Source organism: Fukomys damarensis, unplaced genomic scaffold, assembly GCF_012274545.1.
Source record: "Fukomys damarensis isolate Sample0158 unplaced genomic scaffold, DMR_v1.0_HiC HiC_scaffold_25, whole genome shotgun sequence".
In the NCBI taxonomy this organism is placed as follows: Eukaryota; Metazoa; Chordata; class Mammalia; order Rodentia; family Bathyergidae; genus Fukomys; species Fukomys damarensis.
Window position 1 is genome coordinate 27,723,829 of NW_022900937.1, and position 72,089 is coordinate 27,795,917.

General features: G+C 38.3%; 2 protein-coding genes across 11 annotated transcripts; one reads left to right on the forward strand and one right to left on the reverse strand.

Moving 5' to 3' along the window:
• Positions 1 to 10,006: 10,006 nt before the first annotated feature.
• LOC104865490 (zinc finger protein OZF) lies at positions 10,007 to 29,222 on the reverse strand. Of its 10 annotated transcripts, none has more exons than XM_033756083.1 (6): positions 29,148 to 29,222; positions 28,780 to 28,890; positions 18,274 to 18,734; positions 13,945 to 14,071; positions 13,690 to 13,750; positions 10,007 to 12,093 (listed from the first exon to the last, which is right to left on the reverse strand). In XM_033756083.1, exons 3-6 carry the CDS (start codon positions 18,304 to 18,306, stop codon positions 10,545 to 10,547), a joined length of 1,770 nt encoding a protein of 589 aa, XP_033611974.1. In that variant the 5' UTR covers positions 18,307 to 18,734; positions 28,780 to 28,890; positions 29,148 to 29,222; the 3' UTR covers positions 10,007 to 10,544. The 10 variants fall into 10 exon arrangements, with proteins under 10 accessions (XP_033611974.1, XP_033611975.1, XP_033611976.1 ...); XM_033756084.1 differs by lacking the exon at positions 29,148 to 29,222 and having other exon boundaries at positions 18,274 to 18,515; positions 18,618 to 18,734; positions 28,780 to 29,137; XM_033756085.1 differs by lacking the exon at positions 29,148 to 29,222 and having other exon boundaries at positions 18,274 to 18,518; positions 18,618 to 18,734; positions 28,780 to 29,137.
• LOC104865489 (zinc finger protein 709-like) lies at positions 29,158 to 54,933 on the forward strand. The gene is made up of 4 exons (XM_010629008.3): positions 29,158 to 29,405; positions 48,508 to 48,634; positions 48,829 to 48,889; positions 50,640 to 54,933. Exons 1-4 carry the CDS (start codon positions 29,217 to 29,219, stop codon positions 52,450 to 52,452), a joined length of 2,190 nt encoding a protein of 729 aa, XP_010627310.2. The 5' UTR covers positions 29,158 to 29,216; the 3' UTR covers positions 52,453 to 54,933.
• The last annotated feature ends 17,156 nt before the right edge of the window (positions 54,934 to 72,089 follow it).

Consider the following 72,089-nt stretch of genomic DNA (forward strand, 5'->3'; position numbering starts at 1 on the left):
TTCAGAATTTACACATGTGTGACTTATTTCACTTAAGAGTATGACATCAATATGTATCCATTTTCCTATGAATGACTAAGTTGTCATTCTTTATAGCTGAGTAGTATTCCATTTTATAGAAAAACCACATCTTCTTTATCCAGTCTCCAGTTGATGGGCAATTGGGCTGTTTCCAAGCTTTAGCTATTACAAACCGTACTGCTATAAATATGGGTGCACCTATATCACTGCGGTATGATTCTTTTAATTCTTTTGGAAAGATACCCAGCAGAGGGATAGCTGGGTCAAATGGGGCCTCATCCTAGGTTTTTTAGGTATCTCCATATTGATTTCCATAGTGGTTGCACCAGTCTGCACTCCCACCAACAATGGAAAAGGGTTCCTTTCTCCCCACAGCCCCACCAACATTTGTTATTGGTTGATTTCTTAATAGCAGCCATTCTTTCTGGGGTGAGGTGGAATCCCAGTGTTGTTTTCATCTGCATCTCTCAAATGACCAGGGATGTGGAACATTTTTTCATATATTTATTTGCTGCTTTTTTTTCCTCTTTTGAATAAATAAGGCTGGCCGATGAATACACTGAGATTTTAACTGATATCAGAATGCTCTTTGTAATATTAAGTGTCCAAGGAACTAGACTTTTGCATTAGTGATACAGGGCCAGGTGTATTATCCTTGAGTCAAAAAAAAAGGTCTTCCTTCACCTTAATGTTATCTCTGTTTTCCAACAGATAAAGAAGGCTGGGAAATTAAAAATGCCTTAATATTGATGATTCTGTATACATATACATTTTGATTTCCACCATGATTGAATAATTAAGTCTGTATTATATGTACAAGGAGAAGTTGGTGTATTTGGAAACTTCAGGATTGACCCTTATGCCAATCTCCATTTCACTCTAGTATTTGGTGGCTGTGCTGTGTAGCCTTTGTGTGACAGAACCAACAATACGGATCAGCTAATGGGGCATTCATTTTTGTTGACCAACAATTTGCCATTCTTGTAAGCTGTTTTCACATTTCTTTTTTTTTTTTTTTTTTTTTTTTTTGTGTGTGTGTGTGTGTGTGTGTGCCCAGTATCAAACTCAGAATCCTTGCACTTGTGAGGCAGGCAATGGAACCAGTGAGCTAAATCCCTGGCTCCTCTTTTCACATTTCTGCTGAGATGAGAATATGTCCATGAAGTATGTTATATTTGCCCAAAAAAAGACAATAGCAGAACAGTAGAGAACTTCCTGAAACAGGAGAATTGAAATATACTTCTTCACCCTGACAATCTGGGTTCAACTTACATGGTGGCAAAACCTTTTACCTAGGCTTTTGCAGACACAAGAGTAATAATTCTCTCAGATACTTCACAGTCTACACACAGCCCAATTTTTTAAATTAAGTTTATTGGTACATTTTAAGAATGCCATCTCTCCGTGCTCAGCAGCTCACATGCCTTTGCTTGCTGTAGTCTCTGTTCTCAATGTGAATCCATCATTTCCTAGTAAACTATGTAGTTCAAATGATTGCAGGTATAAAGTGCCACCTCTTCTATGATCTTGTCAGTTTCACACTCCTTCTTTCATATTTTCATGGCACCTTGTACTCATTTATTTTTTTACTAGAGTCACCACAGCAATATTTGTTCTCTTTTCTTATGAAAATATTGAAGATGCTGATGATCGGAGTCTGCATACAGTGTGGTGATGGTACTTAATTCCCAGTGCTGTGGCAACTTCTTGAATGACTTGGCATGTGATTATTGCTCTTGATAGACTTAGTCAGTACAAATGAAGAAATCACTTTTTAAAGAAGGACTTAGCACCTCCAACGCCCATTCAGACCTGGTGGGCAAGGCTTCTGTCCACCCAGTAAAGTTGTCAGTGTATACCAGGATGTGAGTGTACTTACATATGGGCATATGAGTGAAGTCTGTTTGCCAGCGTTTTCCAGGAAAGGACCCTTTCTTTGTACTGATTCGGGCAATGTGGAAGGATGAGTCTTGGTAACATGGCAGGCACAGATACAACCTGAGTTACCATGCTATAGAATCCAGGCAGGACAAATAGTCTGCCATAGAGGTGGTGACATGGCACACTAGGTGGAAGGCATCATGTAGGAACTTAACGATTTTCCATTGCACTTGTCACAAAAATACTCAGGGCCCCACATATCAATGTTGGCCCTGTGGAACTATCCATTACAAATCGTTCGAAGCTCTTCTGTAGAGTGTCTTGTCTCTAACCCACGATCTGGAATGGGACCGTGAGTAGAGCTGTTTGATGGGCCATAATTATTTTGGAAAGTGGCAATTTAGCAATGAAATCTGCCTTAGAAGTTCTCTGGGAGAAAGAACCCAAGGAGGCTTAATATCCCAGCAATGGACCACTGTTGCCTCGCTTGGGATATTTACTGCCTCTGGGAGATTGAAGATCTCTAGTCCATGTATGTTGGAGATTGGTGTCTACTCAAAATTACTCTATTCCACATGACCACGTGTGCCTTAGGACCAGAAAGGGAAATTTGGAGTCAGTATATATAGTGACTCTCTTGCCCAGGGCAAGTTGGAGAGCCTGAAGGAGGGCAGTAAGTTCTGCCTTGGAAGAAGTCCCGGGGGTAGCAGTGCTTCGAAGACCTAGGTAGGACTGACGATGGCATATCCTGCCCTCCTAATGCCATCTTTAATGAATCTGATGCCCATGTGCTAGCCATCCTTGTCAAAGCCTGGTCTCTCAAACTGAGGCAGCCGGCACAATTCTGGGTGATGTTTATATCAGACCCATGGTCTGTTGGTTATTTGAGGAGGGAGACTGGACATAAAACAGTGCAAGCCTGAAGAGAGACATCTAGGTTTTCGGTAACAATGGCCTGATGTCTAGTGAGTCTTTCTCCAGTCATCCAGAAATGTCCCTGTAGTTCTAACAGAGCCTTACACTCAGGTAGCATTAGAACTAAGAGCATTCATTCCTATGTTATCTTAGAAGCTTCCTTGACTAAGAGTGCCACAATGGCTATTGCTCACAGGCAGCTAGGACAGCCCTGTGTCATCCCATCTAGTCATTTGGAAAAGTAGGCAACTGGACAGATCAAATGGATTTCAAACCAACACTAATTAAGAGAGACAAAGAAGGACACTACCTCCTTCTAAAGGGAACAATCCAAGAGGAAGACATAACAATCATAAATATATATGCACCAAACAGTAATGCACCCAACTATACAAAACATACTAATGGACATGAAAAATCAAATAAGCACTAATACAATAGTAGTGGGGACCTGAGTACCCCACTATCACAAATAGATAAATCAACTACATAAAAAATAATGAAATATGAGAACTTAATCAAACTCTTGAACAAATGAACTTCACAGATGTTTACAGATTCTTCCACCCAACAATATCACAATACACATTCATTTCAGCTGCACATGGGTCATTCTCCAAAATACACCACAAACTTGCTCATAGAACATGATTTAAGTAAGTGCAAAGAAATTGAAGTTATCTCATGTATATTATCAGGGCATAGTGCAATGAAATTGAAGAGCAATAGCAAAATAAATCACATGAATTTCATAAACACAGGGAAATTTAACAAAACAGACCTGAATAACCAATGCATCACAGAAGAAATGAAAGAAGAAATCCAACACTTTCTACAATTAAATGCCAATGCCAGTACAACATATAGAATCTATAGGACAAAATGAAAGCAATCTTACAGGGGAAATTTATAGCAGTGAATACTCACATTAGGAAAAGAGAGAAAGAGCTCAATTAAACAACCTGATCTGAACCTGAAGCTTCTAGAAAAAGAAGAGCAGGACAAACCCAAAGTTCATAAAAGGGAGGAAATTACAGAGATCAGAGCAGAAATCAGTGCAATGGAGAATAAAAGAAAGATACAAAAAAATAATGAAGCAAAGAGTTGGTTCTTCAAAAGAATGAACAAAGTTGACAAGCCCTCAGCCAACCTTATCAAAAAAAAAAGGAAGGAAAAGACCCAAATCCATGCAATTAGGAAGGAAAAGGGTGAAATTACAGTGGATCCAGCAGAAATCCAGAGGATCATCAATACCTACTTCAAGAACCTATATGCCACTAAAATGGAAAAATACAGTAGAAATGGACAGATTCCTAGAGCTTTATGAATTACCAAAGTTGAATGAAGACCCAAAATTTCTAAACAACCCAATATCAGTCAATGAGATTGAAAACATAATTTAAAACTTACCAACTAAGAAAAGCCCAGGCCATGATACTGAATTCTACAAGACATTTAGAAAGGAATTACTACCACTCCTGTTTAAACTCTTTGATGAAATTGAAAGGGAAGCAATACTCCCAAATTCTTTCCTGGAAGCAAGACTAACCTTGATCCCCAAAGCAGAAAAAGACCCAACTGAAAAAAAGAATTACATTATAGGCCAATCTCTAATGAACACAGATGGAAAAATTCTTAATAAGATACTAGCAAATAGGATACAGAAGATCATACACCCTGACTAAGTGGGATTCATCCCAGGGATGCAGGGATGTTTCAACATACACAAATCAATAAATTTAATGCACTGTATTAATAGAGCCAAGGAAAAAAACCATATGACCATCTCAATAGATGCAGAAAAAGCATTCAACAAAATCCTACATGCATTCGTAATACAAAAAACTGCAGAAAATTGGAATAGACAGTCTCCACATCAATCTGATAAAAGCCATCTATGGAAAACCAACAGTCAATATCATACTAAATGTTTAAAAACCGAAAAATTTCACACTAAAATCAGAAACAAGACAGTGACATCCAATATCACCACTCCTGTTCAATATAGTTTTGGAAACATTAGACACAGCAGTTAGACAAGACAAAGAAATAAAAGGAATAAAGATAGGAAATGAAGAAGTCAAATTACTTGTAGATGACATGACACTCTATATAGAAGACTTCAAGAACTCCACCAAAAGTCTTCTAGACTTAATAACCAAATTCAGTAAAGTAGCTGGATACAAAGTCAACACACAAAAATCAATAGCTTTCCTGTACACAAACAACTCAGACTCACTGAGAAAGGAATGAGGCAAACAATTTTCCTTCACAATAGTGTCCAAAAAATTTAAATACCTATGAATCAACCTAATGAAAGAAATCAAAAACCTCTACTCTGAAAACTCTGAAAAATGAGGTTGAAGATGAAATCAGAAAATAAAAAGACATCCCTTGCTCCTGGGTAGGAAGAATCAACGTAGTGAGAATGGTTATAACTTCCAAAACTGCTATATAGATTCAGTGCAATCCCAATTGAAATCCCAGTAGCATACTTCACAGACCTTGAGAAAACAATACAAAAATTCATTTGGAACAAGAAGAGACCTGGAATAGCAAAAGCAATTCTAGGCAACAAAGACAAAGTAGGGGTTATCACAATCCCAAACCTGAAACTATACTACAAAGCTACTGTGATATGAACAGTGTAGTACTGGCAAAGAAACAGGCCTGAGGACCAGTGGAACAGATTAGAAGATGCAGAAACAAAAAATAGAGTTCTGTCTCCTTATCTGAATGGATATAATTCCATGTCCCCAGTGAGTTTACAACAATGGCTATAATAAATCACACATAAACGCACACACACACACACACACACAAATACAGCATTCTATGAAAAAAGATTTGATGAATTACATACATTGACAACAGTGCTTAAAACTGAAAATTATAATTAAACATGGTATAGTCGCTGTCTTCTCTGCATCTTTTATTGCACTCATGCCTGTTATTGTGTGACAACACATGACAGCTTTGTGATGATAGAAATACATATGATGGATAAAATGGTATTAGATTTAATCGTGCTACTGAGAATGATTTAAACTTTGTTGTTGTTGTTGTACTTGTTTATACCAGGGATCAAATAAACTTTGTCAGTCTTTGTTGCTGGACTCTAATATCATTAGACCCTACTAAAAGGGGAGAATTTGAACATGTGGGTAAAGAACGACTATGATTGCCCTAGTTGGTGCTACACCCAAACTACTGAACAGGGGCAGAAGTTGTGGCCCCCAAACCCATGCATCCCTCATGAAAGTTTCTGCTGGGTGTATCCAGTGGTTCACTTTTCCTGCACTTAACTCATACAGTTCAGATGATCACATGGTTGTGCTGCACACTGACAGCTCTACATTTCTGGGATCACAACGTGATTTCATTTCAACTACTCAGAATCTATTTCTGGACATCGTATTGTATGGACTTTGTTTAAAATCCTAGGAAGTGTGGTGAAATCTGGATATACTTATGTATTCAGGATGCAGCTATTTGCAGATGATTGACCTTACTGTAGGTGGTATTCTGTTTAACTTTTGGTTTTATGAGAAAAATAAATGGTATGTAAGAGGAAATAGGGAGATACAACTCTCAAAAATGGAAAGAGCAAAAATTGGATGGAAAAGATACAGAGTGTTTGGGAAGGGTGAGTAAAAAGAATTGAGATAAGTTATATACATAAAACACCTTCCAAAAATGAATGTAAACAGTGTATACTGAAAACATGTACTAATAAAATTTTTAAATCTTTAAACTTTTCTTTTTTTGCTTTTGTGATTGTTTATCTTGTCTTCAGAATGACTGGATGGAGACACACCATGAAGCTTGGTAAAGCACACTTCTGGGTGTGTCTGTGTGGATCTTTCTAGAGAAATTTATATGTGGGTCACTGATATGAGTGGAAAATAACTGTCAGAGAAAAAGTGGTGTCATCCAAGAGCACTGGGCATTGGGTCAAAACCATGGAGAAAAGAAGCTTCTGTACACTTGAATTTTTGGTGTGATTTTTGGTGCTGTCGTCATCCAAGAACATCAGACTCCAGAGTGTTCAATCCTTGTACTCTCACCTTTATTAGTGGCTACTTAGGGGATTCAAATCCTTCCCCCTTGAACTATGGTTGAATTATTGGTTCCTTCTTTTCTGAGGCTTCTATCGTCTTCATTTGAGCAGTTGTTTCCAGGTTTAAGCACTTAGACATCCATTGTAGGACTACTCAGTTTTTTATTATACAAGGTCATAAAAAAGTCCCTTCATAACATGAGAAAAGAAAAAGAAACACCTACACACATATATTTATGTGTGTTCCACTGCAGTACACTGACCTTATAACATTGACTTTATAACTGAACCTAGAAGAGAATATTATGAGATTGGTTATGCATATCACAATTTCAATACAGTTGAAGTAATTACATATGTTCTTTGAGCTACAAAGTGGAAATATTTGAACCCCCCAAATTTGAAATAAATATATGCATTTAATATACTCAATTTAATGAACAGTATAGGTAAGCCTTTGCTATATTAACATGCTTATCAACTTTATGTTAACCTGTAATCAAGAAAAATAATCTAACATAGGCTTTCTTTCATAACAAAATAAATATCATGTATAATTTATTAACATATTAAATAGAATACACTGAACAGTATTTTTTGCTGTTTTGATTTTTTTCTGTTTTGTTTTGTTTCAGTTCTTTATGATAGATGTTCTTTCTGGTATATAAGATAAATTTGCATTTTTCTAATGGCTGCTAATGCTGAAAATTTTCTGAGAAGTGTGTACTTATTTCCCTTGCCAGTTTTTTCTATTGGGTCTTTTATTTGGAGTACATAATTTTTGTGTTTTTTATATATTCCAGATATTAGTACTCTGATGAACAGCTGGTAAAACTTTTCCCAGTACAAGTAATGACAAAACTAACTTTTTATGTCTTTATGTTCAAAACATGGAATTCCTGGATTACTCATGTTTCATTATTTATATTTTAGTCTATTATGCCAATATAAAATGACTGCTGTACAAATGTTTACCATAAAAATATCTCCTGAGGAACAAAATCTTGATTTGTCATATCAATTCTTTCTCCTATCACAGATTTGTTTCAACTGAAACTTATTTCTTACTTTAAACTTAAAATGCAGATATAAGGAGAACTCTTACATAGTTTGCTAAGACAACTATCCACGTTGCCTCCACTGATTTCAAAGCCATGATCATCCTGTCTCAGCCTCTCCTGATGCTGGGACTAGAGGAATGTACCATCACCTATGGCTTAGACTTTTACGTGTTAAGTGACTAAAAAGGAAAACATTGATGTGTAATGAAGTACATTAAAATAATTTTGCTACTGTGGAGTAAATCTAGTACTAAGGCCCTGACCAGATCTCCAGAACTTTTTATGTACTGAGACACGGTCTCACTGAGATGCCCAATTTGCCTCCATTTTGCTTTCCTCCCAAATCTTCCTCCTGGCTTGGAGGGACTACAGGCTGACATCACCAGGAACAGCAAGACTTTCTGTTCATGGTAAAATGATGGGACAGTAAATGTGCTCAGGATAAAATGTCTTGTATATTCACATTCCATCACTGGCTGGAATATACACTGTAGCAATATCACTATATATCTTCCTGTGATGGGAAGAAGCAGTTCCCTGTGGCTGCAGGAAATTAGCCACATGTTCTAGGGTATCAAAAATTGGCATTGTATTCTGCATTGTATTGCAATCTATGCATTACATCAGATATTTCAGATATAAAATAGGCATAATTTTAGATGATACTACCACGCTGGTAATTTATATGTCTAAGCATGACTAACATTGGAGCAAGATATATAATGTTTACTGCACTATAGGTATTTAATTCATTGTTCAGCTATATTTTCATGTTACCACAGGTTTATCACAATGTAACCCCATCAGAAATTGAGTGCCATTTGTATTTAAAAACTCCGTATAAAATATTTCAGTTGAAAAGAAAGACAAAATACAGATCAAAAAGACCAACTGGGCCTCATGCTCACAGCTTGGGTAAGTCTATGTGTTTTAAAATGTTTGCACATACCTCAAACATCAGACAGTGCTCATTATGGATAATGAAAAAAGATGCTGTATAAATTTCTCTCTAAAATTAGTAAAACAGAACACAACCAGAATCATAACATAGTAAATTTTCTTTTTCTTTTCTTTTCTTTTTTTTTTAGTATATGTGCTGTCCAAGTGAGCACATTTCTCTTTTTCTTAAACTGTTTCTTTTCCTTTGTGGAATTATTACCTCTTCTTAGTTAAAGCAATATTGATTACTGAAGAGAATGTCAATCCATCATCAGGAAACAGAACAAAAGCATTTGCCTCATCACATCCAATAATTATTCTTCCAAAAACAACTTCATGGTGAACAAAAATTCCTTTGATAATGTTGTTACTGATAAATCATACCATCATTTATACCTTTTGGGGAGATTTAGTACTACAATTTATGATACCCATTTGGAGACAACTTATGTTCTTGCTGATCTGTGGCAATCAGAAACTCACAGCAGTATGATTTATTTTTTGGTATAGGTGTTAGAAAAATTACCACAAAATTAAAAACCATAATATAAGCATGCAAAGTAAATTTTGATGGCAAGAAAACATAAAATTTCATGTAAATCATGATATGGACTCCAACATGAAAGCAACTAGGCAAAAAAATGTACTTGATTTACAAGTATGTTGTGATATATAAAGGTGTATTGTCAGGAGATGAAAAACGTAATATTTCTAATATAGAAATTGTGTGAAAACAATTGACCTTTGTCAAATCACATTCACAAGTCTCTTATTCATCATCAAATATAACATCAAATTAAAAAATACCTTGTTGCACAGAGTTGTGGAGTGTGCATACTAAAAAATTCAAATCAAAGCTAGTGGGTAATTCCAACAATCAAAAAACAATTAACAAAATTTACTTTTTAGTGACCTAGTCTCCCAATTGTAAAAACAAAACAAAATAAATACTACATAATGCTAACCATACTTGAAGGTGAAAAACATATTTCAATACACCTTGTTTAATTAGAAGGCACTATGTTATGCTCAAAGACACTGCCATACACAAAACAAAATTATATGATTATGTTAACTAATGTTTTTATACTAAAGACCACAGATACATAGATCAGATTTTTACAAGCGATTTACTAAAAAATACAGAATGAATACACTTTAGGATATCTCCATTTGGGAATGTATTTTCTAGAAAATTAATGAAGAAACACGGACATCAAAATTTTCATATTACTACAGGTCTCCACTACATGAGTAATTTTCACAGGATTTTAAAAATAGGTTCACATACAGAGGCTTTCTTCCCAAACTTCTTTCATGCACTTAACAATACCCATGTATGCTGAATGGTTTCCCACATTGCCTACATAGGCTTTCTCCTCAGTGTGACCTCATTCATGTATTTGACACTGTATCAGCTGAATTTTTTTTCACACGTTCCTTATATACATAGTTACTCGCCAGTGAGTCCTATTACATCTAAAAAATGAAGGGCTTAATCTTTTCCTACACTGCCTAGATATGGCCTGCCCCAGTGTGCTGTCTTTCATGTTTGATGGCACTTCTGTATACAGAAAGCTTTCCCACATTGCTTACTTACACAGCTTCTTCCCAGTGTGAATTTCTTCACATTTGACCAGTACTCTGTTGGTTGAAGATTTCTCACATTACTGATACACATAAAGTTTCTCCTCAGTATGACTTGTTTCGTGTTTTTCAAAATATTTTTGTGTAGTGTATGCTTTCCCACACTGTTTACATACATAGGGTTTCTCTCTGGTGTGAATACCTTCATGTCTTCGACAGTGACTGAGTGTGCTGAAAGCTTTCCCACATTGCTGACACATGTAGGGTTTCTCCCCAGTGTGAATACTCTCATGTCTTTGGCAGTGACTGAGTGTGCTGAAAGCTTTCCCACATTGCTTACATACATAGGGTTTCTCTCCAGTGTGAATACTTTCATGTATTCGACACTGACTGAGTGTGTTGAAAGCTTTCCCACACTGCTTACATACATAAGGCTTCTCACCAGTATGGGACCTTCCATGTCTATGAAATGTGGACTTGACAGCAAATCCTTTTCCACATTGCTGACATACATATGGTTTCTCCCCTGTGTGAATTCTTTCATGTATATGACAATTAGTCCGTTGGCTGAAAGATTTCCCACACTGCTTACATACATAGGGTTTCTCCCCAGTGTGAGTTCTTTCATGTATTTGAAAATGATTGTATGTAATGAATGCTTTCCCACATTGTTTACATATATAGGGTCTCTCCCCAGTGTGAATTCTTTCATGTCTTTGACAGTGACTATATGTGTGGAATGCTTTCCCACAATGCTTACATACATAGGGTTTCTCACCTGTGTGTGATCTTGTATGTCTATGATATGTGGACTTATGAATGAATTCTTTTCCACACTGCTTACACACATAGCATTTCTCATTTAGATGATTACGTTCATGTGTTTTATAAACTCTCTGTGTAGTGAATGTTTTTCCACATTGCTTACATACATACGGTTTCTCACCAGTGTGACTTCTTTCATCAGTTTTACAGTAACCATGTGCAGTGAATGCTTTCCCAGACTGCTTACATACATGGGGCTTTACCTCAGTGTGAACATTTTTAAGTCTTTGAAAGGAATTACAATGAGCTAGCGCTTTCACACGTCCCTGAGATATACAGCCCTTCTCTCCAGCATGTTTTCTTTCATGTCTCTCAGTATAGTATGAAGAAATAAAAGTTTTCCCACAAGGTTTGCATACATATGGATTCTCCCCACTGTGCTTTCCTTCACGGATTTGAACACCACTGGGTGTGCTGGAGGCTTTCACACCTTTCCTACCTACAGAGGTTTCCTCTCCAGGTTGAGGTCTTTCACTAAGATCAGAGTAAGCTTTTGCACACTGCTCATATTGATAGGGTTTCTCTCCACTCTCTGTCCTTGCACACTTCTGAAAGGACTGGAAATCATTACATTTATTCAGCTTCTCCTCAGATCCCAAATACTCATGTGGCTTCAGCCCAGTGTGAGCTATGATGGGCACATTTAGGGTCACCTGCCCAATCAGGGGCTTTTCACAAGCACGGGTTTCAGTTGGCTTTACAGCAGCTTGCTGCATGTCCACATTAGTATCTGGAGTCCAGAGGAATAACTCTTCCTGTTGTTTCCAAGCTTTACACTGATAATATTTTTCTACTTCTTCATTTCTGTAAAGAAAGAACAAAAATATCAATCACAATAAAAAGGGTTTTCATCTTGATAATTTATGAGGAAAAGTTCTGGTTTGATGTCTGCTAAGAAATTTTGACAATGAATTTACCTAATACCTTGGAGGATGCCTTCAAAACACCCATTCACAAAACAATGGTATTTATTTGGAAATTTTTAATTGGTGTGTCTGCAATACATATGGTCTAGTTTTATTTTAGAAGACAGGTACCTATGTGTTTATATTGACAATTTTTGATACATTTTCATCCATTATTCTCTTTCCACCAGATCATCTTTCCTGTTTCCAAAAAGTTAGCCTATCACTTCTCTTTTATTTTACTCCCAAATTATGTTTTTAGTTTCTCGTTTAATAGAAAATGTGATATTTCACTTCCTGTGTTTGGTTTATTTCACTTAACATTATGAGATGGAGTTCCTTCCATCTGTTTTGGGGTTTTGGCCAATGACATTATAGCATTCTTTATGGCTGAATATATAACACTTTTTTTCAGTGCTGAGAATTAAATACAAATCGCTTCTTGGCCTTTTGGCTAAGATCAAGTGAGGATTAAATACAGCTCTTACCACTGAATTACATTTCCAGCTTTTTTATTTCTTATTTTGAGAAAGATTCTCATTGATAATTAATTTGCTCAGGCTGAACATCAAGTTGATATACTGCTGATTCAGCTTCCCAGAGTGCTATGATTACAAGACTCCACCACCATGCTGAGCCTATCCCACATTTTCTTTATCTAGGCATCCAGTGATGGGTGTCTAGGTTCTTTCCAGAGTTCAAATACTGTGAATTGCTTCCAGAGCTTACCTATTTGAATACTGCTGCATATTCTGCTTTGAGCATGAGTATATATGTATCACTAAAATCTGATGATTTTAACTTATTTCAGAATATACCCAGGGGGGAAAAAGAACATATCCAGGGAGCTACATCTCAATAAAAAAAAAACTTCTAGTTTTACTTTGAAACATTTGTATATTGATTTATCATAATGGTTCTATTTTACATTCCCACCAACAATGTATGAAGGTGCCTTCTAAGAATTTTAAAACATGAATGGACTCAATTCTGTGAAGAATGTTTTGAAAACATCTATTACTACAATACTAGCATTCACTTCTATTTTGAATACTCCTTACAAGTTAGATACTTTTTACATAGTGAGTGTCTCATAGTCATATGTAAATAATTGGGTATCTTGAAGATAAATTCCAGTCAAAATTTAAAAAAAAAATTTTTTTTTTGGTACCAGGGATGGAATCAAAATTTATTCTTTTTGTATATGTTTACACAATACCAAAATGCAATTTTATACATTTCAATGATGTTGATCATGAAAGACTGTTCTTATACTGATATATCAGATAGTGACACTTGGAGCATAATATCAGTACTCAGTTTCCTATATTAGAATATTTCTGTATTCAATAGTTGTATTATATAAAATCAACCTTGTGCATCTCTGGAGAATTTTTATGAGATTAAATAAATTTGAATATGGCCTCATTTGTAATATTTCTGCTCATACACTGACTCTTCAGGAATATTCCGTTTTCTTATGAATACAAATTACCTTAGATTCCTTGAGCAATTTTTGTATGTTCGTTCAATTTGCTGGTTATCCCAGGTTCTTCCTGAATTGTAAATAGAGAAAAAAATCACTATATCATTACATAAAGATTAATAGACTCCGGTTAGATTCATGGTATAATATAACCAGACTGAGATAGTCTTCAAAATACTTTCACATTCTATTTAATGAAACTGCACCAATGAACAAGAACCAATGCTCTCTCATTATTTAATGAGAAAATGATGTCATCCTTACCTATAACAGTCATATTCATAAATGTTTCCCACATCACATCTCTGTAAAGCTTCTTTTGGAATGGATTCAGCAAAGCCCACTCTTCTATGGTGAAGTTCACAGCTACATCCTCAAAGGTCACTGAGTCCTAAATAATCACACATTTCCTGAAGGAAGGTTGAGATTCACAGCTTGAAGTCTCCATTCTTCTCTTAAAAAGCTGAATTGAGGTTATATCCTTCAAATACTAACTCCATGTCTTGGTCAACAAGCCCATGCGTATGCACATATTTTCCCACAGCAATTTTGATGCTAGGTTGCAACTTGTTACTAAAGCAACAGCACAAGAGTAGCACTGGTTGCCCTGCAGGGTCGCCCAAATTGTATTTGTGGACTGTCTTTAAAGCAGAGCTCATAGAGGGAGCTTGAAAATCACTCTTCACAAAACATAGGGGCAGATAATGAATGGTTTTGATACACTATGGATTATCTCTTTTCAAATCTGATTATTCATAGAATTGAGCCCTTATTTCTTTCTACATAGGCACCATTTTGATACTTGGATCTGGTTTCATAGAAAAAATTTAATTAAGAGAGTTCTGCCATACCATCGGTAAGTGTGGGTACATCCCAGGGAGCAGCTGTGTGGATCAAACTGGAGCAGCTGCAGGCGGGTCCAAGCTAGGGCCCCACCCCAACCCCAGAGGTGTAGGCACACCCACCCAAGCCATAGACCACCTAGAAAAGAGATGCACAGGCATGCAAACTTCATCCAGAGTCCCGCCACACCATTGGCCATAGCCAAGGGCCTACCTGGAAAAGGTGCACAAGCAACAGCCAGAGACTCACCCTGATACCACTGATAAGTGCCTGAAGACCCTAGTCAGAAGCCTACACAGACAACAGGAACTGGGCTACATAGCCCCCAGCCAAAGGCCTGACCCCAGGCATCAACTACATAGGGGTCCCAGGGAGAGGCACACCTAGATACCATCCCAGGTATGCACAGTCCCAGCCAGAAACCACACAGACAACAGGTCAGCTCAGGGATATAGAAGGCCACCATTCTAAACCCAGGAATTGGTGTAATGGGGAGCAACAGAGTAAAGCCTGCTGGGTAGCCTGCTGAGAATTGAAGACCACTGGGTGAGCAAAAATTTCCCTCAACAAAGGCACAGAAGGCTGTATCTGTTGAAATAAGTAGACATGGAAATGTGTCAAAACAGACTTTCAGATCACCTAAGGCAACCCCAAAGGAAAACGAGATGGAATAATCTGATACTCAACCACCTGGACTCCCTGAACTGGCAACAAAAGAGGACATGGAAAAAATGAAATCATAAATAATTTCTCATATAACAGCAGAGACTGTGCCCACAGTACAAGACATGGTTAATAAATCTAGAGCAGACACAGACTTAAAAAAAATGGAGGAGCTGAGAAACACAATGGAATCCCAACATAGGAAACAAATGGAATCCATAAAACATGAGCAAAGAGATTAAAAGCTCCACTGAAAGTTTGCACAGAAGAATGAACCAATGCAAGAAAACAATTTCAGATACAGCAGTTAGGGTTGCAATTAGTGACCAGGAAAAGAAAAATCTCTTAAAATAGTAATGGATCATGAGAGATTAATCCAGTAGCTTCTAGATGATTCAAAGAATAACATAAGATTGATTGGAATCAATGAAGAAACAGGAGAGACTGCAGACGACATTAAAAAAAAAAAAACTGTTCACTAAAGTAATGGCAGAAAATGTCCCAAATAGGGGAAAAGGACCTGACATACAGATAAGGGAGGCTTATAGGACTCCAACTTGCCATGATAAAACACACACACACACACACACACACACACACACAAAACTATACATTGGCATATAATAGTTAAAAATCCAGAGACCCAACAGAATAAAATTCTACAGTTAGAGAAAAGAAAGAAATCACATACAAAGGAAAGCCCATCAGAATCACAGCAGACTTCTCAACACAAATCCTCAAGGCAAGAAGATCTTTGAGTGATGTATTTCAAACCCTAAAGGAAAACACCACCAACCCAGATTGATGTACCCTGCAAAACTATCTTTCAAAATTGATGGAGAAATAAGATACTTTCATGACAAAGAGCACCTGAGGAACTGCATGAAAACCAAACCAGCACACCAAAAAAATTTAAACAATATTCTAGGAAAAGACAATGAAGATCACAACATTAGGAAGCCCAGCAGAATGAATCCATCAGGCACAATAAGAAATTAAACCAAAGGGGGGAGAATCCAAAAATAAGAAAAAGTCATGACAAGGATAAGTCAATGCATATCAGTTATAACCATCAACGTTAATGGTCTCAATTCGCCAATCAAAAGAAACAGACTGGCAGACTGGGTCAAGTAGCAAGATTCAACAATATGCTGCATACAAGAAATACACTTAATTCAAAAAGAAACTCAGACTGAAAGTTAAAGGGTAGAAAACAATACTCCATGCAACAGGAGCCCCCCTCAAAACAGGAGAGCTATCCTCTGAAGATCAGTGGATTTCAAACCAACACCAATTAAGAGAGACAAAGAAGGACACTGCCTCCTTGTAAAGAGAATAATCCAAAAGGAAGACATGACAATCATCAATATATATGCACCAAACACAAGTGTGCCCAACTATATAAAACAGATAGTAACAGACATGAAAAATCATATATAAGCACTAATGCAGTAGTAGTGGAAGACCTCAATACTCCGCTGTCACAAAGATCAACCAAAAAAATAAAAAAAGAAAGAAAGAATGAATGAAATTGTAGAACTTAAACTGTCGAACAAATGAACTTAACAAATGGCCTGAGATGCAGGTGGGAAATTAGCCATTTTGATAAGAATTAAAATGAGAATAGACAATTACTTGGAACTTTGGACCAAGAGTGAACTTTCTGCACAAGGAATGCAGTCCCCTCTCTATTAAAAGGACTTTGGTGCCTCCCTGCTAAGCTCATAAGTTTCCAGGAAGTCAAAATGCTAAATAACCAGTTTTTCTCTAAAACCCCAGTTTCCCTTAGACCCCACGTACTGAGGAAACGGGTTAGAGCCTGAGTTCAAAGTGGCTGTTGTAAATTCACAGAGACATCTGTGACAGGCAGCCACTAAACAACTGAGCAGTTATTGTGCTCTCCTTATCTGCAATTAGATCTGTATTGAGCGGCCACAGGATCACTTACTCTGGACGCTTCCTGGAAATGAGGGGACTCTTTTTCTTATTATTTCCAATAAAATCTCTCCTAACGTTCTCCTTTGTTTAGCAACCTCATTTCTGAACGTTGCGAGACCAGGAGCCCTGTTCTGTGATAGCCAGCTCGACTCCATACCATTTTGTGCTGGGCAAAGCACCCCAAACCCACATCCTGTTTGGCAGAAAACTTGCTGCAGCTGCAAGATGTTTCTTCGTAGCTCACCCAGTATGCGAAACTTCCTCTTGCCCCCAACTAACTAGGCAAGGTTCTGCCGTAAAATTCCTCTTGCTCTCCCCTTGAGCCCTCCCCAACCGAAAGCACGGTTTAAAAGAAGAAATCAAACCGCTTCTCCAGCGCAGAGTTCTTTCCTAGCACTAGCCCCTCTCGGTCGCTGGCTTTAAATAAAAGGGCCGGGATTTAGTTCAGCGGCACCACACCTGCCTCGCAAGTGCAAGGTCCTGAGTTCAATCACTGGTACAAAAAATATATATATATATATTAAAGATTAAATAAATAAACAGACGGACTCGAATCTGACTCAGAGTGTGGCGCATCTCTATAGCTTCAACTCGCTCGGTTACAACAGTTCGTGCAGTAACACCATTGTGAGAAGAAGCACCAAGCAAATAATTAAAGTGGTAATTGTTTTCCATTACTGAGTATGGAACCCAACGTATGCCCCCAAAGCTCCTGCTCTCCTCAGTCGGTTGAAGCCCTAGCTCTGCCTGCAGCCACCCATGACCCACTTTCTGGGTTAGCAGTGTCACAGAGGGGACGGTTTGCTTGAGACCCAGAACTCCCCCTGCCTGAGCAAAGCGGAAAGAGGACAGAAGGTGATGCAGAACTAAAGAATAGGACAACCTCAGATTCTGGAGCTAAGCAGAGGCTGTTTATTGCCACAGCTCATTCTTCCAGAACTCACCCGATTCCACCCCATCCCAGCCCCCCCTCCCCGACAACGTCACCATTGTGCGGCTTGAGGGTCTCCCCCGATCCTTCCCATGCAGGTTCCAGCTAATAGAAGTTACGGGAAGGGGTGGTGTAGTCTGCTGGGCGCTCTCAGCAATGCCTTCAGGGTATGAGCTTCTGCACCTAGATACGGGAAGAGTCCTCCTCCCTCAGCCCACCTGATTGGGCAGTTCAGACAGCCGCGCCCTCATCTCTGATTGGCTCCTGCTCTACTGTGTAGAGAAAGAAAGCTCTTCCAGCAGTGGTGGAGCTGAAATGAGAAATTATAACTCAGGAACTTCTGGACCAATCTCTCTTCCATGATTTCAGTCTCACCTCATCTGAGATATACTTGCATTTAAGGACTTTACTCCTGGCTTTTCAACGCTTCCGTGGTTTCCTTAATGGACTCAGTGGTCTCCTGCTGAAAGTGAATCACAAACGTGCTTAGAATATTCCAGGGTCAGTGTCTATAGAAGAATCAATCCCTAATGTGATAAAATATCATGAGTCCAGGCCTGACCAGGACAAAATGGAATAGAGGGAAGGCCTGCTGTTGGGAATGAGCCGTCAGTGCAATTCCCAAGATTTTCAGCTTCTCAGCTTACTCATTTTCATCCCTCAAAATGAATACATGACCCTGAAAAAGAACATAAATATTGGGTTAATGAAGAAATTAGAGTTGTATGATAGTAATATTCTGCAAAAGAACAAAGTTAAAGAAAAGTAAGCATCCCAACTCCTTCAGACAAGCTTTATATGCAGAGTCCTTTAAAAATACCTCAATTCTGGGGCCGGGGATTTAGCTCAGCGATTCGGTGGCCTGCCTTGCAAGCGCAAGGACCCGAGTTCAATCCCCGGTACAAAAAAAAAAAAAAAAAAAAAAAAAAAAAAAAATAAAATCGAAAAAAAAAAAAAAAAAAATTGAATTCTGAAGGAGAACATAATTCCAAGCATGAAGCCCAGAATGATTGAGGAAACTGAGCCCCACATTTGATCTACTTTAAGTACTTAAGACTGTGAGTTTCCCATGTCCTGCTGTGGCTGAAATTATGCACATTTCAAATTAATATTTCTAGAAAAACATTATCTGGAGTCAGGTGATACGCTCATGTCAATAACTTGTTTGGACTGAGAGATGTACAGGATATTAGTATAGCACAGTTCTTAGTGCGTCTAGCTGAGTCATGATAGCGTGAGCTGAGGGCCCAAATCTGGAGGCTGGCTCATTCCTCTCACCCTCTTTCTCTCATCTCTGGATCCTGGTGCAGGGATGGAGACTCATAGGCAGGGAAAGATGAGGGACACACACACACCACCCACAACGCCACCCCCTCCTGAAGGAGTTCAGATAGCTGGCTAAACAGGCTTAACCATCTGTACCCTGCAAAGCTGGGTTTGCTAAGATCAAAAGGAAAAAGAACCTTGGCCCTAATAGGTAAAAGCCTCCCCAAAAGACCCTTCCCCGTTGTCCCTAATGACAAGCTAAGTTAATCATGAACCAATCAAGTAAGGGAACCCTCAGGCCAGAGGCAAGATAGCCCCCCCCAGCTACTATAAAAATATTATCTTGAGCCCCCCTTTAGCAGTGGCTCTATTTTGGGCACCGCTGCCTGTCCATCTGAGAGAAGGCAGCTGTACTTTTGCATGCTTGCTGAATAAAAGTACAACTTTGCTTCTGTGCTTTCAGTCTCTATCTGATTCTTCCACAACCTTCTGAGTCATCAGGAGAGTCAGGCCTGAGACGGCAGGGACTCTCCACCTGTCTCCACCCGTGATACTGGTTCTCATAAAGTAGGTATCCTTGTCCTTTATTTCTGTTCACCATGATATAGTCAAATCAAGACTGCATTCTCTGAAATACTGAGGCAGAATAAATCTTATTTTTTATGCTTTGTATCTCAGGTATGTTTGCCTGTAGCAAGAACAACAACAACAAAACACTTAATACAATACCTCTTAGGTATCTGTTCTCAATAAACTTTCAAATACATCATCAGTTCGTTCTTCAGAAGACTATAGAAGTGAGTTTTTCTCTATAAATATTCTAAACTAATTTCTTTAATGTGTACATATTTCACTCCAACCCCAGCAGATCTTTGCATATCATAATGACTTTCTCCCTCTACAATCTATAAAAGTAGAATGAACCCAATATATACAGGCCTCTGGCGGTGAAATTATGCTTAAAACAGACTACAGATACCTGGAATCTTGTTACACAATTCTTGGCAAGCTGATGAAGCTCTCCTTCTCAGCTACTATTTATACTTGTAGGTGGTAACTCAGAAGAACCATGAAGAATATCCACAAAGATGTGAAGTTGTGTATGTTTTCTGGGAAAACACTCCAATAACCCTGACTAGGGTGACACAATGTGACATCACAACACTTTGATCTGAAGGGACCCCAAAATGCACCTCCTGGCTCTTCTATCTGCAAAGTGATTCTCCCGGTCTCCATTTTACCCAAATCATAAATACACATGATTCAGGTCTCATTTCAGTATCACCACTTCCAGATGTTTCTCTCAATCCCCAGCATGGTATGACAACCTTACAAAACATTTGTGGACATCTGGCTTACCTTCTGAAACTTTATTGCAATCTGTCATGCTCAATGTTAGAGAATTTTCCCATTTGAACCCTGAACCCTGTGCTGAGGGCACAGAAAAGCTTTGCTCATAGTCATTCCTGTCTCTCAGCATGTGTAATGTTTCCAAGTCAAATGAGCATGAAACTCACAGTGGTGGCAATATAAGAAAAATTTTTAAAAGGACAAGATGCTGTGAGAACATAAAAGAAGTTAATGTGAATCTCACTAGTTTAGTGAATGGGGTGGCATTTTATGCGGGGTAGTTTGAATGACACATAGGAATATTCCAGGCAATATTGAAACAACACTGATAGCAGAAAAACTAAGTTGAAGAAATGGCATGTGAGTATGCTGACTCCAGAGAAAGGACATCACCAAATATTTTCCGAATGTAGACGATGGCTATAATTTGCATTTAGATGTCTCCCCAATGCCTCATATTGTTTTAAGTGGGGCTTTTTCAGAGGTGGCTGAATCCAGAGTGTGTGTCTGATTCATGGTGCAATGTTAGAACCACAGGCACTGTGATTAAGGGTGTGAGTGCTACCTGTCCTAAGTGGATTGAATAAAATAAAAGGGGCAGGAAGACACTGTTAAGGTTCTCTTATTGCTTTTGCTGTCTTCTGCCATCATGAACTGTTGCCTTTTTCTCACCACATCTTGGAGCCAACCAATTATGAACTGAAACTTCTATGAACTGTAAACCAACTACACTTTTTCCCCTTTCACTTTCGGTATTGGATATTTTGTCTCAGCAATAAGAGAAGAGTACTTGAGACAGAATTTGGCACCAGAAAAGTAAGGTCTTTGCTCTGACATTACCTGGCCGCATGGCTCAAGAGACTTTGGAACTGACTTATGGGAAGGTGAAGAATTAGGAACTATTTAGAGAAAAAGTAGAAAAAGTAGAGCTAAAACACCTTAGGCTGTACTGAATGGGAGATTCTGATCAGAGCACAGAAAACCAAAAGGCAGTAAAGACCAGGCTTAGGAGATTTCTGCTGGAAGAAGGACTGCATTGGCGGCTAAACTCCAATGTGTGCTATGCCTTGGCAGAAATGAATTTTGTCTGGGTCCAGAGACCTTGCCTGAAAATGAGATTTAGGTGGCAGACAAATTAACCTGGCAAAGAAAATCTCAAAGCTGTCTAATGCTGAGGCAGTGGCTTGGTTGCTGTTGAAGACTTTTAGTCAAATTTGTGTTGAGAGTCAAGAGCAAAGGGCCCAGCACAATGACTTAAAACATTTTTAATTTGTCCATAAAGGAATCTGCAGTAAAGCTATGGACTGAAAAGAAAAAAAAAAAAAGAAGAAGAAGAGTGGAGGAGATGTTGATTGCTGAGAAGGAATAGGAAAATAGAAAAGATGGCCTGAGAGCATCACAAGAAACACCAGGACTCCATCTTTGTAGCCTCAAAATTGTAAAGGTGAAAGACTTTGCTTTGAAAAGACAGCCCCAGAGCACCATGTCCCAGAACAGCAGAAGCCTAGGGAAGCTGTTCCTCAGGATTTGGTTCAGGGCACTGGAGCCCTACAGCTAAGAGAGAAGGAAGTGTGGCTACTGCTCTAGCTGACAGCAACCCTGGCATTATCCATGTGATGGTTTTTAGGCCCATGTGGAATGCAAGAGTTGGGGTCAGGAAGGCTTCCACCCAGATTTCAGAAGGCCTGGGAGTCCAAGCAGTGCTCCTGAGGGGACTGTGTAGGAAGCTGTGCATGTGAAGCCAAAGGTGCAGCAGAGACCCCAAAACTTTGGAGAATCCAGGAATATGGATCATCCAAGGAAAACTGAAAAGAGTGAGGAAATCTGACCCGCAAGAGAAGCCATGGGAGCTACCACCACTACAGGTGGTACTGTAAATAAAACAACTTGAAATAAGTTTTCTGAAATAGAATTAACAAAATATTATCTTTATTCAGAATTTGGAACCTGAAAAAAGGCTGAGTGGGGTTATTTAGGATGTCTTCCAGCCTTCAAGTCAAGCACTATCACTGATACAGATAGGCCTGAATGTAGCAGAGCTCACTTAATTGGATTTGAGGTCTTATTTTATTTGTTTTTAAATTTTTAATCTTTTCAGATTTGAGTATGTTGCCTAGAAAGTCAGTAACTAACAAGTTTGTGGTTTGGGGGAGAAATGTAACTAGACAGTTTCTTAGCTTTTCAGTTAAAGACAACACTTAATTTAAAAAAAAAAGAGTACTAAGTGAAGTAAATAAGTCACACATGTGTAAATACCAAATAGCTTCTCTGGTGTGAATAACTATAATAGTACACAAGATCCTAATGAGAAAATTAGCAATGTGAAATAGGAAGAAAAGGGCTAAAGGTGTAGGGAAAGTGGGAAGGGCAGGGGAAAGGTAATAAGGGAAAGGAAAATAATAGGAGAAAATGAAAAAGTGGAAATAAAACGTTTATAAATGGGAAGGGGAGAAGGAGGTGAAAGGAGGGCAGAGACAAGGGTAAAAAAATGAGAACCAAGACCTGTCATGTAAAGGTACAAGATCCCAATGATGAATGTAACTGTATTGTATACCTAAAATGTACCAATAAACTCAATGAGGAAAAATAAGTAAGTAAATAAATAAATAAGAGTAAACCATGGAATGTCAGGCATGCCTAACTCATTCACAGTGAACCACCTTTTGATTTATACTTCTGCCAACCAGCTGAATAAACTGCTAATACCTATCTTTGCTCTGCCAGCCGCAACATTTAATTCAGCATCTCTGGTTAATGGGCCCTTATCAACAAAGTCAGCCTGGTCCATCTGTATGTTTTTGCCACCATTATGCTACACCTGTAATATCCATCCCCACACTTGCTGAAGAGGCCTCTACTTATGAGTTAGAAAGCTCAACAAGTTCTTTGGGAGAATAGTGGACCTTCTCATGGGTCACACTATGTGCCTCGCCATTGGGAGCTTTCTGTGACTCAAGCCTTGTTACAGATGTAGAGGCAAATGTGGATGACAAAAGTGATTCCTAAGGAGGGTCACCACTATGGTGCTCAGACAACACGGGATTAGTTTTCCCAGATATAACTAGGAGAGGCCAAAACCATAGGGGATGAGGGTAGCGATGCCTCCGCCACTGTGGGTGGGAGTATCTCCTCTGGCAAAATAATCTCATTAGAATCTAGGAGTTCAACATCATCAGCTTCCTCAGGAACCCCCCGCCCACAAACAGCTCCACCCCAGTGTCTTTTCTGATCAGAGCCCTCATCTTTACTTCAGATACCCTTTGAGGGTAACCATTATTACACTTATACTGTATTTAACCCCCTTGAGTTATGAGGACCTCTGTTTCGGTTTTTGCAATCTCAGCCCTGCAGCTAAAGGAAAGGACATTCTCTTTCAAGACACATTGAGAAACTTTTCAATTTTTTTATGTGTGTCTAAAGCTGAGCATTTGAATCTTTGAGGTTATTATTTTCCTTTATTAATTTGTCCTCAGGCTGAGAAAATTTCAGATTACCTATGGATGTTTTGAGCTCATTGTTTTCCTTCACTAGTTTATCTAGACATGTTAAGAGAAACCAGCCAACATCATTATATTTCCCACTGCCAAAAATATTCAAGAGTTTCATAGATGGAGTCACTAAATTCCTCACATTTCACAAGTGGTGAATTAAGATTTTTTTGGGGGTGGGTACCCGGGATCAAACTCAGGCCCTTGTACTTGCTAGGCTTGCACTTGCTAGGCAGGCAGCAGAACCACTGAGCCAAATCCCTGGCCCTTTGATTTTTCTGAATAATTTTCATCTCTGCCTTTTCTGATATGTGAGGGATCAATATTGCCTAAACTCAGCTAATGGGGTGATTTATTGGTGGCTGTTGTATTTTATTTTTAAGGTTATTGAAAAGAATTTGTTCTTAAGAAAAAGGAACCATTTTCTTTGAACTATTTTTGTAATATGATGTCAATACAGACATTCCTCATTTAACAACCTACTTATTTAACAATGGTTTGCATTTTTTTCATTAAGTTTATTGGTACATTTTAGGTATACAATACAGTTACATTCATCATTGGGATCTTGTACCTTTACATGACAGGTCTTGGTTCTTATTTTTTCCCCATTCCTGTGCCCTGCCTTACCCACTCCTCTCTTACTTATTTACAAAGACTTTGTTTCCATTTTTTCTTTTTCTATTTTTCTTTTCCCTTCTTTCTTTCCCCTACCCTTCCCACTTCCCCTACTCCTTTAGACCTTTTCTTCCTATTTCACATTATCAATTATACAATTTGAACCTTATTTACACTCTTAGTTTTTCATACCAGAGAAACTATTCAGTATTTACATGTATGTCCTATGTATTTCACTTAAGAATATGGCCTCAGTGTACATCCATTTAGCTATAAATATCTCTAGATTCTTGTTCTTTATGGCTGAGTAGTACTCAACAATGGTTTGCATTTATAGCAGAGGCATGCTGTTTGGACTTTGGACCTACCTCTGGGACTTACAACCTGACATTTCTTTCTTTCTATTTTTTTGGTACAACTCTGTACACCTTGTTGATAGAGCCTTGATATCTTTTCTTTTTTGTGCCACCATAAACCTTGTTAGTACCATAGAGTAATTTTTGTTGATTATACTCTACAGTACAGTGCAACAGTTTTATGTTGTGTTATACATTACAGCACTTCTTGGAAGAGTTATGCAAATGAAACATCATCAGGTTGACATTTCCTTTGACCATTTCTTTTCTTGTTTTTGTTTTTTTGAGACAGGGTCTCACTATATAGTTGAGACTACGCTGGAACTCACTATGTAGCCCAGGCTGATCTCAAACTCACAGCTATCCTCCTGCCTCAGCCTCCTGAGTGCTGGGATTACAGGCGTGTGCCACCATGCCCGGATCCTTTGACCATTTCTTTGTATTGAATATTATATTGTCCATATCAGAGCATATATACAATTTCTGATTTAGTGACCATCTCATATAATGACCTAGTTACATAAAGATAACTCAGTTGTTAAAAGAATAGGGCTTGTAGGACTTGTATATAGAAAGAGAGATTCCCTCTTATGATATGAGACATTTCTACACAACAAAATGTTTCAAAGATACCATCACTTAACAAAAGCTGGTTTCCATCTGAAAATTTATTTTACTCCAAATGAATCAATTTCATTGGCACCTGAGGACTATTGGAAATAAATAGTTCTAGAAGTGAACCCAATAGAAGGAGTGCATTGACAGATTTTTCTGGCCTTTTAGCACAGCTGTTCTGCCTGAACTGTATATGATCAACAGGTCTAATAAGATTATGTTTCAAATTATCCCTCCACATCAAAACAGGCAAATCATATATGTTTCTGATTTTGAAGCAAAAAAGGCTGACGTAAGCCACCTCATATGAGGTGCTGTTTCAATATCTAAAAAATGTCAGATAGCTTATTTTTCACCAGTATCATACATTATAGAAATAATATATATATTGAAGACATTTGTTTTTTAATAAATGCTGTGACCATATTGTATAAATGAGGGGTACAGTATCAAAAAATTTAAGGTTGCAAATGTTGGTAAGGATGAAGAGAAACTGGAAATCTTACACATAGCGCATCCTTTGTGTGAAATATTTTGGCATTTCCTCAAAAAGTTGAATACAGATTTACTATACTACTCAACCCCTCCATTTCTAGGTAGATGCTCTAAAAAACAGAAATTATGTATTCAAATAAAAATGGATGTGCTTTACACATATGTCAAAGTCATGGCAATGAAAGAGTCCCAGCATGAGTTTCAGAAAAGAAAACTGAATACAAATGGAAAAAAGAATTTTTGTGCCAGCCAAGAGAAATGGTGAAAGTGAAATCCACCTAAGCATCAACTATTCCATGCTTTAATTTCCTGACATGGGGGCTTTATGATAGCCAACTAGGAGTGTCTCTACTTTGGTAAAATACATGGTAGTGTTTCACATGGACTTGCAAATCTGGAAAAGCAAGAACTACCCAAGAAGGTGAGTGAATCAATGAAGTAGTTCCTAACTCAATTGCAGGTGTCTTATAAGTTTGAAATTATTGAGAAGTAAAATACTTTTCTACAATATCCGTGTCAATATCGTGCCAGAAAAAATGAACATCAATTTTCACTCTACGGGCTAAGGGATTAGTGACCTTTCTTATTGTGGAGACACAGTACCTGACATTTGCAACTAAAGGGAGGAAGCCCTGGCTCATGACTGTGAGGGATTCAATCCATGGTTGGCTGGCTCTAAGAAAGCAATGTCACGGGGGAAGTATGTGGCAGAGAAAGCTTTTTTGTTCATGGTGGCCTAGAGGAAGGGACAAGTGGCCAGATAGACACGGAGGTCATACCTCCATGTCTCGTGCAAAACACACCACAGGTGTAAACTGGCAATTCCCTGAGTAGATCTGCAATGCAATCACAGTGACACTCCAAATTAACTGTCATTTACATGACAATGATTGTACTATGTTGATTGAGATTATATATGTAGTTCAGCATTAGGTAATGTTGCTAATCTCTACCTGTGCTAAACGAAAATCAACCAAATTTTAGCATAGATTTTACGTATGGGAAAAACAATATATATGTGTTTTATATAGTTATTAATATCCACTGTTGGGTTTGAAGCATACATTGGAGACACTGAAACATAGCCTCTTCAAATAAGGACATATTACTCAATTTATGTGATACTATTTGAAAGGGATGTACTTATAAATGATTGGATTTGACTACAGAAATAAATGAGGCTATACTGCTGTGAGAGAATAGGATCAAGGGGATTATTCTAGACAGGTAAATAGATTATGTAAATCCTTAGGCACAGATCATCTCCTGAGATATCTAAATAGAATAGTGATGGAGCCAACAATAAACAGGAAAAAGTGGATGATTCATAATCAACTTTTCTATACATTTGTCATACGGATATGCCTCATGCCATCTATGTTTTTCAGTAAACAATAATTTTTCAATGTTTTGAATCCACACACAGTATCCTAGAATTGTCTTTTCTTCTTCATTAATAAGCACAGAAAGAAGACAAGGATTTCTTGGTTTAAATACACAGACATCATTCAATTATATTTACATTATGACTGCTCAATATTGGTGTAAAGCAGGTGAATAAACCGTAGATGGCAGCACAGCCTTAAATCCAGTGACTTCAAGATGAAGTACATTGAGCCCAGTGGGGGTCAGGACATTTCCCTTTCCTTGGGTCCTTCTGGCCTACAGATCTTTTGTCCTGCTGCCTCCAACTGCTCAGAACAGCCATGGAAAGCACGTGACACACGTGTCAATTGTATTGGGGGTTTTGTCCTTTCAGAGGTGCTTACTGGTAACTGCGGCTTTGCTTTCCCTGGGAAGTGGATCTTGAAATGCAGTTGCTGGAGTCACGCTGAAATATGCCCTTAGGAAGAAAAGCTATGAAGAGCATTCATAGAGATTACTCACTCACACAGACTTCTAAAGAAAGGGTTGACGCATTTGGCAGTTTATTTTCTGCAGACACCAACTGTTAATTTTACTATTTTGTTTTTGTTTTTGTATTGCAGGCATAAAATTCGTGACGTACAGGATTTAAAAATAAAAGCACTATTTTAGCTCATGGTTGAAGAAGCTAAAGCTGGTTGTTATTTGACCCCCACTTAGAAATATCGCAGTGGAAGGAAATGAAGTAAGATAACCGCCACATGAGAACCAGGAAGCACAGAGCAAACCAGGTGCCAGAGAGGGAGGGGAAGGAGAAGATAAGGTCCCGAATGTCTCACCTCCACGACTGGACCAGACACACCAGCAGTGTGCTTTACTAATACCCTACACACCTCTCATGCCAAACAAGACATTAATCAAGAGTGTCCCGTGACTCCGGGCAATATTTTCCTTCTAGCAATATGAATGTGTTGGGAGACAGTTGCAACTTGAGGAGGGAACTACAGGGCACCGGGAGCTTTCCCTGCCTCTACACCACAAAGTGAGTTTGTTCAGCAATCACATGCCTTTGTCTGGCATGTATTTTCTTAGTTTAGAATGATTAAATCAAGAGATACAGTGTGAGAAAGTCGTGTCTATGAGGCCAACGACCTTATTCTTAATCTCTCACCTCTCAAAAAAGCAGGGCCACCCTCTCTTCTCTTGTGTCTTGGTGTTGTCTGGACTCCTGACGCTCCAAGATGAATTAACTCGAACTGCCTTAGCAGTCTGGTGACCCCACCTGGAAGGGTAAGATCCCACTGAGTCCAGTAAAAAAAACAAAAAAAACCCTAGAGTAGCCAGGCATGGTGGTGCATTAATGTGAAGCACAAGGGTCACAGAGAGCTCAAGACCAACTTGAGGTAAATAGTGAGTTCAAGAACGGACTTAATTACACAGAAAAAAAAAAAATGCAGGCTAAGACGGGTTAGCATCCTGGGAGATAAAACGGTCAAGCTGTGTCTGGGTCATTATTTCCCATTTCAGATTCAAACTGACCTGTAAGGGCTCCTTTCTGTTGTCGCTCTCAACTCAGAGGGCGGGCAATGGGGCAAGAGCCAATCAGTGATGAGGGTCGGGCTGTATGAACTGTCCAATCAGGTGGCCCGGGAGGTGGGCCCTCTTGCCTGGCTCCACAGCTCAGTTCTTGGGCGCAGTGGTGAGAGCCGCCCCAGCGGGGCAGGCCGTCCTGTGTTAGGATTTCTACTGGCTGCAGGCTGCGTGGGATGCTACCCGGGAGACCCTCCAGCGACAATGGTGACGTAGTGGGATGGGTGCGCTGACTAGCGACCCGACGAGAGGGGCGAGGCCTGGGCGGAAACGGTGGGGACAGCAATGGCGCCGGCGCCTCCCCGCTGCTCGCATCAGAGCTCCTCCTGGTCTCCGCGCCGTGGACACTCTGTCCCTCCGCCCTGCCTCAGAGAGGTCTACACGGTGTGCCCAGCACCCTGTCTGTCCACAGCCACCCCGCCAGCCTGGAGGGCGGTGTCGGGCAGCCGCAGCTGCGTCTCCACCTGTGCGCGGAGAGGGAATTGTGGGGAGACGCTGCTTCCGGTGGGGAGTCCAGGCGGGGAAGCTGTGGTGTGCGGGATCCCTGGTCCCATTCATCATCACTCAAGCAGAGCTGGAGGACCTCAGTTTTATAAATATTTGTGATACAGGGTCTTAGTCACACCTTAGATTCTTAGGCCAGTGTTGCCTTGTGATGAGAGTAAATTGCCAAAATTCCAGGTGTCAAACTCAGGATAAGTGAGATTAATGCCCTGAGAATTGAAAGAAGGGATCGCCAGGCACGGTAGTGCACATCTATAATTCCAACACTCCGGAGGCTGAGGCAGGAAGGAGTTGGAGTTAAGAGTTGGAGTCCATCCTGGGCTTTCTAGTGAGAACTACATAGTCTAATCGTCAAACAACAAGAAAACACAGAAAGGTTTAACTTGGCTAGTGATGTGAGTCGGTGCTGGAATCCTTGCCAAGCATGAGTGAACTCCTGTGTTATATACACAGCGCTCCAAAATTAATGATCATCTCTTCTAACAGAGCCCACTTAAGCGAGGTCTTCCCATAGAGTCTGAATGCTGAGAGAAATGGAGAAAATGTTAATGTGTGAACAAGTGCAGAAGAAAGTGTTCTTGCTAAAGTCTACTTCCAGAAGGAGCTGCCTGTTATACACACAGTGTGAGACTCATTAAACTCCAACATCTGCAGATATGTGATTTGATAGGAGTGGAAAAGCAGAGGGGCAGCACCTCAAATAACTAATTGCTGTAGTCCTTGGACCATAGATGCCGTTTTAAGAATTGGAATGCTGATGGAGGTGGACTTTATATTTAAGGAGTAGTGTAGTAGGGGTAAGGCCTGAAATGTGAGCTCTACAGCCATATGAGCGGTTACTGAGAAAGGAGTTTTCTGTGCAGGAAGGAGCAAAGAGAGAAAGAGAGGGAGAGGAGGGTATGGGGATAGTGGTAAAATCCATACCTCCAACAGAGCGGGTCTTTCCCTGAGGTCAGATTGTTGGTGTGACTGTAAAGAATTGTGTGCTGCAGCAATCTAAGGATGAGTCCAATGTCACAGGCATTAAGGAAGGAAAAGACTAAGTAGACTTTAGATAACTATTTTTTTTCTCTTACTACTGATCAGTAACCTAGTGGATTTTTTGTTTTTTGAGACAGGGTGTTCTGTGTACTTCCGGATGGCCTTGAACTTCCTATGTGGACCAAGTTTGCCTGCAACTTGTGGCAGTCTTCCTGACTCTGAGTATTCAGACTGGAGGTGTCTTCCAGTACTCTTGCCCCTAACTGTTTTTGAAGAAAAAATGGAAGTTAGGAGACTGACTGACCTTTTCTGACAGAAGCCGTGCTGGATGCATTTTTTCAAATACAAGTCAATATAAGTGTTTATCAGTTTTAAAGAAGGCAAGGCTTAGCATTGTTTGCTAGATCACGTATATTCAGTGCATTTTCGATACATTACATTTTGAATTGCCTGTGGGTTCATCAAGATATTTTCCTTTGGTAACTCAAGAAGATTATGTAGACTCATTCCTTCAACTCTTTCTAAAGTACTTCTTTGTAGAATATGAAGCATATCACACTGTGATAAGTATACTGTTGACTGCTGTATTAATCAGGTTCTCCCATGCAAATGAACTCAGATATATTGGGGGGGCAGGGGGAGGGAGAGGGTTGTAGCCCAGGGTGAACAAGAATTTGTGTAGGTGGGCATGGTGGTGAATCCTTCAAATCCCAGCACTTGGGAGGCTGAGGCAGAAGGATTACCTTGAGTTGGAGGCCAGCCTGGGCTACGTAGTGAGTTTAACACCATCCTGATCTACTTAGCAAGATGCTGTCTCAAGAAACACAACACCCAAAAAAAGAAAACTTGTGATTTTCTTCTGCCTCAACTCATCCAACTGCCTGGCTGTCAGATTTTATCTGTGCATATTATTTCTTTCTGTGTTGCTGATTTTTAAGGATTTGTTGATAATGTTTTATAAAGGTGGTTATATAAATGCTTGGAAGTGTATGAGGATTTCTCATTGTTCATAGTCTTTACATTGATATGTGAGGATTTTTTTTTTTTTTTTTTTTTTTTGGTTTGTTGAGACTGACCTGGAACTCACTATGCAGCTCAGGCTTGTCTCAAACTCACAGTGATCCTCCTGCCTCAGCCTCCCGAGTGCTGGGATTACAGGCGTGCTCCACCACAACTGGCTGAGGATTTTCTTATATAAAGCAAAATACTGCCACAGATTGAGACAAGTAGCAGAATGGTCCAGCTGATCATTCCTTTTAAAGATGACTTTAGAAGTTTATGCAAAAATTGATAAAAGTTCAATCTTCTAATAAAATGTGTTTTTAAAAACATAAAATGTTCATAATGTTCATATACGTACATTTTTTCACTTTTGATTCTATTAATAACAGGGCCAGGGATGAAATTCAGCAGCATAGCACCTGCCTGGCAAGCAGGAGGCTCTGAATTTGATTCCCAGTACCAAAAAAGAAAGAAAAAAATAACAACTCATTTTTTTTAAATTTCCAGTATGTCTCATCCTAAAACCAAAGACTACTTGTTTCTCTGCAGTTACTATGTCAATACTGACCTTGATTTAAAAAAGATTTGAGAGCTATTCCTTTATACTATGTTTTTATATTCTGAATCCTTTGGCTTTTTGTATAGATACAGTTTTAGTGAGTAATAAAACTATGAGAAAGATTATACTATTTTCAGTTAATCTCCAACACGATAGATCTTCTTGTCCTTGACTTGTCATGTTACATCTTGATCCTTTCATCACCTGTGGATAATGATTTTGCCTCTTCCATTTCGATCCTCATGACACATGAATTTTGGTCTCATGTGACAGAACAGTGGGGATAGTGATTGTCCTGGACTCATTTCTGATCCTAAAATAATTCCTGTAGAGTGTCTCTATTTAGAGTCCCATATGTTAGTTTTTGCTATATGTACTTTATCTAGCAACTAATCCCTTTCAACTTTTTATTACAGACATTTAATGAATAATTAATAGAAATTGAGATGTAGAAAACATGTTTATGCCAAGATTCAAATAATCACAAGGTTTTTCTTTGTTGATTTACATTTCTGTCGCTGAACTATTCTAATCTTTGATAAAATATACAGCCATCACTTAATTATGATATTTTTGACTGTGTGAGTGTGTATGTTATGTGTGATTATGTGTGTGTGTGTGTTCATGTGTATGTAGTACTTCAGATTAGGCCTAGGACATCGTACATGCTAGGGACTGATGCTACCACTTAGCTTCTTGCCAAGATGAGAAGCTATTTTCTAAGAAACTCTTGTAATATACTAGTTCATGTTTTATCCCAGCTGTGAAAATCCATATTTGTAGGTGTTACCATCTTTTTTGTAACCATGTTGCCCATTTTCAGGTAAAGATCATAGTAATTTAATGACATTTCTGCAGGGATTCCCTATTTATATATGTATGTATTATTTCTAGACAGGGTCTTACTCTGTTGCTCAGGTTGACTTTGAACTTATGAATTCTCCTGCCTCCATCTCCCGAATGCTGAGATATAGATATTTACTACCATGCCTGGCTCTCCTACCCACTTTTTTTTTTTCAGCTTTAATTGAGTTTATGGACCTTGTCTAGCTGAGCATATCTTTGTTTTTTTAGTATAATGGTTGCATTTGTATATATTTTATATACAAAACAGATATATTTATTATGAGGAATTGGTGCATATACAAATCTCATCTTGATCTGTATCTTAAAGTTGCATAGATACACCTGTAATCCCATTGGAAGATGAATTTATAAAGGGAAGTTTTTGTATGTGTGGCATAAATAATTTGACAGTTTTCAAAGAAAATAAGTACAAAATACCATGGAGAAATTTTCTTAGAGTATTGTGACTGGACCTCATAAGAAATAGTTTACAACAGAGGAAGAACAGAGATCATTGCAATTCTAAGCACTCATTGCACATTGGGTATTTTATTTTATTTGTATCTTAGTTCCCTGGTAAGTGCATATTTCTCAACATAGTGGGAAGCTCTTGACAAAACAGGAAGAGAAGAGAGATGACAAGAATGGCCTGCTTCATAGAAAAGGAAAACTAAGCACATGTCACCAATACATGTATGTGTGTGAGGAACAAACTTGCTATGTGTGAAGACTGCCTTAGGTGTTATAATAGAAATAAAGATTTTTTATAGAGTTCTATTGGTATTTTCATTGTAGCTCATATAGCAGTTTATTTCTGGTTTTTGGGGGTTTTTTGGGGGGGTACTGGGGATCAAACTCTTGTCCTTGTGCTTGTGAGGCAGGAGGTAGAACCACTGAGCTAAATCCCCAGCTCTGTTGTTATTTTTTAATACTTTGTAGACCAAAATTTTCACTACTGAAAATTATGAATACTTAGTATTAAAAATACAATATTTTTTAATATTTTTCCTATTTAGTACTCATTGTTTAAAATAATATAACTCATAAAATTAAAATTAATATTTCATCAATAGAAGTATTGTAAAGAATAAATGTGTTGTAATACTCCCATGTTTATTGCCTTTTATGACAATTTTTTTTTAAATGTTATGCTCGGCTGTTATAGAAAGGACAACCTAGTCAGTGGAGTTGTATGAAGAGATGGTTTTCCAAAGGTAAACAAAACATGTAAATTCTAGGCACAGAGCAATATTCAACTGCGATGGTGAAGTAACCACCAAGGCACAGGAAAAAAAGGATAATTCTGATTTGATTATTTGATCTGCACATTTTATCTCTTGAAAATCAGGGTTAGGGCTGAGGTTGTTTCTTAGTGCTGAAAGACTTGGGTTGAGTACCTTTGTCTCATTTAACTTATCAGTGTTGGTGAGAAGTAGGCAAATAGCCTGAACTTGCCAGGAAGAATTTCAAGGTCAGTGACTTCAAGCTGAGACCCAAGTTAAAAAGCAAATGGCAGCCTGGAATTTAGCTCAACAGCACAGCACCTGCCTTGCAAACACAAGGTCCTGAGTTCAATCCCCAATTACAACCTGCAGAGTGCTAGAAAAAACATATTTCATGTGCACATGGTTTTGGTAGGCTCTGCTTTCTGAAGTTTAGCTAGTTTCCATGAGGCTTTTTCTGGAAAATGCTTGGTTTTTACATCAAAATACTGTTATCAGACAAGAATTTGTACATACAAAGAATATGTGATAAGGGAATGTTAGAGACTTGTTTAGGTAAATTTTTTTACCTAAAGGTCAGACAATGACGCAAATTAATGTTTTTTGTTGATTGGACAATAGGTATCATGTGCACAACTGAAGAGGAAAGGCGTTATGTTAGGTCATCTTTGTAAGGGTTTTAGTTCACTTTCTCCAGGCTCAAAACAAGCATCACAGCAGAATAAAATGGAAAATGACAGCTGCCCACATCTTGATGGACATGAAACAGGGCAGAGAAAGTCTTGAGTGGAAGGAACCACCGAACAGAAGTAAAGCTGTGCCTTTATGCATGGTTAGACCCACACACAGACATGTGCTTTACTAATATGAGAGGCATCTCTGAAAGCAGTCGGGTCGACCTTTGAGGCTCTCAATCTAATATGAGGCATCTCTGAAAGCAGTCGGGTCGACCTTTGAGGCTCTCAGATAATTCCAGGTCTGATCTTTCCTGTGGTGTAATTAATGTGTTGAAGGAGACAAATTCTCAACATGTGAGGACAAGACTGTGTACTACACAAAGTTTGCAATGTTAAATCCTTATGTGTTTTTGCTTCATCACAAGGAAAGCATTAATGATGGGTTATTCTGACCCTTGTAGTTAGAAATATTCGTAGTCTTCATAATTTAATTTTCCTTTGTGACCTGGAAATACATTCATTGCCTGTCTGAGGCACTTCAGTATTTCCTTCCCTTTTGTATTGATTCATGTGCATACTATTATTATATTATTCCAGTTTCTTTATTTATGAAAGAATTATCTTCCCTTCACAGCGCATTTTTTATTTTCTTTGCTGAAAATATATAAATTGATAAAGTATGAGAATCTGTGCTATGAAATAAAGTGCCTCATTCAAATTTCTACCCTCTAAAACCTTCATCGTTCCCTTAGATTTGACTGTGTCCTATCATTGCCTACACACAAGTTCTTTGGCCTTGGGTGTTTTCTCCATGTAGCTTGAATCTGTAAGTGCAGGAGTGCACACTAGTGACCCCACATTTAGCAACAAAACATAGTAAGAGCACACTGAGTATGAAGAGAAGATAGTGGCAGCCCTTAAATGCTAGTGGAAAATCTGCTTCAATTCTGTGATTTCCTTACTGTAAGTCAAGCCAGTATCCTGGGAGGAAGTCTGGTCTGAGAATGATTTTGGTGAGAGGCTGCCAGATGGGCTCTACTCCAACTGGTGTATATTTTTGTGCTTTGTTCCTCTTGTTTGGCTTAGAATATAGGAAATAAAGCAGCAGTGCATCAGTAAAGAAGCATTGATTATCCTGTGGTCTATCCAATCAGCCACACTGGACAGAAAAGGGAACCTTGCTCTGTCAGTCAGAAGCTCCCAGTGTGTTGCTGATAGCCATGCCAGCCAGCTGAGACTCACTTGCTGTGTGGATCCTACTGACTGCAGTAGGAAGGACTGGCTGCACAGGAAGGACACTTGGAGACCCTCAATCCTGGACATAATGAATGTGCAGCCAAGGCAGTAGTGAGGTTTGTAGTGGAGGCATAAGATCTGGTTGGAAGAAGACAGAATCAGCTTTAGCAGGAGCTGTCCCCTTCATCAGCTGAAGAGTCTATGTATCAACTTAGATCGGGGATGAGACAGCTGCCAAAACCTAAGCACCCTGTTTTTTGTTTTTGTTTTTTATCCAAGTGAGGTGGCTGCAGCATGCCCAGAGCTCCACATTGGGCAACTCTGCCTGAAGCTGCACTTTTCATATTGTGCAGTGACCATGGCAGGATGGTTAGGGGACTGCTGACATGTGGAAGATTTGTGTGTGGGTGCTACTGTGGTGTGAAGGGTGTCCTGACTTAGCTCATCAGCAGACTTGATGTTATAATTTGTATCTAAAATGTACCCCAGATGCCCCAGGTGTTTAGAAGTTGATTAGATTTTGTAGACCCTCTCTTTATCTGAGTTTTCATCCATTTATGATTGAGCCATGGGTCTGTGGTAGAGTGAGTTGGAAAAAATATATTCTCATCTCTGGCCCCTCCTGTCATTTTCTGCTTCCTTGCTGGAAGAATTGAGCACTTTTTCTTTGCTGTCCTTTTTCCTTGGGACCAGGGAATCATAGACTGAAACTTTGAACCAGAATCATCTTCTCCCTTGTATTGTGGGTGTTGGGTATTTTGTCTGAGGGATGTGAAAGTGAATAATCCTCCTGGTGTTGCCAAATGTGGTAAATGTTTAAGAAACGGGGTCTCACAACATGTCTGCTCAAACCTGGGCCTCATTCTGATGACATTATTTGCTAGATTTCCAAAAAGTATGCCACTTGGCTAAAATCACTGTAGAATGTTTAGGAAGGCCATGAGAATCTGAAGAAAAGTTTAACATTGCCAGAGATGATCCTTGATAGTAGAACATTTGCAATTTTTGCTTAATCTTTTGTGTTATATTTACAGCAATGCAGTCAGTCAACAATGGACAAAGTATGTAAGTAAGTAAATAGCTCTGCCTAGAATGTCAGCGGGATAGTATTATTTAGGAAAGAAATATGAATGTGATCCTGCAAATGACAACTTTCAGAAAGCAGTCTTTTAAACCCATACTGAAAATCTCTTTGAAGTAAGACATTCCCATATATATCCAATTTGGATGCTAGTAGATACATGCAATGTTTACATAACTGCTCTTGTTCCTGGATGGTTTGTAAACATTGACTTAGAAAATAAAAAGGTGAATGAAGAAGCTTTGTATTAAAGTAGCTCTGGAGTAGGGGTAAAGGTCCAAATGCCTGTCTGCCAGCGCACCGATAGTTAGGCTAAGAAAGGCTGTCTGTACTGGGAAGAGACCAGGGGAGTGGATACAATGTGAGAAAGGAGGGAATGATAGAAAATGGTAAATTCGGCTCCAAATCTATAGAGTTCCCCCTGAGGTCAGAATGATCTTAGTATAACATTAAAAGCTGGATTGTAGGCTGGCCTGGGTTAAATTTGAGTTAAGATAATCACATGCCTGAAAGAAGGAAAAAATATTAGAAAATGTTAGACTAACAAATCTTCTCTTTCCATTGCTCAGTTCACCTCATTTTTTTGTTAGGGGAAATTAGAAATTAGAAAATTGTATTTGTCCTTCTTGTCGGTAACACAGATTGGTTGGATAGTATTATCTAAATTTCATGGGAGTTCTCAGGATTGAACACAGGACACTCATGTGGTCTATATTTAAACCTTCCTTTTTTTTTTTTTAATTTTGAGACTGGATCTCATTGTTGTAGATACTGAGGTTGAAATCTGTGAACCTCTTGCGTCATCCTCCCAAATCGAAGTGATCATCAATTTGGGTCACAAAGCCTAGCTAGTATTGGGGTTTCATTATCACTTCTGTTTACCAAGATCAAAGTGCTTGGTTAAATTAAACATTGTCAGTAGTTTTCATGTCCAGGTTAGCCAGGTGTGGTGGCACATGCCTTTAGGCTTGAAACTCAGGAGGCTGGAACAGGATTGCTAAGAGTGAAAGGCCAACCTAGACTATAGAGTGAGACACTGCCTAAAATAAATAAATAAATACCTATCCAGAATGTTACAGTCTTTGTCTATTGACAGTATGTAGTATAGAATACATCCTTGCATTCTTTTGCTATAGATACCTATCTGTAAATTTGAGTTTAGTTCTGCAGATTTGAGATGTGTTCTATGTTAAAATGGAAATTACCTTGAGGATATTTTTCTAAGATTTTTTTTTTCAAAATAATGGCCATTTTCCCATATTCTAGAGCATGATATCTAAAACTCTCATACAATCCTAAATAGTAGAGGTATCTGTCTGTTTTTATCATTAGCTCTTTGAGGCAGTGTCTTCATTTTTATATCCAGAATTCTTCATTTGATAAGCCTCTGATTAACTTCAGGATGATGATTCATGATGAAATATCACATGCTTTGAACTTGATTCTGCACCTGAGCATTGTAGTAGGACTGGGTTCTGAAGTAGCATTGTAGCAAATCTAGGTGGCGTCAGTGTTGAATTTTGTGTCTACTGTTTTCTGAGGAAGAATTTCTTGGTGTCCAGAAAGTAACAAATTTAAATTCAAAAGAGAAGGTGAACTTTCACATGACAGGTTTAGGTGTTGGTCTTTGTTCAAAATTCAGCCTGGGAGGATGGTTTGGTGGGGTGTGGAAAGACCTGTTTTAAAATTCCTGGTATGTAGTGACTCTTGTTGTCTTAGAAGAGATCAATCTTAGCTTGAAATCCACTTGTATGTAAATAAGATAGCTACTCTTGCTTTTTTTCCCAGGTTCTTGTTATATAGAATAATGTTTTCCATCCTTTAACTTTCAGTCTATGAATTTCTTTTGAGTTTAATATGTTTCTTTTATGCATCATATTGTTGGATATTGTTTACTGATCTATTTTGCCAATCTTGTTTCTTTTGATTGGTAAATTGAGATCATTCATTGGTAGTTGTGACTGATGTGTACTGACTTATCCTTGCCATTATAGTATTCTTCTTTTGTGGGTTGCTTTATTTCTCTTCTGTTTAATTGCTTGTCCTGCCTGGTGAATTCATTCCATTAGACTTCTTTGAATTTTTTTCTTCATTTTCTTCTAGAATAGCATTCAGAACTATTTGAAATGCTGGTTTGATGGTCATAAATCTCTTCAGGTGGTTGTCAGTATGGGAGTATCTTATTTGTCCATCAGTTTTGAAAGAAATTCTTGTGTGGTACATTAATCTAGGTTGGAGATTGTTTTCTTTTAGGCCTTGAAATATTTCACTCCAAGGTCTCCTTGACTTTAAGGTTTGTGTTGAGAAGTCTGCTGTGATTCTGATGGGTTTTTCTTTATAGGTGATTTGTTTCTTGTCTCTTGCAGCTTTAATTTTCTGTTCTTGTATTGAATTTCTGGAATCGTAATCATTATTTGCCATGGTTTATTTTTTTAAAACTATGTAGTTTATTTTTCAGATCATGATATTTGGAGGGGAGGGAATTAGCAGTGCTAGTATCTGTTGAGTGATTTGCAGTATGACTTTGGTGTTGTTTCTTTGGGTTTGTTTTTTTTTTTTGAGACAGGGTCTCACTATGTAGTTGAGACTGACCTGCAACTCACAATGTAGCCCAGGCTGGTTTTGAACTCACAGCAATCCTCCTGCCTCAGCCTCCTGAGTGCTGGGATTATAGGCATGCACCACCACGCCCGGCTGTTTCTTTGGTTTTCTAAAGTGGAATATTTAAGTACTTTGTTGAGTTCTTTGTTCCTTCCTACTGCATGCATTCATTCTTTAAATTTCTCCAGAAGTATGCCCCCAAATGATAACAAAATACCTGTTCATTTTCATTTTTTTAAGTTCTTTTATTTTTTTCAATTTACATTTTAGTACATGTTAGTATATTTCAATATATTTAGTACATGTTTTCAGTACATAATGATTACATTACTTGTGGGGAGTATAAGTGGATGTACATAAATCATCTTAATGCTATTTTAAATCCCCCTTCCCTCCCTTCCTTCTGCTCTATCATTATCTCTTGGTCCATTTCCCATTTGCCAAAGGTCTTTCATATTACCAATGAAATACTTAAATTGTGTAATGCCTTTCATTTGGCAGATGTCACATAAAATGATGATTTAACCTCCAATTATTAGCAATTTTCTAAGTATACTTCTGCTGTTGTTTGCTGGTTTCATTCCAACATAGTGTGAGGGCTGACTTTACATGATTTCTTATTTCTCTGTTGGTGAATATTTCTGGTGATTTCTGAGAAGACTGTGTACTCTTGCAAGTATTAGATGATGTATTATGCAATATTCAGTGTTCACATGAGGGATGATATTTCTCATTTTTACTCTTCAGTTACATTTATTTAGTAGTACATGTGGGCAGTACATGCAGTTTACAGTCATCTTGGGGAACGTGTACGTGTTCGTAATGCAGCTTTTCTATTTTTAATCCCCTTTCCTCCTGCCTTCCTGTCTCCTCTAAATCCCCTTTCCTCATTCTCTTCCTGTTGATGTCATTAACCTTATCTCATGTTTATGGTGTGTAATGTTTACATTTTTGGGGGTTATTAGGTTTCTGTTCTTGGCATTACTTTATTCTACTTATTTCTCTTTCCTCTCCCCCTCTTCTCTCATCATCCTTGGTTTCCTGGACCCTTTTTCATTAGCACAAGATCTATCCCTTTCCTTCCTTCTATCTGTCCTTTATTATGCTCTTTGTACAGTAAATTCCTTACTTATGAACAAGCCTGGTTCCAAGAAAATGTTCGTTAAGTCAGATTCATTCATAAGTTCAACAAAGGGCATCTTTATACACCTTTGACAAGAATGTAAAATGTGTAATGCTTTCAGCATCTACCAATCCCCTCCACGTCACCACTGCTTTTCCTCTTTCGGTTATCCTCTGATTAAGCACTGTACTGCTGTACACTGTCACACAGCAGCACAGCCATGACAATGTGCAGCACACATGTGAGTTGCTTCTGTGATTTGTTCACATATAAATGTTCATAATGTGAGGTCCGTTCATGCCTGTGAAAGTTTGCAACTTGAATGATTGTAAGTTGAGGGCTTACTGTACTTTCCCTTACTCAAATCAGAGACACTATACAACATTTAAGCCTCTGTGTCTCATTTCTCTCAACATTATTTTCTAGGTGCATCCATTTTCCTACAGATATTTCAAATTCGTCCTTCTTTATAATTGCGTAGTATTCCATTATGTGTAGATGCCACATTTTTCTGTCCATTTGTCTGTTGATGTGCATACAGGCTGCTTCCAGGATTTAACTATTTTGAGCTATGCTGCTATAAACATTGGTATGCACATGTCTCTGTAGTATGTCTTAAACTCTTTGGGGAAGATGCCCAGAAGGGGGATGGCTGGGTTATATGGAATTTCTAAGATTAGATCTTTAAGGAGTTTGTGGACTAATTTCCATTCTGTTTGCACTGGTTTACAGTTCTACCAAAAATGTAGGAGAGGGCCGGGGATTTAGCTCAGTGGTTCTGGCACCTGCCCTGCAAGTGCAAGGACCCAAGTTCAATCTCCAGTACAAAAAAAAAAAAAAAAATGTAGGAGAGTTCCTTTTTCACCATAGCCACACCAACATTTGTTTTTTGGGGTTTTGCTTTTTTTGTGTTGTTGTTGTTGTTGTTGTTGTTGTTGTTGTTGTTGTTTAGTTTTTTGAGATAGGGTCTCACTATGTATTTGAGACTGACCTGGATCTAACTATGTAGCCCAGGCTGGTCTTGGACTCACAGCAATCCTCCTGCCTCAGCCTCCCGAGTGCTGGGATTACAGGCGTGCGCCACCACACCTGGCTATTATTTTTTTATTTCTTGATGATTACTATTCTTTCAGATGTAAGATGGAACCTAGTATTGTTCTAATTTGCAAATGACTGAGGATGTTCAGCATTTTTCATATTTTTTTGGCCATCACTTGTGCATTTCCTGATTGGGTCTTTTTTAGGTGGTGTGATTTTTTTTTTAATTCTTTATATATTGTAGATATTAGCCATCTGTCTAAGGAATGGCTGGCAAACATTTTTTCCTATAGTGCATGTTGTTTCTTCACTCAGTGATTCCTATGTTATTTCTAAGATTTTCAATTTAATGTAATACAATTTATTTATAATACCATTATTGATTCTTTCTGTTTTGTCTTGTTCAGTGGGGACTAAACGGTCCTTTCCTACTTCTATGTCTTCCAGTGTTTTACTAATTTTACCTTCATATAAGTTTACTATTTTGGCTTTAATGTTTGGATCTTTGATCCATTTTGATTTACTACACAATGAATGATACAATTTCAGTTTCGATCTTCTTCAAAAAGATAACCAGTTTTCCTAGCACCACTTGGTGAATAGGCTATCTTCCTTCCAACATACAGTTTTGGCCCCTTTGTGAAGATCAAATAAATGAACATGCCTGGGGTTGTTTCTTTATTCCCCATTCTGTTCACTGATCCATGTGACTGTTTTTGTTCCACTGCCATGCTATTTTATCATCACTGCTTTGTAATATAGATTGAAATCAGGTATGTTGATGCCTACCACTTTGCTCTTGTTGCCCATGATTACTTTTGCTGTTCTGCACCTCTTCTGGTTCCATATCAATTTCAGGACTGTTTTCTCTACATCTATTTTCCCTTGTCTTCTCAAATCTTCTTTGCCAGAGTATTATAGTTTTCTTTGCGGAGGTCTTTCACTTCCTTGGCTAGGATAATTCCTACAGTACATATTTTGTTTTTCTTGATGCTCTCTTGAATGTTATTGATGTCATGGTATCCTTCTCATCAAATTCATAATGGAGTACACAAACGCTAATAATTTTGAGTTGCTTTTCTATCCTGCTTCGTTGCTGAAATTATTAATCCTAAGAATTTTTAGGGTATAGTTCTTTGAGTCTTCTATGTAGAGTACCATGTTATCATCAAATAATGATAATTTGACATCTTCCTTTCCTATATACTGTATATCCCTTGTATTTCTGTCTGTTAACTTGATTGCTTCAGGTGATGTTTCAAGTATGGAGTTGAATATAAGTGGTGCTAGTTGGCATCCTTGAATTGTTCCCAATTTTAGAAGGATGCTTTTTAATTTTTTCCCATTTAATATTGGCTGTTGGCATGTTATAAATAGCTTTTATCAAATTCAAGTATGGTCCTTCAACACCGAATTTCTTCAATTCTTATCATGAAAGGGTGTTAGGATTTTGTTAGATGTCTTTTTTGGAAATGTTGATATGATCACATGATATGTTGATATGATCACATGATTTGTGAGCTTTCTTCCATTCGTGTGATATATTACATTTCTTGATGTATGTATATTGAACCATCCTTGCATCTCTGGGATGAAAATTATTTGGTTATGATGTATGATCTCTTGATGACATACTGTATTCTATTCACTAATACCTTGTTGCACAGTTTTGCCTATATATTAGGGAGATTTGCCTATAGTTTTCTTTTTTAGTTGGGACTTCATCAGATTTTGGAATCAGAGTGATGCTTCCACAAGTGAATATGCTAGCACTCTATCCTATTCATTTCTCTGCATGGCTTGAGGAGTATAGGTGATGCAACATTCTTAAAGGTTTTGTAGACTTCAACAGTGACTCCGTTGGATGCTGAGCTTCATTGAGTTGGTATGTTCTTTCCTGTTGTCTCTATTTCATTGCTTGTTGTTCAATTCAGTATTTTTTGTGTATTTCTGGACCAGCTTTAACAATTTGTATGAATTGAGGAATCTTCCCATTTCTTTAAAATTTGCCAGTTTGTTGAAATATTTTTCAAAGTAATTAGTGGCTTCTTGATTTGAACAGCATTTGTCTTTTTCCCTTGGTATTATGGCCAAGGACTTAACTTTTGTTTATTCTAAGAATCAGCTCTTTAATTGGTGATATTTTGAATATTTTTAGTTTGAATTTCATTGTGCTTTAATCTTTATAATTTCCCCCTTAATTTTGCTCTTTGCCTGGATTATTGTTTCTCAGATATCTTAAGATTTGTCATAAGTGTATGTATTTGAACTTACACTATTTTCCTAATGTGAACATTGATTGCAGTGAACTTCGCACTCAGGACTGTTTCATATTGGCCCAAAGGTTACAGTGATTTGTACAGCCATCGCCATTGCCATTAAATTCCAGGAATGCTTACATTTCTACCTTGATTTCTTCTATGACCCATTGGTTGTTTAAGAGTATGTGATTAATTTTCCAGATTCTTCTACTCTGTGATTTCTTTTGTCATTGACTTCTGTTTTCATTCCATAGTGGTCTTATAGAACACATGGGATAATTTTGATTCTTTTATTTGTTCAGGCAGGCTTTGTGGACTAGTGTATGATCTTTTTTGGGAAAAGTACCATGTCCTGCAGAAAAGAATGTCTACTCTGCTTTACTGGGGTGGAATAGACTGTAAATATGTCCAAGGGTGTGATTCATCTCCGATATTTCTTTGTCATTGTGTATTTATTGGATCTTTTGTGTTCAGCATTGTTTATGAAGATAGATGCACCAGTATTCAATGCAGAAACATTTATAAATTTTATGATTCTTATTGGACTGTTGTCTTAACTAATATGCAGTGACCTTTGTCTCTTCCAATCAGCTTTAGCTTGAAGTTCACATTGTCTGAGATTAAAATTGCTACCCCTTCTTGTTTTGGGCAACCCAGTGCATGAAATACTGTTTTATATTCTTTAATTTTTAGTCTGTGCATATTGCTTTGCATTAAATAAGTGTTTTGAATGCAACATATTGCTGGATTTTTTTTAATGTAGTCTCCCGAACTGTGTCTTTTAAAGGGAGAACTGAGGCCATTACTATTGAGAAATATTACTGAGATGTGTTGATTAATTGCTCTCATTGAATTCTTTCTTTGTTGGTGACTTCTTTGTTTTTCTTTTCACGTCATTTTTGTTGTTGTTCACCAATTGACCTTGCTTCTTATTTTCTTTTCATCTGAGCTTTTAGCTGTGCAGAAACTGGTCATTAAATAAGAAATTGTAAGCACTTTGTTCATTACAGTATTCAGAACAGAGAAATGGTTGAAAGAACTTGAACTTGACTTTGCTGTTATTTTCATAACTCTTACATGTAGTACTGTAATGTATAAGAGAACATAAAACTATAGTACTGTACTTGAAGTACAAGAAGCAAAAATTATAGTGCTTTATAAAAGGTGTACTGTACAAAATAAATACAATGAGACTATACCAACAAGATGTACAGAACTGCAGAAAATGAAATAACACATTCTTAAATCTGAGCAGTGGTTTTTAAGTCTTAACTGTGTGGCTCAGTCATAACTGATCAGTCATTAAACAGGTAGCTTGTTAAATGACTAATTTATGTGACATCATATCATCAAATTAAATGAAAATGGTTTGTTTTTCTTAAGAACATACACTAATAACATTTAAAGTACAATATGGCAACCACCTACGAATCATTATGTTAGCTGGGTTCAGGCAATATTGATCCCACATGTCAGAAAAAGCAGAGATACAAATTATTCAGAAAACCCGGGATATCTTATGCTATAGTATAATATAGAAAGTGCTCGTCAGTAATCATGATTGCAAAACAGACGCAGTCCAGATATGATCTTTAGCAAATCAATAAAGCAACTAATCATGTTTCCTTACATGCCCTTTCCTGGCATCTTAGTAGAGTCTGTAAATTTTTCAAGGTTGCATTAATCACATAGTTGATATTGCTATAACCTGTGTCTTAAAATGCAATTTGTCTCATTAATAATGGAGCTTCTAAAGATCATTGCAAGAGACCAATGAAATTAAAATATTACTACAAGATATCATAGAATCATGAACCTGCTTGGCTCTGTAAAACTTACTGTAAATGGCAAGTATCTTTGACAGTGAAACTGACATTATTGGAGCCTCTGTTCTGTACATTGGATAGACATAAAGTATGTAGTAAAGGAACTCCCTAGCCAGGGATATAAGGCAAAAATTATACACATAAGGGATTTAGCTCAGTGGCACCACTCCTGCCTTGCAAGCTCAAGGTCCTGAGTTCAATCCCCGGTATAGAAAAAAATTATACACATAAAACCACCAGGCACTGTGGGACATACCTGTAATCCCAGCACTCCAAATCACTGCCTTCTGCATCAAAACAAGGAAACCATGTATTTTTTGAGGTTCCTTTTTTTTTTTTTGGTCTGAATATCCAAAATATATTAGGTAGCTGATTTGTCCCAAGCATTAGACATTACAAAAATAATACACAGTTTGAAGACATTTGTCTTTTCGTGAATGCTGTGCATATTTGCACAAAATGCTTAGTGAATGTACCTTAAATACGGTAAGCTAAATGCATTCTTCATTTAATGCCTGAGTCCTTTACCTGTGATTAGGTCATTAAATGAATGAGGTGCTAAATGAGGTATTATATACAGTATGTACTTTACAATATTCAAGTCAAAGGAAATGGCAACTTGGGGACTTTACTTTTATTTGCATAACTGTTACATGCAGTACTATGATATATAACAGAACATAAAACTTAAGCATTTATTGTACAGTATGATCAGCAAAAATTAGAGTAATATATAAACAAGGTGTGCTATACAGAGAAAGACACTAAGGCTCTGTCAATATGAGCGGGACTTTACAAAAAAGTAGGGGGGTCATAAGTCAGAAACAACATGCCTCAGTGTAAAGCCAGTCATTAAAACATGTAGGTTATTAAACAAGGAATATCTGTATTGGCTGCAGTATTTCTGGGATATTCTTGAGTATTTTCTGAAGTGCTACTTTAGCATTCATATGTCTCTTGAGCTGATCTTTTTTCATGAATGTCCTTATTTCTCCACCAATATTGAAAGAGAGCTTTGCTGCATAAATTAAACTAGGTCGGAAGTTATTCACTCTTAGGGCTTGAAATATATCACTCCAAGATCTTCTGGACCTTAAAGTTTGCGTTAAGTCTGTTGTAATTCTAAATGGTTTATCTTTACAGGTGACTTTTGGGTTTTCTCTGCTTTAAATTTTTGTTGTTTTTGGATATCTGGCAGTTTAATAAGGATATGCCTTGGTGAGCTTCTTTTTCCATCATAATTTTTTGGTGTTCTTTAAGCCCCACTTACTTCTATTTTTAACTCTTTTTTCATCTTTGAGGAATTTTCTACTATGGTTTCTGTAACCATATTAATAAATCCATCTATATTATCTTCTAGCTTTTCTGTAACTCCAGTAAGCCTTGGGTTGGTCTTTTAAGTGTTCTTTAGTAGTTGCTGGGTAGACTTTTCCTCTCTTGTGATCTCTTTGAGTACTTTGGCATAATGTACTATTTGTTCTCAACTTCAGACAGACTGGTCAGTCCTGGGGCTCACCCTGGTCTGGGCATGTAGGCCACAGTGTGTGGCTGGGAGGGGACACTCAGTCCCATCATCCTCCATGGGCTGGGTGCATAGCCCTAGCCCAAGGGGCATGGCATTCAGTTAGTTGGACCATCCCCACATTTCCATTTCTATTACATTTTTTACATTTTTATATCTCTGTAACAGGTAAGCATTTCATGTCATGGAGCTACCAAATAACAGTATCTTCCTTAATCTAATTTCACTGTTAGACATTCTCCAATTAATATTGTAATACTTTTCATTACCATTTTAAATTACCTTTCATGAATTTTACTTTGTTTAATTAGTTTTGTCTGTGAAACCAGTTTCAAGTTTCCCAATGCTGTCTAAATACAGAAAAGGGGATTTATTTCCTAAATAATCATTTGAAAATAGATATATTTTCAATGTTTTATCAGAGAAAGCCATTAGATAATCATCTACCCCAGTTTTTTTACCCCATTCTCCCCATAAACCATGTCTACAGACAGTGTAGTAATAAAACTGGGGTTAACCAGCAGGAGAACCAGTATTACCATTCTACTGATTCTTTAGCAGGGAATTTCCATCTAGCATAAAAATTCCAGTGTGACAAGTGCATGTGAATAAAGATTAAGTGTTTGATTACCAAGGCATGGAGTAACCGTCAATGGGACTCAGTCTCATTTTGACTTTTTATGAGATTTGAGATATATCATGTTGCAAGTCTTATCCTTCTTCCTGGAAATATATTTCTGATGATTTAGAAGGCAGTGACCTTTGAGGATGTGGCTGTGAACTTCACCAACTTATCCTTCTTCCTGGAAATATATTTCTGATGATTTAGAAGGCAGTGACCTTTGAGGATGTGGCTGTGAACTTCACCAAGGACGAGTGGGCTTTGTTGAATCCATCCCAGAAGAAGCTCCACAGAGATGTGATGTGGGAAAACTTTACAAATGTGACTGCCATAGGTAAGGATGATAATCATTACTCATTTATGCAATCAGAGAGCATTGGTTATTGCTCATCAGTACAATTCATTGAAATATGGAAGTATTTTCATGAATCTTCTGGGCCTGCTCATAGTTATACTATGAGTATAACTGGAAGCTGATAATTTCTATGTAATGTAGTAACTCATCATTATTTTTTTTCTATACTTTAGGAAGAAACTGGAAAGACCAGCAGGTTGAAGATGAGTACAAAAATTTGAGGAAAAATATAAGGTGATTTGCACTCCCAAGAATGTTCCTCAAAAGTCAGAAATATTAAAACCAAGCAAACTACACAAATAAGGCCATGTTTAAAAAATACAGAGAGCTAGGCATGTTGGCACATGCCTGTAATCCCAGCACTTGGGTAACTGAGGCAGGAGGATTGCCAGGACTTTGAGGCCAGGCTGTGCTACATAGTGAATTCAAGGCTGGCCTAAACTAAGTAGGGAGACCTTGTCTCAAAACTGAAACAAAATGAGGCCATGTTTGAATTTCTTTAATTGCACAAAAGTTCTCCAAAGATGTGTACGTGTTTAGTACCTAGACTCTGACAGACAATTGAACATTTGAAATATTTCAATATCTGAAATGTAGGGAATATTGGCATTATGCCACTAGTGACATTATCTAATGTATAATAATAGTGTTTCCCATGTATGAAATTGTAGTCATTGATTAAAGGAATCATAAAAAAAATTTTGTGTTTAGTCGAGAGCCAAGTGCAGAATATCTAATTACATATACATATATTTTGAAGACTGCTTTCTTATCAAACAAATTACAGAATTAATGCTATATGTATTTAAAGGTGATACACATTCAGTAATTGCAACAGTGGTAACTTTGATGAACTTTTCAAAATCTAAATGAACACTTCTGTTTTGATAATAGCTGTCCTCAAGCAATCCTTAAAAGCAGTTAGTCTATTTATGTTCCCAAAACAGTATTAGAAGGCTCCTTCCCATAATGTTGGTGGGATGTCATTGTGGTGTAATATCTATGCACATGTGTATAGAGGCTTCTCAAAAAAGTAAAAATGGGAACTTCATTTTATCTAGCTGTACTCCAACTGGATGTATTCCCCTCAAGTTAAAGTAATCATATTACACTGATACATGCATATCCATATTTGTAGTAATAAAATTTATGAAAGTGAAGCTCTGGAAACAGCCTAGATGCCCATTCACAGATGAGTAGAAAGGAAAACTGGGATAGCCTGGGCAGGATGGACATACTAGGAAGCTTGAGGCATATTCATGTTGTCTGGGCAATGTAATGATCAATGAGACTCAGTCTCTTAATAAAAGATAAATAACTCTGAGAATGTATTTTAGTGCTAAAATCCTGGGATCAGTCTCCAGCACTGAAAATAATATGTTGTGTATATATAATGGGATGGTATTCAGCCATAAAGGAGAATTAAATGAATGTCATTTGCCAAGAAATGCATGGATCTGGAACCCAGATTTTGTTCAATAAGAGAAACACAAAAAGTTTAATATCATGTGGTGTATTTTGCATAACAAAAAAATGAATTGAGGGGCTGGGGATTTAGCTCAGTGGTTCTGCCACCTGCCTCAAGCACAAGGTCCTGAGTTTGATCCCCCCAAAAAAAGAGTAAAAGAACAATTAATTAAGTAAAATAAAAGAGAAATGGTAGGAAAGAGAGAGGCAGACATTTTGGAGCGGGTAAAATGTCTCAGGGGTAGAGTCATGGAGGAAAAATCAAAATATGGTATACATATGTCCCAAATGGTCAAAATGATAGTAACCAGTATTTATTGCAAACATATCACTTCTAAACTCCCAAGTGAATACTGTTTTGGTAAAAAGCTATTTCCAAGGCATCAGCCAGAGTGTACAGTAAATTCATGATCAAATATGCTTTGGGGGCATCAAATCAGATATCCTCCTGGTGAGCCATTAATATGAAGACATTTTTAAATGTGACTGGTTGTTTTGTTATTTTTTTTTTTGACAGAAGTGCAGATGTAGATAAATGCCCTCAATATAAATTATGGTATCAACATGGAAAAAAGGTTTTTATGATTCCTGATACAAATGTGCACATGAAACTTCTTAGTATAAAAGCAGGTGAAAGCCTTGCGTGTGAAAAGCTTCTGATTGGTCATTCATCGCCAACCATGCCCATCATACATAACACAGGACTCAAATCACATGAGCTCCATGGATTTGAACAGAAGGTGTCTAACTCTAACAGACATGAGAAAACTTCCACTGACTTTCAGTCCTTTCAGAAACATACAAAGACAAATCCTGAAGAAAAACCCTATGGATTTAAGCAATATGGAAAATCCTACCCTGATTGTATTGAAGAAAATAATGCTGAAGAGAAATCCTTTGAATATAAGCAAGATGTGAGGTCCTTCAGTATACCCAACTATGTTCAAATCCAGGAAAGAAATCACAGTAGTATGAATACCCATATATACATACAAAGTGGAAAAGGTTTGAATTCTCACTGTGATATTAAGAAACATGAAAGAGCTCACACTGGTTCAAAAATCCCTGTGTATAAACACTGCTGGGAATCTTTAAATAACAATACATTTGGTGATCATGAAAGAACTCACATTGAGGGAAAACCCTATGTATGTAAGCAATGTGGGAAAGCTTTTAACAAACAGAGTCGTTGTCAAAGACATGAACGAACTCACACCGGGGAGAAGCCCTATGTATGTAAGCAATGTGGGAAAGGTTTCAGCACACACAGTTATTGTAAAATACATGAAAGAGCTCACACTGGGGAGAAACGCTATGTATGTAAGCAGTGTGGGAAGAACTTCATCTCACGCTCTTCTTGTCAAAAACATGAACAAACTCACAGTGAAAATAAACATTATACATGTAAGCAATGTGGAAAAGCTTTCAGCATGCACAGTAATTGTCAAACACATGAAAGGACTCACACTGGGGAGAAACCATATATATGTAAGCACTGTGGGAAAGCTTTCACCACACACAGTTATTGTCAAAGACATGAACGAACTCATATGGGGGAAAAACCCTATGTATGCAAGCAATGTGGGAAAGCTTTCAGCACACACAGTTCTCGTCAAATACATGAACAAACTCACACTGAGGAGAAGCACTATATATGTAAGCAGTGTGGGAAAGCTTTCAGCACACACCGTTATTGTCAAAGACATGAACGAAATCACACTGGGGAGAAGCCCCATCTATGTAAGCAATGTGGGAAAGCTTTCAGGACACACAGTCATTGTAAAATACATGAAAGGACTCACACTGGGGAGAAACCCTATGTATGTAAGCAATGTGGAAAAACTTTCAGGACACAGAGTCATCGTAAAACACATGAAAGGACTCACACTGGGGAGAAACCCTACATATGTAAGCAATGTGGGAGAGCTTTTGCCACACACAGTTCTTGTCAAAAACATAAAAGCACTCATACTGGGGAGAAACCATATATGTGTAACCAATGTGGGAAAGCTTTCAGCAGGCGTAGTGAATGTAAGGTACATGAAAGAATTCACACTGGGGAGAAACCCTATGTATGTAAACAATGTGGGAAAGCTTTTGGGACACAAGGTAATTGTCAAAAACATGAAAAGACTCACACTGGGGAGAAGCCATATGTATGCAAGCAGTGTGGGAAAGCTTTTACCAGACATAGTCATTGTCAAAATCATGAAAGGATTCACACTGGGGAGAGACCATATGTATGTAAGCAGTGTGGGAAAGCTTTCACCACGCACAAGGATTGTCAAAGGCATGAAAGGAACCACAATGTAAAAACCCTATGTATGTAAGTAATATGGAAAAGTTTTCAGTTACTCTAGTTGTCATCATAGACATTAAAAAATTAAGAGGAAATTAATTTTGAATATATAAAGTGATTTGCCCTGAACTGAAATAACAGTGCAGAGAAGCCCTTTCTTTGTATGCAGTACAAGAAAGTCTTTCGATACATGTGTATTATTACATCCCTGAAAGAATTCATAGAACAGAGACTATGAACAGTGTGGGAAATGTTTTATTTTTCTTAATGCATTTAAGTTCATGAGAGAATGAAAGTTCATGAGAGGAAAACCACCTATAAACAGTAAATATGGGGAACCTTTCCATTTTTCCGTATACCTTGAAAATCACAAACTGCCACTGAAGAGAAAGCCTATGTAAATAATATATGAAGTGCTTTTGTGATTCTCATAACTTCAGAAAACAGGCACAGCCAGGGATTTAATGCTCAATGGTGCTGCCTCCTGCCTCACAAGTGCAAGGTCCCAAGTTCGAGCCTCAGTATCAAAAAAACAACAAAAAGAAGACATGCACAGACTCAAAATGAGATATAGTGTAAATACCAAATGTGACAGAGCTAAGAGAGTGGCAGAGATAGACAGGTGTGTTAGGGATGAGGTGCACTGTTCAAAGCACACATGCAGGGAATGTCTTCCTCCAGTGTATTTATGGAGTAATGCACTGATGAGGTTGAAAAGTGCATAATGTTAAATTCAGAATAACAGAGCACCTTGCCTCCAAGTCGTCAGGGAATGGCCTTTAAGGGACATTTTACATGCAAACCATCGCCTTAGTTGTAAGGTAAAGTGAAGTCTATTCACAGTGAAATTTTATTGAGTCGTAAAGGAAATCCTCTATTTGTGATAATGTAGATCAGCACATTATGTGAAATGTGCTATCCATAGACAAATCTTGATTGTCTCTTTTTAGCATCTAAAATTGACAACTTTCAAGAGGCGGAGAGTGTAGTGACAGCTGCCCTGTGTATGGGTGGGTAAGTTGATAGATATTAATGATAAAGCACAGTGTTTCTCTTTCAGAGTACAAAAGGGCATAGATTCTATAGTTACTACAATGATTGAAGCGGTGCCACATAGCATTACAATTTGCTAAAAGTTGTTTCTAGTGATTTCTCCATACACCCAAAAGGTTACTGTGTTAGGGGATGCAAATGCTACCAAAGAAGAATGTGATATTTTGACATTCTAAACAGCAGAACATCACACTAAACATTCAACATATGATTTTATAATTTTTTTATATAATGAAATGAATACAATTAAGTTAGCAAAAGTAACATGACTGGTTTCATGATGCGAATCCCTTCAATTTTTACAAATGTAATTTAGTTTGTACTGTGTTTCTGAAAATACTCAGTAGCAGTTAGCCTGAAGGTCATGGGTTATTGTTAAACTGAAAGCCTTCAGTGTTTCAGTGCAATTTATACTTGGTTCATTGGAAATGTAAAATCGTTTTTTGAGGATATAATTTGGAAACAGTTGACATTTTCATGAGTTTATTTCATCCTATTTTAACAAAGTTATATATGTGCTCAGAAAACTACATTTTAAAAACACTTCTTTGTGTGATTTAATTTACTTAACATTGTTTTCAAGGTGTATCCATTTTCCTTCAAAATGTCTTGAATTTGTCCTTTACAGCCAAGTAGTATGCCATTATGTACAGATACCATATTTTGTTTATGCATCTGTTAATGTTTAGATACTAGGAAACAGAGAGATAGCTCTTGGCAAAGGGAAGGGGTTAGAGGGCCATGGATGTGAAGAAGGGGATGTAAGATTTAATGTCATGTACCAACTATTGACAATGAATGCAATCTTTGTATGTCACAAACATGAACTAAAGATAAGAATAATGATGATGAAATGAGAAAAGGTGATCTCAAGCCAGAGGGAGGGTGATGAGTGGAGGGGAAATCATCAAATGTTAAAGACATAGGCCTGTTCTCTAAGTTGAATGTGCACATGTACTTCAAACATGTATTAATTAAAAAAATAATACTTAAATTTTAGAGATATTTCTTACTTTTTTCTGCTTCCTAAAGATTTATCAGACAATGTATTGAAAATATGTAAAGATGCTTTTGGATCTCTGTTGCAGCCTTCTTTAGTATTGAATTCCTTATAAACATTTATTTTTGTCATAGGCTCTGATTAAATGTATTGACACTGATTAAGCAGCAGTCCATTGCGTGCACTTCCACTGGTTACCCATGGTGGGGATTATGTGATTTTGTGAGAGGGATGAAGTAGGTATTCATGTGCATGAGGAAGTGTGCATCTATCGGGTTGCATTAGTGGATGGGAACATGTAATTTTTTGCTATCTGAATTTGACCATGGCTGTTGAGTTGCCATACCATTCACCCAAATATATAGACCATGTCTTAGCGCATGGTAGCACACCTAACCAAAATATCAGGATTGTTTACTTTATGAAATAATTTTTGGGCGGGGGGTTTAGCTCAGTGGTGCTGCCTCCTGCCTCAAAAGCACATGATCCCAAGTTTCATCCCTAGTACCAAAAAAAAAGAAAGGAAAGAAAGAAAAAATATAGTGGCTGCATGAAACAATTTTCTCCAGTAATAAAACTTAGGAAATTCTAGCATTGGCAATTTCAATATCTAATGAGACATTTGTTTACATATGGTGACTTTTAGCTGCGTTCTGCCAAGACAGGGAGGTGTACAAGATGTCTTTGGCCTCTCCTTTACATGTATATGTGTCATGGAGGATTTATTTTTAATTTATTTACTTTTTTGAGGGGTACCAGGGTTTGAACTCAGGACCTTGGGCTTGTGAGGCAGAAACAGTGCCACTGAGTGACATCCCCAGCCCATTATTGAGAATTCTTTATTCATGACATAAATAAATTCCCCACCTCTTTGTACCGTCATCTTGGGAATGAGGTTCTCAAAACTGCATTTTGTGTAACTATGCTTCCAGAACACAGAAACCATTATGAGAGGTTACATTGTGTTGAACAGTGCAGTGGATTGCATGAGACTGTGTGTTCTCCAGCAGTTTTTATGCTGATTTACACTACATACTTAGAAATATTTTGAGGACAAAAATTTAAGCAATCTTTTTCTATTGGAATTCAGAAGAAATAATGCAATTGTAGATGTCACTAACTGAATTAGGCACAAATTACTCTTGAAGAAAAGACAACTTTGATTACCATTTATTTTCAGGTCCTCAAATAGTAAAAATAAATGACAGAGGTTTTTGCCAGGGTTATAAAGTTATTTCCCATGTAATCACTGCTCTCTGTGAATAAGCTCTTCTGAGCATACCCAAAAACTGTTACAGAGACAGAAAAAAGATTGTTTAAGGTGCAGTTTCCAAGGCCATCAGAGGATCAGCATAGATCTGCAGTGTGATGGTGAGTTTTAATTTCACTAGTGCAATATATTTCCAAATGCAGCTCATTTCCCCACTTGCTAATTCTTTTCCAAAAAGGACAGGAGTTTCAGTGTAGTCACTTCTCAGCACTTAGCTAAAATACTGGACTTCATTCAAACCCACTTCATTAACTTCTACACCAAGTTCTGCATTCTCCAAATAATATAACCCAACTTGTCATTTTCCACTTATCCCTAACACCTCGCAGTTCAGTGTAGCCAGTCTTCACTGGCTTCTTCCTCTTTCAAAATGAAAACACCCCACTAGATTTTTAAGGGGCACGTTTCACATCTGTAGCCTTTTTGCATCTTTCAGACGTAGTTTGTAATATGTGTGCTGAAGACCAGAATTATTTCTTTAGCAAGCATGTCAAAATTTCAAGTATGCATTCAATGCCCTGTAAACACATATTTAGAAAGTGTGTACATCCAATATGCAGGCCTTTGTCCACACCTTATATTTTGAATCTTTTAAGGACCTTTTCAGGTGCAGTTTTAACTGACTGCTTTTACTGATGAAGCACCTGAAGGTGAGAAATATTAAAATATCTTGAGTTCTCATAAATTATTCTGGAGAAGCAAAAATATATGTGTATATTGCAAATATGGTTCTTGATGCCTGTAGTGGGCTCTACACCATCTGGAAGATTTAAGTTTTTAATATACCCCCCCCAAGTAAAGGGTTTCTGTGCTCTCAACTTCAACATGCTCTCATATTCATACTTTCAAGGTGCTGCTTTCTTATCGGGAATGGGAATGGTAGCTTTCTTATTCCAGTCAAGAATATGAGTGTTTTTATATATGATGTGTTCCTATATTATAGTGTCAAATACAAGGAACTACAAAGAATGTAAATATATTCAGAACACATTTTCAGGTTGGGAATTCCAAAAACATGGCACAAAAAATGTAGTGAAGTCCTCTATTCTACACAGTACATTGTTGAAGGGCAGGTAAGTATGTGTGAAATAAAAAGTAAGTGAAAAGCAATCATGCCCAGCACATTATACTGGGTCCATAACTCACCTGTCATTACATATTGTTTGCAATGTAGGACTTTGGGGGAACATACTAAATCTCAGAATGGGTTAATAGTTTGAAATCTCAGACTTGAGTCAGTTGGGAATCCACAAGACAAAATTGTCTATAACTGATCTTGAATTTCCACATTGGGAGACACTGAATTGGTGGCCAATGTCTACTCTTTGTTTTATTTTCATGAGATTGCGTGACAGTGTGATCCAGTCTTTTGGTATGTCTTACTTTCATTTCCTTAAAATATTTCTCATTATATCACACAAATATATCCAGTATTCAAAACAGTAATAACATGGTTGAATGAAAGAATTAGCTTGGCAATATTCAAAGTTGGTCTAATGAGTGACTCTTTCGTGACTTCCATAGGTTGATGAGCATCTGCATGGGAAGTGAATGTAATGCAATATACGTGTTGAATACCAAGACATCTTTGCAAAGCCCTTGATAGATTTAAGTATTCTTTGTAGAATATTATTATAGGAAGGGAAGTATCATGGAGAGCAGAATTGGAGAAGTGTGTGGAGTGTGTTCTGTGCACCAAACTATATTCCTTACTATTTTCACTGAAATATTGGGAGTGTAATGCTACTCTCTTCCACCCCTCTTTTTTCTTTTTTGACCCATGTTCCATGACTCATGAATTGTTCTGTCGTCAGGTCTTTCCCTAGGTCTCCATTTATTCTGCAAAGGATAATCTTTTCTGGCTTGATTTTATCATGTCCACAGCATACTCATGTTATTATGGGTCCTATTACGAGGTCTATGCCCATCTGGTTGAATCGAAATACTAAAAAATAAAGAAAAAGTTCTAGCTCATCTCTGTCTCATGTGAAAGCTTTCTAATCTCCCTACCTAGTGAGCCTTGCAAAATGAATGTTTAACTCCTATAGAAAAAGCAGTAGGACTAGAGAGTACAGTAATGGGAAATGACTTCACTGACAGAACAAAAATAAGCAATTTGTTACCTGGCCCATATATATAAATGGCTTGATACCTTTATATACTGAAGGATTAATGAAGTGAAAATTGAGGAATAGCAAATATGTCAATTTCCATATCCACAAAGCTGTCTCTGGTGTCATAATGATGCCCACAGTTAAGGAGACTATAATACATAGGAAAACAGACCACAAAGTGCCCAGTCAGAGTGGTGTCTGAGTGAAGATAATGACTGTTCTTTTTGTTTGACAAAATCAATACCCATTCACGATATAAAACCCTACAGAAAATTGAAACAAATGGTGTTTATCTCAACCAGATAAAGGCTATCTATGAAAAACCAACAGCCAACATTAAAATCAAGGGTCAAAAAGTAAACTCTTTCACAATAAAATCAGGAAGAAGACAAGAATGTCCACTATCACCACTCCTGTTCAGAATAGTTCTGGAAACATTAGCCACAGTAATTAACGAGAGAAAGTAAGAAAAGGAGTAAAGCTAGGAAAGGAAGAAATTAAACATTATTTGCTGGCTGTGATACTCTACGTAAAAGACCCAAGAAACTCCTAAAGGACATCTAGACTTAATTGACAGATTCAGCAGAGTAGCTGGATACAAAGTCAACGCTCAAAAATCAATAGCCTTCCTGTACACAAATAATAGACTCACTGAGAGAGAAATAGGGGAAACAATCCCTTTCACTATAGCATATCCCAAAAAATGAAATATCTAGGAATTAATATAATGAAGGTAGTAAAAAGACCTCTACCTTGAAAACTACAGCACTCTGAAAAAGATTGAAGAGGATATGTGAAAATGAAAAGACATCCCTTGCTCCTTTGTAGGAGAACCAATATAGTGAAAATGGCCATACTTCCAAAACTGCTATAAAGATTCGGTGCAATCCAATTGAAATCCCAGCAGTATATTTCACAGAACTAGAGAAAACAATCCAGGAATTTATGTGCAACCAGAAGAGACCTAGAATAGCAAAAGCAATTCTAGGCAACAGACAGGATGGGGGTATCACAATCCCCAACATAAAACTGTGCTACAAAGCTACTGTGATAAAAACGACCTGAAGATCACTGAAATAGATTAGAAGATGCATAAACAACTTCAGACATACTCAGTCACCTCATCTTTTGACAAAGGTGCCAACCATCCTCACTGGAGGAAAGATAGCCTTGTTAATAAATGGTGCTGGGAAAACTGGATTTCAGCTTGCCAAAGATTAAAACTAGACTCATATCTTTCACCATGCATGAAACTAAAATTGAAGTGGACTAAAGATCTAAATATGAAAACAGAAACACTAAACTTCCTGGAAGATAAGTTAGGTAGAACTCTTGAAGACATCGTCATAGGAAAAAACTATGAACAAAACCTCAGTATCACAGGAACTAGCACAAAGAACAACTGGGATCTCATCTTATTAAAAAGCTGCACTGCAAGAACCAACAGTGCTAAGAGACAACTGACAATGGTAAAACAATTTTTTTTAACCAGCTGTCCTCAGACAAAGCTCTACTATCTAAAATATATAAAGAACTTTTAAAAAAATCAAGACTCTCCAAATTTAAAGACCCAATTCCAAAAATGGGCATCTGAAATGAACAGATTCCTCAGGCAAGTATAAGAAGCAAATAAACATGGAAAAATGTTCAACATCACTGGTCATTAGAGAGATGCAGATGGAAACAACACTGAGATTCCACCTCACCCCAGAAGGAATGGCTGCTCTCAAGAAATCAACCAGTAACAAATGCTGGCAGAGATGTGCGAAAAGAGGAACCTGCTCCACTGCTGGTGGGAGTGCAGACTGGTGCAACCACTATGGAAGTCAGTAGTGCCATACAAATAGGATTGGAAGTCACATTTGACCCAGCTAGTCCCCTGCTGGGTATTTCCCCAAATGCTACATTTCATTTTCATGGATTCTGAGGACAGAGACCTGGATTCCTCTAATTCCCTTCCATGCCAGTCCCAGTGTTTGCCTTTTCTGAGTCCAGGGGGAAAGATTAGTGGGCAGCAGCTGGGCAGAGATCAGTTGAGGCATCTTCTGTTCCACACAGGTCAGTGAGGGTAATGATATGAACACCAAGCAATTCCTACAATTTCAACACAAGCTGTAGGCTTATACAGAGTACACTTCCTGGAAAGGAGGAGGTGGCTCATAACAAAATCATCCCATGAGTAGGTTCAACTCCACAGACCAAGCTATATTCCTTTCCTGCCCTCATAGAACAACCCAGGAAGTTCCCCTGACTCACAGTGTTTCTACCCACCATGGACCTATCACCAGGTTTGCACTGATGCATCATGAAGTTTGGCCTTGGACCCCATAGCCAAAGCCACCCTCAGTGTATTTTTTTGTGAAGCTCGTTAATATAGTATTGTAATTTTTTCCTGATTATACTTTACAGTAAGGTTCTACCATTATGTTTTTTATACATTATAGGAGTACATGTAAGATGCATGCAGACAAAAGAAAAGTCATCAAATGGGAATAGCCTTTGTTCATTTCTTTGTTCTAAATATTGCAATGTACATACACAATTCCTCAGCAGTCTCCTAGGAAGAAGTTCATTTATCATTAAAGGAGAAATGATTGTACTGAAAATCATGACTACTTTAAATGTGCAGACTCCAATAATCATGGAGAATCATGGAAATGTGACACCAAGAGGAAGACAAGCGCAAGTGACCCACTCCCCCCAAATGGAAACCTAACTCCCTGACAACAATAAATCTAAACAATTCCCTTGAGACAAGAGTGACTGGGGACCATATCCCTCTCTGCCTCTAATGCACTCACACTTCTTGTCGTTGTGTGACTTCGCGATAGCTTGTGATGAGAGAAACAGATAAATGATGGATAAAATGGGATTAGATTTAATCATGCTACTGAGAATGATTTAAGCTTTATCTGTTGGGGTCGGTTTGTTTTTGGTACCCCGGATTGAATAAACTTTGTCAGTCTTATTTGCTGGACTCTTTAATATCATTAGACCTTACTAAGAGAGCAGAATTTGAACACATGGGTAAAGAAAGACTCAATCTAATGAACATTATAGGTAAGACTTTACTACATTAACATGCATAACATCTTTATGTTAACCTTTAGTCAAGAAAATAATCTAACATAGACCCTCTTTCATAACAAAATATGTATCACGTATAATTAGTATATTAAATAGCATACACTGAAGGGTATTTTTTGGCTCTTTGTTTGGTTTTTGCTTTTTAGTGCATGATAGATGTTCATTCTGGAATACAATGTTTAAATATGCATTTTTCTAATGGCCACAAATGCTAAAAATTACCACATAAATGTGTACTCATTTCCATTGCTAGTTTTTTCACTTGGGTCTTTTATTTGGGGTGCATTTTTTGTTCTTTATACATTCTGGAAATGAGTTGTCTGAGGAATAGTTGGTAAAACTCTTTTCCCAATACAAATATTGACAAAACTAATTTTTCATGTGTCTATATTCAGATCATGTAATGCCTGGCTTACTCATGTTTCATTATTTATGTTTTAGTCTATGATGCAGGCATTTAAATGTCTGGTGTACAAATATATACCATGAAAATATTTCCTGAGGAGCAAAATCAAGATTCCCACCGCATTTTTTTCTATCCTATCACAGGTTTGTGTTTTAACTTAAACTTCTTTCCTGAAACTTAAAATTCACATATAAAGAGAGCTCTTACATAGTTTGATAAGACAGCAAGCCAAGCTGCCCCCCCCCCACCACTGGCTTCAAAGCCACGATCAGTGTCTCGGCCTCTCCTGATGCTGGGACCACAGGAAAGAACCATCACATCTCACCTTAGACTATTTACATGTTAAATGACTAAAAAACACTGGTGTGTGTTGGCAACCAAGACCTATGTGCATCTCCACCCTCCGTGTGTGCCCCTCCACCTTGTGTGTGTGTGTGTGTGTGTGTGTGCCCCTGATAGGAACTTTACACCTTCCCGGGGACATTCTAACCCCTCCCGGCAACATTCTGGCCATGACCTTATCTAGCTAGACCAGCTTAGCAACCAGGAAAGTCCCTGCTCATCCCTGCCTGCATTTAAGCTGCAGTGTGAGAAATAAAGGGGGTCAAAAAAAATTTTTTGACCCAAAAAGAGCTCTGCCTGGTTCTTGTTTTCCTGCGTTGTTCCTGTTCCTGTTCCGGGTGCTCCCCTCCTCGAGCCCTACTAATAACGAACCCCGCTGGCCGGGGCAAGTGGCGCCCAACGTGGGGCTCGAGAAACGGGGTTTTCACCCGGTGGACGCTGCTTGGAGGATCAGAAGATCAACACCTGAACTGCTCCCCGGACCTGGCGAGCCCGGATCCATGGACAGTCTGCCAAGACCAACCTAATGAATTGGCTAATTGGGACTTGGATTACTTCCTGACCTGTCCTGACCTGGCGAATTGGCTGCCGCCTGACCTGCCCTGTCCTGACAAGTTTGGATCTACGTCCAGTCCGCACAGCCCCCATCCAGCTGTGAGAACAACCTAGGAGGTAAGTGATCGACGCAAATAAGGGATAAGAACTAAATTCAGGTAAGATCCAGAAACTTATGACGGTTAGATAAATTCTGCAGAAATATTTGAAAGCTAAAGAAATTCAGAAAAAGAAAGCGCTAGAAACAAAGCTCCCAGAGAGCCAAGAGACAAAGCTCCCAGAGAGCCATAGATACAGCTGTGAAACTCTAATATAGTCAGGTGGTGAAGGAAATTGAGGGACCACTTCGCTATATTTTGTTAGAATTAAATTTCTACGCAGAATAAGAAGAATTAAATTTCTTTGAGAAGATAATCAACGGGTGAAGGAAATCGAGGTACCATTTGATTATACAGTAGAATTAAATTTCTAGACAATAGAATTAAATTTCTATTCCAGAATTAAATATATTACTGATAGTATTTACTCATTTCTAAAAACTGAAAGTTACATTAAGAGGTAGGCGGATGCATTGGTAATCAAAAATAAGCTAGCCTTAAAATTATTCTGAGGCTGGCTTGTTTTTGATAATTAATGTGTTTGTTTTACCTTCAAGTTATATTTAGAGAATTATAAATGGGATATTGTGAAGCTTTTACAGTTACATCCTTGTTTAATGTGTCAAGCCTTCTAGTAACTCTTACTGGAGGGCTCCTAGGAATAGGCTTGGCTTCTTCAGCTCCTTCAGATTTTACGTTAAGAGATAGGATACTTTTGATGCTTGTTTATTACTTGATTATTAGTGTGTTTGCTTTCCTTATCTGAGAGAATTATAAATGGGATATTGTGAAGCTTTTACAGTTACATCCTTGTTTAATGTGTCAAGCCTTCTAGTAACTCTTACTGGAGGGCTCCTAGGAATAGGCTTGGCTTCTTCAGCTCCTTCAGATTTTACGTTAAGAGATAGGATACTTTTGATGCTTGTTTATTACTTGATTATTAGTGTGTTTGCTTTCCTTATCTGCCTGCAATAAATTTAAATTTACATAGGAATAATTAATTTAAAACATAAGTTTAAATTTACATATAAATAATTAATAAAAATAGAATCTCTAATAAAGCATATAAAATGGTTCAAAGCTTAAATAAGCATCAGCGTTTTGTAGAAGACATAAAATCTCTGCTGACACGGGGAATTCATGTTAAGAAAAAGGACTTAATAAGATTTTTTAACTTCATAGAACAAACCTGTCCATGGTTCTCACAGGAAGGAATAATTGATGAAAAACGATGGAATAGGGTTGAAGAATGTTTCGATGATTACTATAAGGAATATGGACCTGAAAAGGTTCCCATACAGGCATATTCTTATTGGAATATGATTGATGAAATTTTACAACATCCTCATTCTCATCCTGTTATAGACAAGGCTATAAGTGCTTCTGAGGAATTTCTTAAATTACAGATCAAAGAGAGCCAAGCTTCCCTCCACTCACCTGATGCTCAGTCACATAGATCTTCCCCCTGCCCTTCTGTCATTATTTCCATGCCTGATCCAAGTGCCCCTGAGACGCCACCAAAATAGAGCCTTCTTCTATTTACCCTGTCTTAAATACTCTTAAGGATGATAATAATATTTTCCCCCCAAGGGGCCATCTTCAACCTTATGGCCTCCCCCATACCTTTCACCCCCCTTTCCATCCATGGGCTCTACTTTGAAAACCATTACCAAACAGGCAAAAATGGAACTCTCAGAGGAAATAGAATCTCTACAAGAACTTTTACAAACCCAACAAGAGCATGCTGACCTTATGAAAAAGCTTCGCTCCTTAAACCTTACATTAGAATCTGATAACCCCATAAAAAAATTAAAATCCAAAATAAAAATTTCTCAGGCTTATCCTGTCCTCAGATCACGTACTGAACAACCCCATCCTGAGGACCAAACTTCAGAGGGAGAAGAAGAGGAAGGTTCAGATGACAATATAGATGAAACAGAGAATGAGGAAGCAGAAAATGAGACTCCCAATCAATCTGATTCTCCTAACCACACTCAAAAATATAATAAATTGAAATTCAAATATATCAAAGAGCTTAAGAATGCTACTACCCTCTATGGGCCTTCGGCCCCATTTACTTTATCCCTTATTGAATCACTCAATGATGGAGGATGGCTCACTCCTAATGATTGGTATCTACTAACCAAAGCTGTACTCACTAGAGGAGATTTTTTACTTTGGAATGCAGACTTTACAGAGAGATGTCAAGTTACCGCTCGCCATAATTCAGCTGCGGTACTCTCTCTAAATTATTAGGTAATTCACCCTATGACTCTAATGAAAAACAAGCCCAATTTCGTCCTGGACTTCTATCACAAATAAAAGACGCCACCTTTTCAGCTTGGAGGAAGTTACCCTCTAAAGGGTCAGCTACCTCTTCTCTTTCAAAAATCCGTCAAGAGGCTAACGAATCCTACAGTGATTTTGTGGGACGTCTCACGGACACTGCTGAGTGTCTTTTCAGTCCAAAAGAAAATGACAGTGAATTTATTAAACATTTGGCTTATGAAAATGCAAATCCAGCCTGCCAGGCAGCCTTGCACAGTCACCACAGAGGGAAAGAGCTCTCTGACTATATTACGATTTGCTCAAGAATTGACTCTGCCTCTCATAGCATAGGCCTCGCCATTGGGGTCGCCTTAAAAAATTCATCACAAAAAGGCCAATCCATAATATGCTTTAAATGCAAACAGCCTGGTCATTTTTCTAAAGAGTGCACTACTCAATGGGCTAGATGCCCTTCTCCCAATACCATCTGTCCTCATTGTAAAAAGGGCAAGCACTGGTCTTCTCAATGTCATTCAAAAACTGATGCCCAAGGCAATTTTCTTCCCCCAAGGTCGGGAAACTTCCCACGGGCCCTTCCCCGGGGCCCCAATTATCCAGGTCAGGCCATGGGTATAATCAGGCCTTCTCCCCAATATCAGAAACCTCAATGCTCTCAAGAGCCACTACAGGATTGGACCTCTGTTCCTCCGCCACAACAATATTAACCCCCGAAGAGGGTACCCTGGTCCTTTCCACTGGAACATATGGCCCCCTACCTTCTAATTCTTGTGGATTAATTTTGGGATGCGTCAACTCTACCCTCCAAGGATTACATATTCTTCCTGGAATCATAGACAATGTTTATACAGGAGAAATTAAGCTTCTGGCCACTGCCTCTCAAGGTCCTATTACTATATTCTCTGGCCAAAAAATTGCCCAATTGATTTTGCTTCCCTTAAACTACCCTTACCAGAAACAAAACCGAGGTCCCAAAGGCTTTGGTTCCTCTGATATATATTGGGTAAAGAGAATAACACAGGACAAACCTATTTTAAAACAAAATTGATGGAAAAACTTTTAAGGGCTTATTAGATACTGGTGCTCATGCTACTATAATATGTCAAAAGGAATGGCCTCAGTCCTGGCCTCTGAGTGCCTCAGTCACTCATCTCAAGGGCATAGGGCAATCATCTAACCCCCTACAAAGCTCTAGAATCTTACATTGGTCAGATGATGAAGGAAATCAGGGAACTATTCAGCCATATGTCCTTCCCCACTTACCTGTTAATTTATGGGGCATGATATTCTTTCACAGATGAAATTAATTATGTGTAGCCCTAATGATTTTGTAACCTGTCAGATGTTAAAACAGGGATTTCTCCCTGGACAAGGTTTAGGAAAAAATTTTCAAGGAATTACTGACCCCATATCAGTTCACCAAAAACCTAACCGATCTGGGATAGGCTTTAAAAATTTTTCCTAAAGGCCATTGACATGCCTGCTCCCCATGCTGATAAGATTTCATGGAAAAATGATTCCCCTGTATGGGTTGATCAATGGCCGCTTGTCTCTGAAAAATTGACAGCTGCCACTATGCTTGTGCAGGAGCAATTGGCTGCTGGACATATTGAGCCCACTACTTCTCCATGGAATACACCCATCTTTGTTATTAAAAAGAAAACAGGAAAATGGAGATTACTCCAGGATCTAAGAGAAATAAATAAAACTATGATACCCATGGGAGCACTTCAACCTGGATTGCCCACTCCTGTGGCCATTCCCGCTGGATATCACAAGATCATCATTGATTTGAAAGATTGTTTCTTTACCATTCCTCTCCATCCTGAGGATCGTAAGCATTTTGCCTTTAGCCTACCTGTGATCAATTTTCAAGGACCAATGTCCAGATTTCAATGGAAAGTTCTCCCTCAAGGCATGACTAATAGTCCCACACTATGTCAAAAATTTGTTGCTCATATAATAGATCCCTATAGACAGAAATGGCCCTCCATCTATATAATCCACTATATGGATGATATTCTTTTGGCCGGTCCCAATCCCGATGTTCTTTTACATCTCAAGAATTGTCACAGGCCCTTACACGGGCTAGACTTCAGATAGCTCCAGATAAGGTTCATCTCAAACCCCCCTATCTTTACTTGGTGTTCGAATTATTCCCAGAAAAAATTCTTACACGAAAATTTGAACTCAGAACTGATCAATTAAAAACTCTTAATGATTTTCAAAAACTTTTGAGAGATATCAATTGGCTTCGTCCATATCTTAAACTAACCGCTGGTGAATTAAAACCTTTATTTCCTATTCTTAAAGGAGACTCAGACCCTACATCTCCTCGCTCCCTAACCACCCCTGCTCATGAGACAATCAAATTAATAGAACAGGCTATTCAAAATCAAACCATAACTTTCATCTCTTATAAAGAACCTCTCTTCCTAGTCATTTTCTCTACCAATTTCACACCCACTGGATTATTATGGCAAAAGAAACCACTGTTATGGATTCATCTACCTGCCTCCCCTCCCAGAGTCCTCACTCCTTACACTTCCTGGATAGCCCAATTATTAAAGATGGGCAGAGAACAAAGTAGAAAAATTTTTGGTAAAGAACCTGATAAAATTATTCTCCCATATTCCCCTGCTCAAGTTTCCTGGATGATGCAAAATGATGATGAGTGGGTCATCTCTTGCATTAATTACCAAGGTACTTTTGATAACCATTACCCAGCTGACAAACTCCTTCAGTTTCTCAAGGCTCACCCTGTAATCTTTCCTAGAAAAACTTCTCTGCAGCCCCTCACTCATGCTGATTAGTTTTTACCTATAGGTCTTCTAAAGGAATTGCTGCCTATACTATTAATGGCATTACAACCTCTTCTATATCCCCTTATCGCTCAGCCCAGCTGGTAGAACTTTATGCTATTTTACAAGTTTTTCAAAAGCTTCCTAATACTCCTTTTAATTTGTATACTGATAGTTCCTATATTGCTCAGTCTGTTCCTTTATTAGAAACTGTTCCTTATATTAAGCCTACAACAAAAGCCACCCCCTTTTTTCTATACTCCAGCAACTTATACATAAGAGAAAACAGTTTTTCTTTATAGGACATATTCATGCTCATTCAGGCCTCCCTGGGCCCCTGTCATGGGGTAATGAGATAACTGACAAGGCTACACAGCTGGCCCTTTTTGCTGAGCTCACGCCTATCAGTCAGGCCCAAAAGGCTCACTCTCTTCACCATCTCAATGCTCAGACCCTACGCCTGCTTTTTAAGATTACCAGAGAGCAAGCCCGCCAAATTGTCAAACAGTGTCCCAACTGTGTCACTCAGTTACCTGTTCCTCATTTGGGAATAAATCCCCAAGGCTTAGTGCCCAATGACATCTGGCAAATGGACGTTACTCATGTCCAATCCTTTGGTAAACTTAAATATCTTCATGTTACAATTGATACTTTTAGCAGCTTCATTTTTGCCTCACCACAAACAGGTGAAGCCTCGAAAAATGTTGTATCTCATGTCCTTATGTGTTTTAGTGTTATGGGAAAACCTAGAGTTATTAAAACTGATAATGGTCCTGGCTACACTGGAAAGAAGTTTCAAGACTTCTGTCACCAGTTGCAAGTCAAACATATTACTGGTATCCCTTACAATCCCCAAGGCCAAGGAATAATTGAACGAGCTCATCAGTCTATAAAAAATACCTTAAATAAATTAAAGATGGGAGACCTCTATCCAATGGCCGGGTCTCCCAGAAATATTCTCCATCATGCCCTATTCATCTTAAATTTCCTCACCTTGGACACTCATGGAAAATATGCTGCTGACCGCCTGTGGCATCCACAAACTAAAGGAAATTATGCAAAAGTTATGTGGAAAGACCCAACCACTGCTCAATGGAGCAGTCCTGACCCCGTCCTCATTTGGGGTCTTGGTCATGCTTGCATTTATGATACCAAGGAAGGAGCAGCACGTTGGCTGCCTGAAAGACTTATAAAACAAATAAATTCTAACAATGTATCCAGGGGAAATACAGACCCTGAGATTGTCCCCTCTGGTTCTTTTATAGAAAAAGAAAATGAAATCATATCTACAAGCAACTGTACTCCTGCTGATCCTGCCAACGGTGGTAAGTAACCCTATTGAGCTAAATCCACACTAGCCAATAAATATAACTTGGGTCATCTACAATACAAAGACTGGCACCATAGCTAATTCCACCTCCAAAGTGACTCCCCCCAACACTTGGTTCCCAGACTTACTGGTTGACATTTGTGACCTAGTCACTACTGCTTGGGACCAAAAAGCTTACCCAGGATATGGGTGCAAAGACCCAGGGGCCCGGAGTGACACCCGTAAACAGCATTTCTATGTCTGTCCGGGACACTCTAGATCATTAGAACAACAACAAAACTGCAGGCCCAGAATTTTTCTTCTGTAAAGAATGGGGTTGCGAGTCTACTGGGTGGATAACTTGGTCGCCACCAATAAAGGATGACCTCATTACAGTAACCCGCTATGGGGACTATACTACACCTGGAGTGAAAAAATGTCGCGATAAAGGTGATTGCGGGCCATGTTATGAGCCCCCAAATACCTGGGAACACCGGGAGGAAGATGTAACACCTTGGTCATTAAATTCACTGAGGAAGGCAAAAAGAATGGGTCATTGGAAAGACATGGGGACTTGTGTTATATCTTTCTAGCACCCCAGGAGTTTTGTTTTCTATTAAACAACTTAGAGGACCTCCTCAGGTACCATCTGTCCCCGTAGGTCCAAATTCAATCCTAGCTCCACCACCCCCAGTCCGGGATCCCAATATTTCTTACTTCCCAGATTTTAGAAAATATGCAGAATACTTCATTTTCTGGCTATGATACATCTCTATCTCTACAATTCACCACACTTTGTTCTCCCAGAGACTCTGAGGAAATTTTAGTTAATCTTGTCAAGAATGCCTTCCTAGCTCTAAATTATACCAAACCTGAATTGACCCAATCTTGTTGGCTCTGTTATAGTGTTAGACCTCCTTTTTATGAGGGCGTGACAGTCTGAGGATATTACACTGTCACTCAAGATCATACAAAATGCAGATGGTCTCAACAAGGCCCTGCTAGACTCACCTTGCAGTCAGTACAAGATTCTGGCCTATGCTTGGGAAGGATGCCCAACACCCACCACCACCTATGTAATCAGACTCATATCAATTATACTTCAATTCAATCAGGATCTTATATAATTCCTCCTGAAAATGCTTGGTGGGCTTGCAATGATGGCCTCACCCCCTGTATTTCAGGAGACTTGCTCAAAAGAAACCGGACTATGTATTGTATCCTGGTCCAATTAATCCCCAGGATGACATATTATTCCTCAGAACAATTCTCCACTTTTTATCCAAAAGATGAGCACAGCCTCATAAGATCAAAAAGAGAACCTATAACAGCAATTACATTAGCTGTGTTGCTTTCCCTCGGGATTGCAGGGGCCGGGACGGGCATAACCTCTCTCGTTCTCTCCAACAAGTATTATTCAGAACTTCTCCTGACCATAGATGAAGACATTGAACGACTGGAGACCGCCATCTCCCACCTTGAGACTTCCCTCACTTCCCTTGCTGAAGTTGTCCTACAAAATAGGAGAGGCTCAGACTTACTTTTCCTCCAACAGGGAGGCCTATGTGCTGCGCTCAAAGAAGAGTGCTGTTTTTATGTAGACCACTCTGGAGTTATAAAGGATTCTATGGCCAAGGTTAGAGAAGGCTTAGAAAAGAGGAAGAAAGAAAGAACACAATCCCAGAATTGGTTCCAAAATTGGTTTTCCTCCTCTTCCTGGCTATCTACCCTACTACCCTCCATATTGGGGCCCCTAGTAGGCTTGTTAATTCTTCTCTCCTTTGGACCCTGGGCTTTTAGAAAGCTTACTGACTTTGTTAAGGAACAGATAGATGCCATCCAGGCCAAGCCTATATGAGCTTATTACCATCGCCTTGATCTAATTGACCGTGGCATAGCTGAAGAGGACCTTCCACCTCTTCCAACAAGGGCCATAAGAGTTTAACTCAAAAATTCTAAACCCAATAAATCTAAAATTGGGTAAACCCTGTTGACTACAACAAAGGGCACTGAAGACTCCTTGGTGGAACCAGCTAGTACTCAGAGCTAGTATACTCATCACCTACGTGGGTATAGGCACCTACAGAGGCCTGGGACTAAATACCCAGGGAGGGAAGGTACTAATGTGCATGAGTACCTGTCTGAGTCCCTCGAGGAGCAAACTTGACCACATAGGGGCTAATACCAATGATCTCTGAGTTCTTGTGGCCACAATCTCCAAAAGACCTCAGGAGATAAAGATCTCTCAGAGATCGCCCCTCTCCAGATACAGATGACCCCAATGACAGGTAAGACAGTCGAATGCTTTTCCCATGAAAGGTTTGGCTGATCAACCTAAGACAGGGGCTTCTGTCAAAATTGTCGAGTCGATACTCCCCCTCTATGGTTAATGCCTATCAGCCTCAAAAAAACAGAGGCCTCTACGAGTAGCCCATAAAAGCCACAGGATGTTATTCAGTCTGGATGTCATTGGGTTTCCTTCTATATTTCCTTCTATGGTTTCCTTCTAAATTTTAGGCCCTAAGTCTTGACATGAATGGCTCTATTTTGCTTCTTTTAAAACTATTAAGTATAGAATTGCTTCTTTTAAATTTAATAAATATCATAAGGTTTCTTCCTAGTTTAATGATAAGTTGATTTTTGAATTAAAGCTTCTCTCCAGCTTAGCTATAAATTGATTTAAGAATTATAGAATTGATAAGGTTTCTTTTTCATTTTATTAAATAGGCTTCTTTTAAATTTAATAGAAAGGGAGATGTTGGAGACCAAGACCTATGTGCGTCTCCACCCTCCGTGTGTGCCCCTGATAGGAACTTTACACCTTCCCGGGGACATTCTAACCCCTCCCGGCGACATTCTGGCCCTGACCTTATCTAGCTAGACCAGCTTAGCAACCAGGAAAGTCCCTGCTCATCCCTGACTGCATTTAAGCTGCAGTGTGAGAAATAAAGGGGGTTAACAAAAAATTTTTGACCCAAAAAGATCTCTGCCTGGTTCTTATTTTCTTGCATCGTTCCTGTTCCCATTCCGGGTGCTCCCCTCCTCGAGCCCTACTAATAACGAACCCCGCTGGCCGTGGCAGGTGTGTAATGATTTACATTAAGATAATTTTGATACTGCGAACACAGGAGTACTACAGTGTCTGGACCTCCAGAACTTTCATAGATATTGAGACAGTTGCCCGTGCTGGCCTCCATTTTGTTTTCCTCCTAAGTCTTCCTCCTGGCTTGGTGGGACTACAGGCTTGCATCATTAGGAACAGCAAGACTCTGTTCATGGTAAAATGATGGGACAGTAAATGTGCTCAGGATAAAATCCCATCTTTTCATCATTCCATCACTGGCTGG

Coding starts and splice junctions, on each gene's coding strand:
- LOC104865490 (XM_033756083.1), bottom strand. CDS start 18,306: ATGAGGGCGCGGCTGTCTGAACTGCCCAATCAG. Junction 14,072..18,273: donor TGTCTGAACTGCCCAATCAG/GTGGGCTGAGGG, acceptor GTGATTATTTAG/GACTCAGTGACCTTTGAGGA. Junction 13,751..13,944: donor TATGAATATGACTGTTATAG/GTAAGGATGACA, acceptor TTTACAATTCAG/GAAGAACCTGGGATAACCAG.
- LOC104865489 (XM_010629008.3), top strand. CDS start 29,217: ATGAGGGTCGGGCTGTATGAACTGTCCAATCAGGTGGCCCGGGAGGTG. Junction 29,406..48,507: donor GAGACCCTCCAGCGACAATG/GTGACGTAGTGG, acceptor CTGATGATTTAG/AAGGCAGTGACCTTTGAGGA. Junction 48,890..50,639: donor AATTTGAGGAAAAATATAAG/GTGATTTGCACT, acceptor TTTTTTTGACAG/AAGTGCAGATGTAGATAAAT.